At 41.3% G+C, this 50,526-nt stretch overlaps 2 protein-coding genes and 1 pseudogene across 5 annotated transcripts; 2 read left to right on the top strand and 1 right to left on the bottom strand.

The window, feature by feature from the left end:
• The first annotated feature begins 10,699 nt into the window (after window positions 1-10,699).
• On the top strand, window positions 10,700-26,224 carry LOC118621116 (vascular non-inflammatory molecule 3-like). Of its 4 annotated transcripts, XR_004957627.1 has the most exons (9): window positions 10,700-10,983; window positions 11,095-11,225; window positions 14,700-14,892; window positions 16,550-16,841; window positions 18,022-18,395; window positions 19,100-19,273; window positions 20,137-20,489; window positions 25,685-25,742; window positions 25,997-26,224. XR_004957627.1 is itself a non-coding variant. In XM_036248406.1 (7 exons), the coding sequence occupies exons 1-7, from the start codon at window positions 10,771-10,773 to the stop codon at window positions 20,263-20,265; spliced, it is 1,506 nt and encodes a 501-aa protein (XP_036104299.1). In that variant the 5' UTR covers window positions 10,700-10,770; the 3' UTR covers window positions 20,266-22,189. The 4 variants fall into 4 exon arrangements, 3 of the variants coding, with proteins under 3 accessions (XP_036104299.1, XP_036104300.1, XP_036104301.1); XM_036248406.1 differs by lacking the exons at window positions 25,685-25,742; window positions 25,997-26,224 and having other exon boundaries at window positions 20,137-22,189; XM_036248407.1 differs by lacking the exons at window positions 11,095-11,225; window positions 25,685-25,742; window positions 25,997-26,224 and having other exon boundaries at window positions 10,700-11,042; window positions 20,137-22,606.
• LOC118622128 lies at window positions 19,787-19,905 on the bottom strand (annotated as a pseudogene).
• Window positions 23,816-47,179, top strand: LOC118621118 (pantetheinase-like). The gene is made up of 9 exons (XM_036248409.1): window positions 23,816-24,175; window positions 25,685-25,742; window positions 28,088-28,315; window positions 29,602-29,732; window positions 37,927-38,119; window positions 38,718-39,009; window positions 39,684-40,045; window positions 45,546-45,716; window positions 46,739-47,179. The coding sequence occupies exons 1-9, from the start codon at window positions 24,117-24,119 to the stop codon at window positions 46,883-46,885; spliced, it is 1,641 nt and encodes a 546-aa protein (XP_036104302.1). The 5' UTR covers window positions 23,816-24,116; the 3' UTR covers window positions 46,886-47,179.
• The last annotated feature ends 3,347 nt before the right edge of the window (window positions 47,180-50,526 follow it).

The raw sequence follows: 50,526 nt of genomic DNA, 5'->3' as shown, positions 1-50,526 counted from the left end.
TCATTGGGGAAAAAAGGGGGGGGACATCTGTAACACATTGAATAATAAAGATGAGTTTAAAAAATAAGTAGATAAAAGGTGTGCCTTACACATTTTAAAGCAACATTGTATTTATTTTAATACAAAGCTTTAGATTCTGAATTTCTTAATCCCACAATAATTACAAACTATCATTCAAGTTGTGCACAATACCTAATATTTAAATTAGGTATCCACAATCCCTATTCCTTATACACATATGAGAGGCAAAGGCATTAGTAACCACATTGGTAATGAAATACTCGGTCCAGATTTCTACTGATTTCAACATAGTAAAAGTTTGCTACATTCTCTGGAATCAGTGACTGGGAAAATAAGAGGAACTACTATATGTTTCCTTTTGATATTCAGAAAGTCAGGTGATTGAGACATGAGTGAGAATCTTATCCTGAAGTAAGAAAAGCAATCCATCTGTTTTACAGTTTCCCTCTTGTCCTCAGATGTGTTTTCTGAAATGAATTTGCATCTATAGGGTATCATTTCAGGACATAAGGTCACATGGAAACTCACTGGCAGACCTGTGAAGGAAGAAGGAAGTGATATTTAGTGAGTGGGAAAAGCTTAATAGAATTGAAGGGTTTTGAATTATTGAACCAAACCACACGAATAAACAAAAGATATAAACCTTCAAAATCTACCAGTTTTCCTACATCAAAAGAGGATTAGAAAGGAGAGAGTGAGAAAGACAGACAGAGAGAGAGAATCTGACTCTGGAATCAGAGATTTAAACCTTGAAAGAAACACTTTACATTTTAAATGAATTCACATTCAAACAAAGGGGTTCTTCCAAAATTAGGCGAGAAAATTGAATTTAACATATCAGAAAACATTGTCAGAGCTTAGCATGGTTCAAAATTCCACAAGAGCAGCAGAGAATCACAATGTGGCCCTTGTCCTTAAGAAATTTATAAGGATGAAAATTATAAGAATTAAGAGAGCATTTACAACTCTCTTTGAATCATCTAATAGTCTGGAAGCAGGGAGCAGGGCTGGAGTTATTGTTTTACACTGACAGGGGTGGGGAACATCTGGTCCTTGGGCCATATAAGGCCCTTGAAATCAATACCAACTAACATCACGAGCCTCACCAAAGTAGCCTGACCAAATACAGCAGGCTAACCTTTAAGTTGATAATTTTATATGGCCCATGAATGATGTTATAAGTATCCAAATAGCCCCAGGCAGAAAAAAAAGTTTCCCCGCCCCTGCTAGAAGATACACAGAATAAACTGTATCTCTGTAAAAAAAAAAAAAAATTCTAAAAATTTGCAACATTCAAACATAGAATAAACTGGACTTTCAGGTAGTTGGATCCTTCATTCAACATTCATTCATGTATTAGGCTCCCACGCCTATCACACGTGTGCTGGGTGATGAGGTTCAGGAACAAGTGACACATTTCCTTACCCTCCAGAGGTCACACCCTGGGATGCATCATCCCTAAATGATTCTTTTACACGGATGTTCTGGAATGATACATCAATATTTCTCTTAATCTCTATAAGAAGACAAAACATGCATCTGGAAAACTAACTATCAGTATAAGATTTAAATTAAGGGTCAAGGTAAGAGCAAGCAGAGAAAGATATTCATCAGGACAATAAAAAGTGCTATGAGAATTTAGAAATCTCACGTAGGACTGGGACAGATTTGAGAAAGCTCTACAAGGAACTGGAACTCTGACAGATGAAGAGCAGGACATTTCAGGGAGAAAGGGGCGTAAACTCATCGAGGTAGATCAGTACGTGGAGTGTTCAGAGGTCATGAAATCATACAACATCACTGAATAAAGATGTTCAATAGGCAAGCTGTAGAATTAAATCAAGAATATTATGATGGATTCCAAAATGGGGGCAGAGTAAATGGAAGCTACACAGACAGTCTCCCAGGACCAAACTGGAATTACAACTAAAACACAGACAAATCGATGGGAAAAAGCAACAGAAAAGCAGCTTGTGAGGACCATATAACCAGGGACACTGACTCAATACTGGTAGGATTGGGAAGGCGTGAGAGGGGGGCTGGGAGCCCACAGACAGCAGCGGCCTTAGCTGGGAGCAGCACCCTCGGGTTACACTCCCAAGTGGCTCCACAGCACAAAGCTGGGACAGAGGCTAAAATAGCCACAGCCACTCACCTTGGGCTCCGGCAGAGGGAAGCCAGACTGGACTGGAACTGTGTGGCACACTCGGGATTTGGAGGGCGCTCAGAGCTTTTGCTGAGTGGCAGCCACACAGGACAGTGGCCATATTGCTCCTTCCCAGGGCTCTGGGGAAAGGCAGCAGCCCCTCCCTCAGAGATCCAACCCCACCCTGTGGGCCATTAAAATGCAAATTGAGGCTTACTAACAACCAGCATCTGCCCCACCCTCAGGAAATCCCCTTATGCTGAGCACCTGAAGGAGGTTTTCAATCAACTGACAACCCAAAACTTTACAAGTAACCTGGACTGCTAGCCTCTGGTCAAAAAGCTAGAGGACTAGCAACTCTAACCAGGAAAGTAAGACTTGACAGTGGTGTTTAACGTGGGTCCTCCCTCGCTCATCCAAACCCAGGAGAGGGAGCCACAAATGGCAGAACACCAACACCCACAGGTAAAATTTGGCAGGCTCCAAAGCCCACTGTGATAGCCAAAATGGTGAAACACAGAAACAAAAGCCAAATGAAAGAACAAGAAAGCTCCACCAAAGATGATATCAATGTGGAGCAGTTAGGCATGTTAACAGAGCTAGAATTCAGAGCCATGATCTTGAGGAAGCTCAACAGCATGAGTAAGGATATAGAGATGCTGAAAATAAATCAATTGGAAATTAAAAACCACCAGGAAGAGATCAAGAATGATATATCAGAAATAAAGAACACATAGGAAGGACTAACCAGCAGAGTAGAGGAAGCTGAGGACCGGATCAGCGAATTAGAAGACAGGGTAGAAAAAATTAACCAATCAGAAAACCAAAAAGAAAAAAACGATTGAAAAACAGGAAGACAGCTTAAGAGAACTGTAGGACAACTAGAAACGTAATAATATTCGCACAATAGGAGTCCCCGAAGAAGAAAATTAGCAAGGATTAGAGAATATATTCAAAGAAATAGTGACAGAAAACTTCCCTAATTTGGGGAAGGAAGAAGGCATTCAAGTTCAAGAAGCACAGAGAGCTCCAAGTAAGAAGAACCTAAACAGGCCCACACCAAGACACATAGTAATTAAAATGCCAAAAATTAAAGACAAAGAGAGAATCCTAAAAGCAGCAAGAGAGAAGCAACAGGTTACCTACAAAGAAAACCTATTAAGGTTCTCAGCTGACTTCTCAACAGAAACACTACAGGCCAGAAGGGAATGGCATGAAATAATCAAGGTCATGAAAAACAAGGATCTAAATCCAAGACTACTCTACCCAGCAAGGCTGTCATCCAAAATAGAAGGTCAAATAAGGAGCTTCCCAGACAAAAAAAGGCTAAGGGAATACATTAGTACCAAACCAGCACTACAAGAAATGTTAAAAGGACTGCTGTAATTAGTAGAAGAAATAGGAAGAAAAATATAACCAAATTAAACAAAAATGGCAATAAATAATCAGCTTAAATGTAAATGGACTGAATGTTCCAATAAAAAGACACAGAGTAGCCCTGGCCGGTTTGGCTCAGTGGTTAGAGCCTCGGCCTGTGGTCCTGAGAGACGCGGGTTCGGTTCCTGCTAAAGGTGCGCACCTCGGTTGCAGTTTGTCCTCGGACCTGGTGGGTCGTGTGGGTGGCAGCCACTCAATGTGTTTTTTTCACATCGATGTTTCTCTCTCTTTCTCTCTGTTCCTCTCTCTCCCTCCCACTCTACCTGAACAAAAAATGGAAAAATGTCCTTGGGTGAGGATTAAAAAAAAAAAAAAAGACACAGAGTAGCTGATTGGATAAGAAAGCATGACTCATCTATATGTTGTTTAAAAAAGACCCACCTCACAAAAAAAGACTCACATAGGTTGAAAGTGAAGGGATGAAAAAAATTTTCCAAGCAAACGGAAAGGAAAAAAAAGCTGGGGTAGCAATACTCATATCTGATAAAATAGATTTCAAAATGAAGACCATAACTAGAGACAAAGAAGACCACTACATAATATTGAAAGAATCTATCCAACAGGAAGATATAACCTTGATAAACATATATGCACCCAATATAGGAACACCAAAATATATTAAAAATCTTCTGGAGGACTTCCAAGGAGAAATTGACAGCAATACAATCATAGCAGGGGACTTCAACACCCCGTTGACACCACTGGATAGATCCTCTAGACAAAAAAAAAAAATAGCAAGGAAATAGAGACTCTAAATGAAGCACTAGACCAAATGGATTTAATAGATATCTACAGAGAATTACACCCCAAAACTACAGAATTCACATTCTTCTCAAGAACACATGGGACATTCTTAAAGATAGACCACATGATAGGACACAAACTAAATCTCTACAAGTTCAAGAAGATTGAAATCATATCAAGCATCTTCTCAGATCACAATGGCATGAAACTAGCAATCAATTGCAACAAAAACATGCAAAGACATTTGAACACATTGAGGCTAAATAGCATGTTATTGAACAATGAATGGGTTACCGAGGAGATCAAGGAAGAAAGTAAAAACTTCCTGGAAACCAATGAAAATGAACACACAACAACACAAAATCTATGGGATGCAGCAAAAGCAGTTCTGAGAGGGAAGTTCATAGCACTACAGGCCTACCTCAAGAAACAAAAAAAATTTCTAATTGACTGTCTAACCTCACAACTTAAAGAATTAGAAAGCAGCCCTGGCCGGTTTGGCTCAGCGGTTAGAGCGTTGGCCTGCGGTCCAGAGAGAACCAGGTTCAGTTCCCACTAAGGGCATGTACTTCGGTTGCAGTTTGTCCCCGGCCCTGGTTGGTTGTGCGGGTGGCAGCCACTCAATGTGTCCCTTCACATCGATGTTTCTCTCTCTCTCCCTCCCACTCTATCTGTACAAAAAATGGAAAAATGTCCTCGGGTGAGGATAAAAAAAAAAAAAAGAATTAGAAAGCAAACAAAAAGAAAACCCCAGAGCAAGTATAAGGAAGGAAATAGTAAAGATCAGAGCAGAAATAAATGACATAGAGACCAAAAAAACAATTCAAAGGATCAATGAAAGAGCTGGTTTTTTGAAATGATAAACAAGATTGATGGACCCTTAGCCAGATTCACCAAGAAATAAAGAGAGAGAACCCAAGTACACAAAATCAGAAATGAAAGAGGAGAAGTAACTACTGACACCACAGAAATACAAAAGATCATTAACAGCTACTATGAACAATTATATGGCAACAAATTTGACAATCTAAGCGAAGTGGACAAATTTCTAGAAACACACAGTCTCCCAAAACTGGACCAGGAAGAGATAGAAAACTTGAACAGACCAATAACAACTAAGGAAATTAAAGAGGCAATCAAGACTGTCCCAGCAAACAAAAGCCCAGGCCCAGATGGATTCACGGGGGAGTTTTACCGAACATTCAAAAAAGAACTAACACCCATTCTTCTCAAACTATTTCAAAAAATTCAAGAAGGAATACTTCCAAACTCGTTTTATGAGGCTAGAATAATTCTAATTTCAAAACCAGAAAAAGACACTACAAAGAAAGAAAACTACAGGCAAATATCCCTGATGAACATACATGCCAAAATCCTGAACAAAACACTAGCAAATCGGATCCAGCAATACATCAAAAAAATTATTCACCATGACCAAGTGTGATTCATCCCAGGGATGCAAGGCTGGTACAATATTCGCAAATCAATTAATGCAATACACCACAAAAACAAAATGAAGAATAAAAACCACATGATCATATCAATAGATGCTGAAAAAGCATTCGACAAAATCCAGCATCTATTTCTGATAAAAACGCTCAGCAATATGGGAATAAAGGGATCATATCTCGACATAATAAAGGCCATATATGAAAGACCTACAGCCAACATCATACTCAATGGGCAGAAAATAAAAACATTTCTCTTAAGAACAGGAACAAGACAGAGATGTCCACTTTCACCCCTCTTATTTAACATTATACTGAAGGTCTTAGCCACAGCAATCAGACATGAAGAAAAAATAAAAGGGATCCAAATTGGAAAGGAGGAAGTGAAACTATTATTACTTGCATATGACATGATATTATACATAGAAAACCCTAAAGACTCTATCAAAAATCTACTAGACCTAATAAATGAATTTGGCAAAGTAGCAGGAAACAAAATTAACGTCAAGAAATCAACGGCATTCTTATACACCAATAATGAACTCACAGAAGGAGAAACTGAAAAAACAATCCCATTTACCATCAGGGCAAAAAATTTAACATATCTGGAAATAAACTTAACCAAAGAAGTAAAGAACCTATTTGCAGAAAACTATAGGACATTGAAAAAAGAAATAGAGGAAGGTATAAAAAAGTGGAAGCACATACCTTGTTCATGGATTGGAAGAATTAACATCATTAAAATGTCCATATTACCCAAAGCAATCTATAGATTCAATGCAATCCCCATCGAAATACCAACAAGATATTTCACAGAACTAGAACAAATACATCAAAAGTTCATATGGAACCAAAATGACCACAAATAGCCACAGCCAATTTTGAAAAAGAAGGACAAAGTAGGTGGGATCACAATACCAGATATCAGGTTATACTACAAAGCGACTGTAATCAAAACAGCCTGGTACTGGCACAAGAACAGGCATATAGACCAGTGGAACAGAACAGAGAACCCAGAAATGGACCCAAGGCAATATGCTCAATTAATATTTGACAAAGGTGGCAAGAGCATACAATGGAGTAAGGACAGCCTCTTTAATATATGGTGCTGGGAAAATTGGACAGCTACATGCAAAAAAATGAAACTAGACCATCAACTTACACCCTACACAAGAATAAACTCAAAATGGATAAAAGACTTAAATGTGACTCATGAATCCATAAAATTCCTAGAAGAAACTGTAGGCAACAAAATTTCAGACATTATACGCAGCAGAATTTTCACTGATATATCACCTAAGGCAACAGAAACAAAGGAAAAAATGAACACATGGGCCTACATCAAACTCAAAAGCTTCTGCACAGCTAAAGAAACAATCATCAAAATGGAAAGGCTACCCACTGTATGGGGGAGCATAATTGACAATGATATATCAGATAAAGGGTTAGTTTCCAATATATATAGAGTGCTCATACAACTCCACAAAAGGAAGACAAAGAACCCAATTAAAAAATGGGCAGAGTAACTAAATAGACACCTCTCCAAACAGGACATACAAATGGCTAAGAGACATATGAAGAAATGCTCAACATCACTAATCATCAGAGAGATGCAAATTAAAACAACAATGAGGTATCACCTCACACCTGTCAGAATGGCAGCCATCAAAAAATCATCAAGTGTTGGCGAGGGTGTGAAGAAAAGGGGACTCTAGTGCACTGTTGGTGGGAATGCAGACTGATGCAGCCACTACGGAAAATGATATGGTGTTACCTCAAAAAATTAAAAATTGAACTTCCATTTGACCCAGTAATTCCACTTCTAGGAATATACCCTAAGAAGCCTGAAACACCAATCAGAAAGAATATATGTACCCCCATGTTTGTAGCAGCACTATTTACAATAGCTAAGATCTGGAAACAGCCCAAGTGTCCTCAGTAGACGAATGGATAAAAAAGCAGTGGTACAATGGAGTACTATGTAGCTTTAAGAAAGAAAGATCTCTTATCTTTTGAGACCACATGGAGAGACCTGGAAAGTATTATCCTAAGTGAAACAAGCCAAACAGAGAAAGACAGTATCATTTGATCTCACTTATTTGTAGAATATAATGAACATAACAGTGTGAGGAATGGGGTAGTCCCAGAGACGTGGAAGTGGGGTACAGACTGACAATGCCCAAAAGAGGAGGTGGTGGGGGAGAGATAAACCACAGAACTTATATGCATGTATGCATGACCAATGGACATGGACAACAAAGCTGGGGTCGGGGCGCGGGGGATGGGGAGACGGGTGTCAATGAGGTAAAAAAGGAGAAACTGTTACAGATGTTTCTCTATAACAAAAATAAAATTAAAAAATAAAACTATGCAAAAAAAACAAAAAACAAAAAATAAACAAAAAAGAATATTATGAATTTTATTTTCCATTTTCTAGTAAACATGAGTGTTCATCTGTAACTATTAAAATAACAAATATAATCTGCATATCTTGCAAAATCAACTTGTTTACCCTTCATGGAGAATGGACCACGTCTGGGAATTAGTATTTTGAATACAGTTGTCCTCCCTTATTCACAGTTTTGTTTTTCTGGGGTTTCAGTTACACACAATCAATTGCAATCCAAAATTATTAAATGAAAAACACCCAAAATAAGCAATTCATAAGTTTTTTTGGTTTTTGGTTTTCTTTTTATTTTAGAGAGAGAAACATCAATGAGAGAAACATCAAGCATGCGTCTGGACTGGAAATGGAACACAACTTGAGTATGTGTCCTGACCAAGAATGGAACCTAAGACCCTCCAGTGCACTGGAGGACGCTCCAACCAACCGCGCCACATTGGCCAGGGCAACAATTCATGAGTTTTAAACTGTGTGCCGTTTTGAGTAACAAGATGAAATCTCACCCTGCTCCACTCTGTCCCGCTGGAGACATTAATCAGCTTTTACGGCTGAACCAAACCGGCCAGGGCATAATAATACACACACACACACACACACACACACACACACACATATATATAACATTTATATATTTATTTTACCCTCACCCGAAGACATTTTTGAATTTATCTTCAGAGTGGGAGGGAGTGGGGGGTGGGTAGAGAGAAAAACATCGATGTGAGAGAGACACATCTACTGGCTGCCACCCACACGACCCCAACCGGGACCAGGGACTATCTGTAACCGAGGTACGTGCCATTAGCGGGAACCAAACCTGGGACTCTCTGGTCCACAGGCCGATGCTCTAACCACTGTGCCAAACTGGCCAGGGCCATAAGAAGATATTTTGAGAGAGAGAGAGAGACCACACTTTTGTAATTTTCATTACAGTATAATATACTATTATAATTGTTCTATTTTGTTATTAGTTATTATTGTTAATATCCTACTGCACCTATCCATAAATTAAACTTTAGGTATATATGTATAGGGGAAAACATTGTATATTTAGAGTTTGTACTATCCACAGTTTTAGGCATTCATTGGGGGTCTTAAAAACATATCTCCCTTGGGTAAGGGGGGACTACTGTAAATGAGAGCTACGGACTCTTGGAGCCTAAGTAACATAATAGGAGCTGTTTTTCAGAGAAAATGCATCTGGTAGCTATGTGTGGAATGAACAGCTTTGGCTATTGTGGGAGGTAGGGATATAAGTTAAAAAGGAGACATCTGGGTCCTGGCTGGTTTATTTCAGCAGTTAGAACACCGGCCTGCAGACTGAAGGGTCTCGGGTTCAATTTCAGGTCAAGGGCATGCACTTGGGTTGCAGGTTCAATCCTCAGCCCTTGTCAGGATTGAGGGAGGCAACCAATTGTCGTCTCTCTCTCACATTGATGTTTCTCTCTCTCTCTCTCTTTTTCTCTCCCTCCCTCCCTTCCACTCTCTCTAAAAATTAATAGAAAAATATCCTCGGGTGAAGATTAAAAAAAAAAATAGACATCTTGTTTAGCAGAATAAATTTGAATAGAAAGAAACGTTCAAAAGAAATTTTATGATGAATTGGATATGGGAGCAGAGGGAGAAGAAATGTCAGAAACTGAAATGAAAACTATATCTAATATCTTTAAAATATTTAGCTTTTCAGAGGCCCAAGGACACAACTTCCAGAAAATTAAGTATTTGGTGATGTCTAGTACAAGTATTTAAGGAAGAGGGTTTCACTTGAAAAAATGAACAGATTCTATACAGATGAAGAAATTGTCTGACCCCCTGGACCCTGTTCCTTGGTTCTGCTCAGACCATCAGCCAGGGTTCAGAGAGGCCCAGAGACCAGCCCAGGGGTCACTTGCCATGGTTGAGCATGTATAATCTACCTATATTTTACTCTGTGTTCAGGTAAAATTCCTATACTTCAGACTATTAAGCAGTCTTTCCAAGAGAAACTGGCAACTGTAGTTTCTGCTGATATCCTCTAATAATGCAAAAATTCAGGGCCACTGATCAAGAACAAGTGAGCCCAGTCATTCGCGTGCAATAACTGTTCTTCCTTTTGCCATGTTGTGAGCTCTGTTAACACTGGGGCCTGCCTGGTAGCTCAGTTCTGTCACAGTTATGTACATAAGTGTTCACCAGGTTGATGTTTTGATGCCAGCCTTCTGCAGTGGTACGCTATTGGCCCTATCAATTGAAACACTGAACTACCAGGAGAATATATTTTACTAATAGAAAAGAGTTTTGGACCGGGGTGGACTCATCCTGTTGACTCCTTAATTCCTCCTTTAGAACTGGGTGGCACTCTGAACACTGTCAACAACAGCCCTGCACCTTTGAGTCCATCCAATTGTGTAATGCTGGCTTTCAGTTTTCTTGCACAATATCCTTTCTCAGTGCTGCGTAATGTAGCCTTTGCAGTTGTGTAACATCCGTGAGAAAACATAAATAGCTGGTGGCAGGCAGGGCTTTAACTTAAAAGCTTCACCTGTGATACAAAATATAAGAATCTGAGTTTATCAGAGTACTCAATAGTAGCTATGATTGCATCATATTTTCCAAAATATGGGGCCGTTTTGGCCCTCTTTGTCCTGAGTGTTGGCGCGCTGGACACTTTTACTGCTGCAGTGTATGAGCATGCTGTCATATTGCCAAACAGAACAGAAACACCTGTTTCGAAAGAAGAAGCTTTGCTCCTGATGAACAAGAATATAGATGTTTTGGAGAAAGCGGTTAAACTGGCAGCCAGGCAGGTATTGCCCTTTTCATATTGGCTGGGATATCGTAAAGGAAACTTGGAACTTGCAGAAATGTGAGTGTTTGGAACTGATGGGACACTTCTCTGTTCCCCCTTGTTTGGGTAGGGTGCTCATATCATTGTGACCCCAGAAGATGGAGTTTATGGCTGGGTCTTCACAAGGGAAACCATTTACCCCTATCTGGAGGATATCCCACACCCAGAAGTAAACTGGATTCCATGTAAAGACCCTCAGAGGTAATGTCATTACTGTTTGATTTTTGAACAAAATGTTGCAATATTGTAAAATATCAACAGCAAGTTCAGTAAGCTTGACTAGTATTCTTGCCCACAAATAATCAATCTACGACATTGGACTTAGACATTTCAAGTGTTTCAAAGGCGTGCCAGTTGGCACATGCTCCTGTTTGGTAAATGACTTGAGATGATGATGATGATGGATTTGTTATTTACTCTAGTTTTCTTTAATGAGTAGTATAGGATGTCTACATGGTTTTATAATGGATGTGCTCGATTGGGTTTCAACAAGGTGAGAAAGTTGTGGTATCTAGGACTTACGTTCCCAAATGTAAGTTGGTTCACCTATGAACATGTGCCTCCTTTGTAAGAGTAGTAACAAGATGAATGGGCTGTTGTCAAAGAGCTTTGATATTGTGATCATTTTCGATGTGATCAGTATTCTGGGAAAGTGCACAGTACTCGAAACAGGAAGTGCTTTTTCTGAGACCACATCCTATCACCTCCTAGCTGAGTGATGTGGGCAGATAACCTAAGTGCTAGACATCTCTGTTTTTTATCTGTAAAACAGGGATCATTAACGTTTCCTCTCCTACTTCCCTTACAGAGTAGACAAGAGTGTCAAGTGTAGAAATACACATAGAATCTGTACACTTCTGTGCCCTCTGCAATGTTAACTGCCTCTATTCTTTTCAACAGAAGGAGTTGGATCTAAATTCTTTGGGGGTTTTTTGTCCTTTGAGAAATTCTAGCAATTATTTTTAGCTGTAGTTTAGACATAACTTTCTTTTAAAAAATTGTTTAAAATGTAGAAAGCTTTATAAAATAGATTATTTTAGGTGTGTTTATTTTTTAAAATAGTTCATGTATAATTCCTTTAAATGGCAAAACCAACACATTAAAAAATAATTTGCTCATTTTAGCCCTGGACAGTGTGGCTAAATGGTTAGAGCTCTAGCCTGTGCTCTGAAGGGTCTCGGATTTGATTCCCATTCAAGGACACATATCTGGGTTGCAGGCTCGATTGTCCCAGGACACGTGCAGGAGGCAAGCAATTGATGTCTCTCTCACATGGATGTTCTGTCTCTCTCTCTCTCCCTCTCTCTCTCTCCCGCCCACTCTCTAAAAAGCAATGGACAAAATATCCTCATGTGAGGATTAACCAAACAAAATTAATTTGCTAATTTTAAATTTGCACACACCTGTTCAGAACTGTATCTATTGTACAAAAAGAGGAACTTAAATAATTTTGACTATTTGAAGCTGATTGGAATGCTCTAACGCTCAATGTGGAGCTACACTGTGTGAGTCGTCTCGCCCCGGGATTTTCACATTTGGAAACATATTCTCTGAATGTTGCTCCATCTGTGTTTATAAGAACCAACAGCAATAACTCAATGTTTACTTGATTTTGGGGTTTTTCCCAGAGCAGGAAGGACTCATTATTTACAGTCATTCATGAGGCTTATAGTAAAATACACCCTATTTGCCTGAGCTGTTGAAACTGACTTTCCCAGGGAAAAGATGTCTGGAAGCCTAGTTAGCATCCAACAAATTATTCTTCAATTGAAACTGTATGGGGCTGATGAGACTTTAACATTATTGAGTCTTGCAGACTCTTATTGATCAGACAAGTTTTCAGCTTTGACTTATAAAAAGGAGAAATCCAGTATTTAATATAATAGTGATGTTGGTTAAAAAAAAAAAAGCAATTGTTTCTTCCCGAGTAATATTTATCCTTAAAAGGGATAATAGAAGGACCCTGTGGTCATTTTTTTCATGTTTAAATCTATCAATTAGAATACTGACATGTCCCATGCTTCCTTGGGCTTTCTTCATGAGGAGCTAATAGAATATATTAAAGGACCCTACCTATTTAGCCAAGAAAATGAAAATTAAACATTATATAATAATTTTATTAAATGTCTTAATATGAATGCTGACAATATGATTGTTTTTTTGAATAAAAAAAATGGTTTAAAAAAATAGGCATGAATCTGTTATTTCTAATCAAAGATTAGCTCACCATTCATGACAGAGGGGCTGGGAGATCATGCAGAGAGCCTGAATGCCTCTAAAGCAATCAAGTCTCGGTTCCTGGGCTGTCTTCTTGTAGTTACGAAATCCATAATGGGCATTCCGTATTTACTGAGCACCTACTTGGTCCCAGGAACTGTACCTGGTACACTATGCGCATTATCTCGTTCAATTTATGTAGCAGGAGCAACTCTTCCCATTTTGAAGATGAGGATAACAGGAGGCTTAGGGTCTCCCAGTTGGTAACTGGCGTGGCTGGAATTCAGCACAGCCATTTCCACTGAGCCATGCTCACTGAAAGTCCGCTGAGGGCCTCAGTGCACCATTATTATACTTGAAATTTCCAGTGACTAGTGAATCCACTTCTTTGACGGCGTGTTCTGGTTGCTAAATACTTTTATCTGATTTACTGCTGAAATCAATCTGTCGCTTTCTCTGGTCTTTGGAACGCCTCTATAGTAGGTTAGTATCCATGGCTCATCTTCAAATAAGAGTCTTTGAAGTGCTTGAATTCAACTATCATTTCACTGATTTTATTACTGCAATCCCTTCTTATTTCTAGGATAAATATCTTAGACATTTAATGCCAGTGTGAATGGATTTGGCATTGTTTATTATTTATAGTTTGTGTTTATCTCAGAGTTTTTCACAAGGGCCCTCCAAGGTAGAAAGGAAGCTATTATGTTGCATTGACAGATGAAGAAATTGAGCCAGAATAGTGAAGTGCTTTTTCTTTTTTTTTATCCTCACCCGAGGACATTTTTCCATTTTTTGTACAGACAGAGTGGGAGGGAGAGAGAGGAAGAGAGAGAGAGGGAAACATCGATGTGAAAGGGACACATCGAGTGGCTGCCACCCGCACGACCAACCAGGGCCGGGGACAAACTGCAACCGAGGTACATGCCCTTAGCGGGAACCGAACCCGGGTCTCTCCGGACCACAGGCGGACGCTCTAACCTCTGAGCCAAACCGGCCAGGGCTGAAGTGCTTTTTCTTTTAAAAAATATTTCCAGTACACAATGCTGCACTTGTTCTCCTTAGAAGATGATTTATATAGGGCCAATCATTCCCTGCCTCCTAGTAAGACTGTAGCTTAGGTTATAGGAAAAGTCCTCTTCAGTGGAAGAGTCTTACATTTCAAGGCCTTCGTTTGCCCCCGGGGAGGAAGTACTTCAGAAGAGAAAGTGAGCTTCTCTTCTTTCTCTTCGTCCTCCTCCGTCCTTTCTGCGCTTTGTCTCTCACTGCATCTGGAGTCTGGCACAATAGCATACGTTAGCTTTCATGAAGACGAAAATTATATTGCTTGTGAGTTTTTATACCTTTCGTGTTGATTCTTAACCGAGAGCTGTTGTCTTATAGGTAACAGGCAAATAAAGTATCACTGAAAGTTCAGAATCAGTCAAATATAGTAAGTTTAAACAGTATCCATTGAATTAGGTTTGGCTATGCCCCAGTGCAAGAAAGACTCAGCTGCCTGGCCAAGGACAACTCTATCTACGTTGTGGCAAATATTGGGGACAAGAAGCCATGCAATGCCAGTGACCCCCAGTGTCCCCCTGACGGTCGTTACCAATACAACACTGATGTGGTGTTCGACTCTGAGGGGAGGCTGGTGGCACGCTACCATAAGGTGAGAATTTTTTGTGTCTTAGTGATACTTGATTCACTTCCTCTGTTTATTTGTGGTATGTGTGTGTATTTGTCTGTTGATTGTGAGAGAACTGCAATGAATACATTTCTTTCTTTTTTTAAAAATATTTTTTATTTTATTGACTTTAGAGAGAAAGGAGAGGGAAAGATAGAAACATCGATGAGAGAGAACATCGATTGGCCACCTCCTGCATGCCCCCCACTGGGGACCCGGCCCACAACCTGGGCATGTGCCCTGACCGGGAATTGAACCGGTGACCTCTTGGTGCATGGGTCGACACTCAAGCACTAAGCCACACTGGCCTGGCATGAATGCATTTCTTAATTATTATAGTCAAGTTGAAAAAGGATTTAATTTACTTTGGTTTCATATAAGGGTTCTGAGTTTAAATAAGTCACAAACAGAATACAGCAGAATATTAAAATGGTAATAATAGTTTCACAAAGTTTTTAATATTCTGTGAAAAAGGAGAAATGCTCTGTTTCATCCATGATTTAATACTAGAGTTAGCTTTTTTGCTCAATTTGTTAACATTTTGCACTAAGCTTTAGTCATTCATTCCATTATAACTTTTTGTATTACAATAATAGAAAATCCCAACTGAAATCGGCTAAACCTCTCCTTAAAAAATGCATGGAATTTCCTTGCCTACGTACTTAGAAAAATAGAAACCATAGAAAAGGTAGGTCTAGTTTCTGGTGCGGTCTGTTCCCCAGGGGCTCTGATGTCATCCATCTCTCCAGCTCTCTTAGTCCTTTGTTACAGTCTGCCCCCTCCCCCACGCCCCCAGACTAACTATTGTTTTAGAAGCTACTGGGCTGCTCAACATGAAACACATCCGTAGAGCAACAAAATCCAGAGGAAGAATGTATGTCTCTCACTAAGAAACCCTGCAAACACCTCATCATGCCTTTTCTCCAATTAGGCCACATGCCTTCCTTGACCTGATCCCTGTGAGGTGAAGGATGGGCTACCACATGAGAGAGGGCGGCAGAACACAGGATCCTCACCGAGAACAAACACACACACACACACACACACACACACACACACACACACAGAGTCAGCGGAATAATACCTGAGCACAACAGGCTACACCCTGGAGCCCGGGCAAAGTGAAATTTTGGAGCAATAATCAGGCTGAAAAGAAAATTATTAATGGCTTACTAACTAATGAGGTTTAGCTATTACATTGTCTAAATTAAATATAAATTGATTAATATAAGTGAAGTAAATAAATCTTATTTACTTAGCAGTATCATAGGGAGGCATGACAAAGTTAATTTTATTAACGTGTGTCTGACATGGGCAGTGCTGTTGGTATTTAAGGAGTTCAGTGGGAAACAGTCTGAAATTTGTCAGATTCAAAATTCAACCTATGATTTTAAGAGATTCACCTTTTAAACATAATTTATAGATATAATCTCATTGGTTGATTTGTTGGTTGCAGAAAAATGTTGTGTTTTTTATTAATGTCACAGTGAGAAAACTGATAGTGGTACACTTGGTATGATGTGTGACAGTTTTAAATATGTACATCAGCTTATATGGGAGAAAGATTTTATGTGTATTGATCACTTCTACTTGGTTGGCAGTTTTCTTACTAATTTTCTCCTTCTTTGCTCATTGTTTACAGTACAATCTTTTTGCACCTGAAATTCAATTTGATTTCCCCAAGGACTCTGAATTGGTGACTTTTGACACTCCTTTTGGGAAGTTTGGCATTTTCACTTGCTTTGACATCTTTTCTCATGACCCGGCTGTGGTGGTGGTGACAGAGTTTCAAGTTGACAGTGTGCTCTACCCCACGGCGTGGTACAACACGCTGCCCCTCCTCTCTGCGGTTCCCTTCCACTCGGCATGGGCCAGAGCCATGGGGGTCAACCTGCTGGCCGCCAACACCCACAGCACTCGCATGCACATGACAGGTAACTCACGCGTCACGCGCCCAGTGCCAGTGACCGTCTTAGGGAGTCCTCGGTGATCTTCAAGCCACGCTTTTCTTCAATGAGTGCTTTATTAACTGTAATGTCACAAATAATTGCAAGGGTTTCTATACCTACATTCCTTAAGTGGAACATTTTCTCTGCAAGTAAAGAAGAATGCAAACATGATTATCTCAATTTCACATGAGGGGAAATTGGAGTTAGAGAGAAGTCAAGTCACATGAAAAAACCCAAGCCGGATCTAAAGAACTTTGCAGCCAGCGTTCGTTAGTGATATTGAAATAAATCTTGCTGAGGTGAAAAAATCGCTGTAGACTCGATCAGGTTTCTAGAGTTTATCTTTTATATAAGGTGGGACAAAAGCAGGTTTACGGTTGTGCGTATGAGAAACACAGAGTTTGTCCTTGTATTGTTATTTATTAATTATTGTATTATTTTCTTTTTTTTTTTAATCATCCTCACCCGAGGACATTTTTCCATTCTTTGTTCAGATAGAGCGGGAGGGAGAGAGAGGAACAGAGAGAGAGAGAAACATCGATGTGAAAGGGACACATCGAGTGGTCGCCACCCGCACAACCAACCAGGGCCGGGGACAAACTGCAACCGAGGTACGTGCCCTTAGCGGGAACCGAACCCGGGTCTCTCCGGACCGCAGGCCGATGCTCTAACCGCTGAGCCAAACCGGCCAGGGCAATTATTGTATTATTTTCCATGCAAACAACTCTAAACCTGTGTTTCTCATATGCACAACTGTAAGCCTACTTTGGCCCACCCTGTAGTACCTGTGCTCAGGATACTGCAGGCTTCCGTCTGGGTGGCTGTGTTGCTTATTGATCCAGATAGAGAATCTCAAACAAATACATTAGATAGGTCAGTGGAGAGCTAAACTTATTCTTCATGTTTGGGGAATTTTCTAGCTTATTTTTAAATTGGCTATAAAAAGGATAGCTTAAGTAAAAAAAAAAAAAAAAAAGCCATCCAAATCAAATGAGATTGTCAGTGTAAGCAGAGTTACAAAATCAAATTGGGATTTATGCCAATGTAACAGCTGTCTCTTTTTGCTTCCATACCCTTATATTTAATTCCTTATGGAAAGGATTCCATTTGTTTGTCACATGCAACATCTGAACCCAGTGTTTGTGTTTCTTTCTATCACCCACAGGGAGTGGAATCTACGCACCCGAAGCCGTCAAGGTGTATCACTATGACATGGAAACCGAGAGCGGCCAGCTGATGCTCTCGGAACTGAGGTCCCGGCCTCGAAGGGAACACGCCTACCCTGCACCTGTTGACTGGAGTGCTCATGCCAAAGGTGTCAAGCCATTCTCTTCTGAGCAGTCGGATTTTCCAGGGATGATTTACTTTGATGAGTTCACCTTCACGGAGCTTAAGAGAAAAGCAGGAAATTACACAGTTTGCCAGAAAGACCTGTGTTGTCACTTAACTTACAGGATGTCTGAGAAGCGAACAGATGAGGTGTACGCACTAGGAGCTTTTGATGGACTGCACACCGTCGAAGGCCAGTATTACTTACAGGTAGAAACGCCTAAACATCTTAGAATAGTTTCTTTATTCGCTTTACTTCCAGGCCCTCATTGCATTGCTTTAAAACTTGTGTTGGATTCAGTTACTTGGAATAACGTCACATTTCTCACTGAATTCCACCCATCCCCCCAACACTTTATTTGTTCAGTCTAAGCAAGAATAGAATGAGTTCTCTTGGTTGCAAGTTGAAACAGAGAGCACATTGATCAGTTTTCAACAGGCCAGATTCAAGTTTTAAAAGGTGCAAATTCCATGCATTCTCTTTTTTTGTCGGGTTGCTTTAGAGCAGTGTTTTTAAAACTGACTTCAACTAGAGCCCAGCATGAGAAGTCCATTTCACATCATGACCCAGTGTAGTCAAAATGTGTGACAACGTGGAAATGGTTACTAAATATGAGATATTTAATTGAAACAAACATATATGAAATAATTCAAATTAGAAACGTTATAATTATATGTAATGCACTTTGATTTTTAAAATTCTTGTCTATTCCATTTTGCTTCATTGAAAAAAAAAGCTAATTCTGGCCCACTACGTTGATTTTAGGATTCACTAATAGATTATGCCCTGTAATTTGAAAACTTCTGTTTTAGAGGCAACCTAACATATATTCCTCTATACCTCAAAATTGTGACTTTTGCTGAGAAAATATTTCCCAGATTTCTAACCACTTCTCTTTGCCTTGCCTACATAGATATGTACATTACTGAAATGTCAAACCACTGACCTGGGGACTTGTGGGGAGCCTGTGGGGTCAGCTTTCACCAAGTTTGAAGAATTCGCTCTCAGCGGCACCTTTGGAACAAGCTATGTTTTCCCACAGCTCATTCTAAGTGGGAGTCAGCTTGCCCCTGAAAGACATTATGAGGTAGGAGACTTTCGGTACGATAAATTTTTTGAACAGACGGGATCGACGAGCATAAAGAATATCTTTAAAATAAGGGGTCAGTATTGCAACATTGTGGCTCACATAGAAGCAATACTTGAAAGACTTGTGGAAGCTGTGATATCGAAGACAAATGTGGTTCTAGATTGTAAGCTGTGATGGAAAATTTGGCATTCGTTTTCCTACAGAAATAGGATTTTGAGATCCAAGGCAACCATAAAGTTATGAAAAAATTAAACTAAAAATATTGATTGTGGATGGTGGCTGGCAACTAATGTTATCCTTATTTGGATATAGAAGGTATATGGTACCTTATATGGTATAGAAGGTCCAAGTTAAATACATTAAACAAAGCATCCACAACCCTTCCTTCCTTCCTTCCTTCCTTCCTTCCTTCCTTCCTTCCTTCCTTCCTTCCTTCCTTCCTTCCTTCCTTCCTTCCTCTTTTTCTTCTCTCTCTCTCTCTCTTTCCTTCTATTTATGTATTTATTTTTTCTATGTGGGATGGTTGATCTTGAGCCTGCAGGGAGCAAGCTGGCCTCAGACTTCTCCAAGTCCACATACTTTACCTCCGATTCCACAATTTACTCCATGGGCGTGTTATTTTGAGAAGTTGTAATAATGATAATAAAAATTAACACGCTCTACAGTGTTTCATGAGTTAAAAGAACTCTTTTGTATACAGTATCTTATTGAACCCTGTGCGGTAGATTTATCTGCTGCACTTTCACCCCAGGTCTCCTGACACCAAACCCCGCGTGTTTTCACTGCATTACGCTGCTGTTAGAGCCATGTTGTCAGAGAAGCTTGTGGGCTAGAGTTAATCCTTTGCTTTCTTTGATCAGGTTTCAAGAGATGGACGTCTGAGGAGCAGAAGTGGAGCCCCTCTGCCTGTCTTAGTTATGGCCCTGTATGGAAGAGTGTTCGAGAAGGACCCTCCACGCTTAGGGCAGGGGCCAGGGAAATGTCAGTGACCCCTTCACCGTCCCTCTTCGAGGGTTAGCCTGGCAAGGAGAGGGAGGGGGAACACGAGAGCCCTTGGTGTCTGTTTATAAGCGATGTCATACATTTGCTGAAACAACAGATACAGTTTTAAAAAACAATAAATGTGCACACAAAGCTCTTTCTTTGCGAAGTGAAGCCATTCGCTCTTACAGCTTCAACCAGCTTTTCCGCGGCAATAGAGTATATTTTATTGGTGAGCAAAATACTTTAAAAAAATTTTTTTTTATGAGAGTCAGTTTAGGCTGCATTGTAATGATTAGAGGCTATATTAAAAACAAAACAGAACAAAATAAAAATAGTTTTATTGAGTCCTAGAGCAAAAATATGTATTCTTACGTTGGGGATGGGGCAATTTTCCCCTCTTTCTCTCTTAGTTTTTCTGGCTGGTGCTACCGGACTAAAGGGGTCCATTTGTCTGCATGCATCAAAGCCCAGTCAAACAGGAGCAGGAGTTTGCAGCCAAGAAAGTAAAGGCTTATTAGTTAAGGAAATGGCACCAAGCCTTGCCTCGCAGGTAAAACAGCGTTCAAAGACCTGGCTCCCCAATCACTAGACACGGTGGCTAAGGGAGCTGGGGTGTGGTCTCTCCTGACTGGTGGGGCCAGGGTAGGGAGTGATTGATCACTGTGTCAGGTCCTGAGGTCAGCCAGGCCATTGTTCTGTCTGGTTTTGTGAGTGTGTAATCAGTAAGGTTAGTTAGCTTTCATGGATCTGCGGCTGAAACACAACTGAAGTCAAGATGTTATCTTTAGCTTGGTCAAAACTCTGTTTCTATGGTCAACAGACCTGAGGCTTTGTTCTTGAGATAGTTTGATGCTGACCAGCATCTAATGTTCTCAGGGCTTAATGATTAAATAAAGCAATGGGTGGGACCGACAGAAAGGAGCAAGGGTCGTGTTAAAGAAATTAGGTTTCTGCACCTTACACAGGTCAAATAATTTAAATGACATACAGCAGATTACAGGAGAAAATCAAGTTTTAATAATGCACATGGGAAATTCACAGAGGCTTGAAAATTCCAAAGACATAAAGCAGAATGCGGTATGTATGTCAGCAGAGCTAAGGAAGGGGAAATAAGGCAATCCACAGGGAGGTAAAGTTATTGTTTATATGTTGAGCCACCTTGAACCAGTGGGTTGCAAAGAGGACTTTGAGCAAATGGCCTTGCCAGGCTCCCCCCTGTCAGTTACACTTGGTTTTTATGAACACACAGTCATCTACACCATAGCTCCCTTCCTGGGGCAAGTCTTTTGTCTAAGTTCTTTTAGGAAATAAGGGTGAAGGTCAACGGTTCTTCACAGACCTTCTGAGCTTTGACCGTTTTCAGTTTGAAATAGCCTATGTGCCAGAGTGGCACATCTCGGGGTGATTCATTCTGAACCTCTGTACTGACAATGTAGACAACTTTATCACATAGATTAATGTCAATAAAAAAATTGACTCGGTGTTCTAGCCATTAAGTATTAATATTGTGGTCCCAGAGAATAAACATTTGCTTGATGTGAACCCCAGAAAGGAAGTTACTTGCTGGGATGGACTCCCATGGTCAGCTGAGGGCCCGACTTTTATAAACAATAAGAGCCGAGCAGTAATTTGCTGACTGGGGCTCCTCACATACTCTGTGCACCCAGAAACCTCGGCTTCCCACACTGTGCCAGGTTGGTTCACACGTCTGAGTCAATCACTGCAGGGAAACCCTGGCTTCATCCTTCAGTCAGTGGACAGGGCCCGCCCTGCCCGCTAAAACTGCATAATTTGGAAATCTCATTTACATAAAACACAACTAAATGAGGATGTGGGCTGCAACCTATAAAGGGAGGCCTCCCCTTTGTCTCGAGGAAACACAATTTAGGCTTCTACTTGGATCTGTGTCTCCCATGCTGCAGCTCCTTTTGCTCAAATAAATGCTTCTTAGTCTTTATTACAGTCTAAAATTAATTTTGATTTATAATATCTAGGCATATATATTTAGTGACAACAGAGACAGAATTCTAACTTTTAACCTACATATAATTATGACTCTGATCCCACTTTTGATCACCAACTACAATTCTGACACCCAGTTCTGATATATGGGGGTTTTTCCTACACCAGCAAGCAATTCTCCAACACCAGCTGGGTGACCCACAACTCAGCTCAATTCTGACACCAGGCGCCTAGAGGTAGCAAGCCTGCCCCCCACTTCAGGTGCCAGTTGCTAGTCCAGGTTGTCACCTGTGCTTCTGACTAACTGGCTGTAGATCAGAGGTTCCAATGGTGCCGTCCTTAGGTTTGAGCAGCTCACAGAACTCAAAAACATTTTACTCACTCGATCACCTCTTTATTATGAAAAGATAAGGAGGGTGGGGGGTAATGGGCAAAAAAAAGGTGAAAGGATTAAGAAGTACAAATTGGTTGTTAGCCTGAGGAACCTCAAAGGGAAGGGGGAAAGGGGGGGGGGAGAGATACACCAAAGAAATTCTATGCCTATATGCATAACCAATGGGCACCGACAATAGTGTGGGGAAGGCAGGAGGAGGATGGGAGTGGGGAGGAGGGGATCAGTGGGGGAAAAAAAGGGGACGTCTGTAATACATTCAACAATAAAGAATAGTTAAAAAAAAAAAAAAGGGTATAGCTCAGGAACAGCCAAATGAAGATGGGTAGAGCAAGGTATGGGGAAGGGGCACAGGCTGCATGCCCCTCTCTGAGGGCACCACCCTCCCAGCATCTCCACCTGTTCACGGCTAGAAGCTCTCTGAGTGCTGTCATTACACGGGCAGTATTGATTACAGTATTTGGCCATTGGTAGTTAAATTCAGTCTTCAGCCCCTCTCCCCACCCCTGAGGTGAGGGCGGGACTGGAAGTCCCAACCCTCTCGGCACCAGGCTGGCTCCACAGCAACAAGCTCTGTGTAAGTTGCTTTCCACAGCGACCTCATTCACATAAAAGAAGACTCCCTGATTGCTCTGCTCACTTGGGAAATCTCAAGGGTTTTCAGGGGAACTTTGCATGAGACAAATACCAAGTTCTTATTTCTTATTATAAATCACAATATCACACACACACACACACACACACACACACACAAATACGGGTGTGCACACATATACACACATGCTGCAGGTGGCTCTTCAGAGTTCACCAGATGTCCTCATCTCATCCTCAGAATCACCATGAGATCAGTGTTGGCACTGACTTCCTTGCATCAGCTAGATCAGCTGGATCAACTGAGGAGATAACTGATCAGAGAAATAAACGATCCAAGGTCGCACAGCAAGCTAGCGGCAGTGTTGCCGCAAGAATCTGTCTATTGCCAGCTGGTGTGGCTCAGTGGTTAAGAATCGACCCCTACACCAAGAGGACGCTGGTTCAATTCCCAGTCAGGGCACGTGCCCAGGTTGTGGGCCCCATCCCCAGTGGGGGGCGTGCAGGAGTTGGCCAATTGATGTTCTCTCTCATCCATGTTTCTATCTCTCCCTCTCCCTTCCTCTCTCTCTAAAAAAATCAATAAAGAAAAAAAACTTAAAAAAAAAAATCAGTCTATTTCCTGACAAGTGGCTTCTATTAGGTCTTCTGTGTACACTGTGCTGGGAGCTGGGGATATGAAGTGTAAGGGGCAGTGCCCACCCCATTCAGTCCTAGGTCTCCCCTCTTTTTTCCCTGTTTCTGATTCTCTCCACTTGTTCCGGGCAAGACGTACCGCTGATTTCCTCTTGGGGCCTGCTGTCTGCACAGTGCAGACCACTGTGGTCTTGTTCCTACTCTGGCAGCAGAGTGCCCCGTTTTCCCTCTCAAAGGCAACTCTTTCCCCTGTGCAGCTTGATTGAAGGGATCTTCATGGAGGCTCCTCTCCACACACAAGTTTTGTTGGAGACCACTGCCTCCGTCTCTACTCTGTATGAGCAGCAGGCTGCGTTTGGGGAGCTTGCACTCTGTAGATTGCTTATCAGGGGTGACGCGGTGGCACCAGGTATCAGGACAACCCGCTCAGGTGTTGCCGCAGGTACTGCTGGTGCCCATGTTTCAGCTTCAGCTAATGGCATTCACTGCAAAACTGCAGCTTCCCCCTGAAGACTGTCCCTTGGCTGGTGTGGGCCAGGTGAGCCACAGAGGCCAGATTGGAGTGCTGCTGATACTGTGTGGGGGAGGGGGTGACGGGGCCAGTGATAAGGTCTGTCTGGTAGTGAGCCAGTGCCTTATCACCTTCACAAGTCCTTCTCAACCTTCTTCTTTCCCCTTAGTTGAGAGGGAAAGCCAGGAGGGTAGAGTTGAGGTTCTTCTTTCCCTGGATTGCCTGGGCACTCCTAAGTATTTCCCTCCAGGGCAGGCTTTCGATAAGGAGAACAAAATGCTTGGGGCATATTTTGAAGGGGGTTTATTTCCCTCGTTCTTTAGAAAGTCCAGAGGTTTTTGTTTGTTTTTCTCAGTTGTTTTTGTAAGGAATCGGGGGCGCCGCCGAATAAAACAGAGAAGAGACTGGAGAGCCAATCAGCCGAATAAACAGGGATCAGGCTTTATTGGGTGCACTCCGGGCGGGTTCACCGACTCGGGGGACAGGAGTCGGAGAAGCCGCGCTCATTGTAGGGGCTCGTGTCTTTTATATCTGCCTGTTGTAGCTGGAATTTGTCCCTTAGGGTTTGGCCCTGCGGGGGCTATGCACGGAGCCTCTGGAATGTGAATCGATAAGAGCAAGATGGGAGTTAATCTACAAGCTCGAGGCAGGCCGTTCAGGGTGGGAGGCAAGGCTGAGCAAGGAGACAATGGTCCAGCACTTTGCCTGGCCCCAGTCCCCAGGCTATGGGACCGGTTTGAGTTGGGGTTTTTGGAGGTAAAACTCACAGAAGTGTGAGAGCTTTCCTAACACTGGAATTCTCTAGGTTTTTAACTCTTAAGTTTATCCACACTGAGCCTCTAGCAATTAATTCATCGATGACAGTTGAAGTGGCATACCAGTGTGGATGAAATGGGGTGCTACAGAAAGTAACCACACAGTGTGATCTGATCATAACTCCTAACTGGGCAGATCAAAGTGAGCAGTCATGCCCTAAACACTATGACTCCTTTAGTAAAAGGTTAATCTTTACCATTAGCATGACCTGTCTATTGTTTCTGTGAATCTAGGTTAGCACGTGGTAGAAATGCCTCCTTTCATGCTTGGCTAGTACATGCCCAGAGAGGCCATGAGGGAAACCACCCTCAAAGAGCAGGTGATCTTGTTAAGTATCCTGTGATCCAATCTGTGCCTTGGTTCTCCGCCTCCACGTCATTTCCTTCTAGTCCCTCCTTAATTCCAAATGCATTAAAAAAACCCCAAGAAACTCTCATTCACCAGAACATTGGAGATCTTGCTTCCTGGTTATTGTCATCAATTTTGGCTCAAGTAAACTCATAAAACTTCTCTACAGGTTTGGACATTTTTACGTCGACATCAGGACTGGCCCCAAGAGTGGACTTCTGCTGCAGGTAAATCTGTCTCTCTAATTTGGGGCAGTGGTTTGTCCTGTGACCTCAACTCTCTACTGTAAGAACAATGATTGATTTTCAGTTGTTCAGCTATTTTCTTGGTGTGAAGATGGGAGAGAAGACTTTCAAGCTCTTTATATGTCAGACTGGAAACCAATACGAGCTTCTTATTTGATATTTTTAACTTCGTAATGCCAAATAAGCAATTTTTTAAACCTCTTGGTAACTCATTCCAGTTTTAACTTTTATTTCAGACGTTCCTTTTATAGACTGGTATGTAACAATGACATCTCACCGTGAAGTATGTGGATCCCACACACGTGGGAGTGGGAAACCAAAAGGAGGTCAGCAAGCAGCTAGGGTGTGCTGCAGCCTCGGGACAGCTGGGCGGTCGTAACCTCTGGGTTACTTTGGTAGCCACAGAATAAATTTATTATAGTACATTTGCAAATTGAACTATAATAACGCCATCCAAAATTAAATCTAAAAAGGCAATAGATAACCACAAACAGTAACAAAATTTGCCTACTTATTCCATATCAAAATCTATAAGCTTTTTAACCTACTTTCTGATATTGTCTCTTCAATCTACCTGTATTCCCCTCTTTAGTTCTTACTCTGTTGTAGACCAATGAGACAGACCAGACTCAGATTCCAAACTGGGTTCAAATTAAGAGAGCTTTATTAGCCGCGCGGCGACTGTCCCATCCTACGCAGAGGAGAGAGCAGCCCCGAGCTTAGGGGGTGGGTTGCTTATATAGTTGTCTTAGCCCCTGTTAAGGAATTTGGATTAAGGGTATGTGAGCAAGCAAGCAGGTACAGAAGCAGGTATTTGCAGTTAGCTATTATGCCTGAGGGAGCAATCAGTTTCTGTGTACACAAAGCAGTGGTTATCTATACAGTGCAGTGGTTACCTATTAGCAGATAGTTCTTGCCATTCCCTTAAAATCCAGGGGGCAAGGTCATGTGTTTGTCCTTTACAACTCTTGTTCTCTTTGTCATTGTTTCTATTTTCCAATTTGTTCTGCAGCCTCCAATGTGGTCTCCAGTGATCCCTGCCTCATCCTCATCTTGTGTGATCTCCTTCCGTCAAGTATGGACAGGACCTACTGATTTGTTTGTTTTTTTAATCCTCATCCAAGGATTTTTTTTCCATTTATCTTCAGATAGAGTGGAAGGGAGTGAGGGCGGAGGAGAAGGGGGGAGAGAGAGACAAACATCTATGTGAGATAAACACATCAACTGGTTGCCTCCCACACGACCCCAACCAGGGCCAGGCACAAACCACAACTGAGGTACATGCCCTTGGCCAGAATCAAACCCGTCACTCTGGTCCGCAGGCCGACGCTCTAACCACTGAGCACCCTGCCAGGGCCTGACTTGTTTTTAATGAATAGAATTCAACTGAAGTGATGCGGTGACACTTCCCACATTCATTGACTGAGAGACTGCAGCTTCTGTCTGGGGAGGGTTCTCTGAGGGAAGCCAGATACAATAGTAACACAGCTTCTGTCTTGGGAGGGTTCTCTGAGGGAGCCAGATACAAAAGTAAGACCTGAGGCAAGGACCTGGTCTCTGGGCAACAGTCAGTGGGGACCTTGCCACCAGCCCTGCGAGTGAGCCCAGAGCTTGGAAACAAATTCTCTCCCCACCAAGCTGCAGCCGGGCCGGGAGCCTGATTGCAGTCTTGTGCAAGAGCCGCCCAGCCAAACTGCCCCAGATTCCAGACCCACAGGAGATGTGAAATAACACAAGCTTGCTGGTCAAAGTCACTAACTGTTAACCCTTTTGTGTTCCTCTTTGTCCCAGCTTCCCCATTTTGAGGAAACTAAGGTAAGTGTAGCATTTAAATATTCATATGACAGCAATAATAATTTCCAAATTGTAAAGCTATTTATTCTACGAATCATTTACATACACTGCTATGCTCTGAAGTTGTAAAACATATGAATTATAAAAATTCATGTTTATGTACTAGCCTTCTGTATATTAGAATGTTACCTTATTGGGAAATAGGATAGTTTCAGATGAAATTAGTTAAGATGAAGTCATTCTGTAGCATGCTGGGCACTAAGTCTGATGATTGAAGTTTTTGTAAAGAGAAAATTTGGATTCTAGGCATTTACAGCCATCCTCAGAGTGAGAAGCCAGAATAATCCTCCTCACAGCCCTCAGGAGCACAGTCAGAAGTGTCATGAAATTTGTTTACATGGTATCTGCGATGGAAAACCGTTATGTTTTCTTAACGTTAGATGTTGTGATTTGATTTTGAAGTACCCCATTCTGACAACCACGTGATTTATTGTAGCTTCTCTATAAATATCAGGACTTGCCCTGTTCTGCAGCAGCCTCTGGACTTCAGCATGACTGCTGCTCAGCTGCTGGCCTATGTGGCAATCTCAGTTTCCTGGGTGGAAGCCGGCTCCCTGGACACCTTTGTTGCAGCTGTTTATGAGCATGTAGTGATACTGCCTAATGACACCCTCCTACCCGTGTCCCGTGAAGAGGCGTTGGTGTTAATGAACAGAAATCTGGATCTCTTGGAGAGAGCCATCGCATCAGCAGCAAAACAGGTACCACCTCTCGAGTGTGCTGGCTTCTGTGGGGAGAAAGCGTGGGGTCCCAAGAGGCAGGGTCACTGTCGGGGTCCATCACATATGTGCCAGAGTATGTAGTTAAACATGCGTGAAGGGAGAGGATGACATATATGTCCGGGTAGCCAAGAACTTTCGTTTTACAATCTGAGTCCTACCTCCTTCCCCAAACTATTAGAGAAAGGACACCACGTCCTTTCGAGTTGTCCCCCGATACCTCAAGTTCCCACCTGACCCCATACGGTTATTATGATATCATTGACTATGTTCTTTGTGCTGTAATTTGCATCTTTGAGACTATTCTGTAGCTACCAATTTGTAAAAAGTGTATATGTTAATGAATAGTCAGTCCTTGAGTTAAATGAAAGGTTAAGTTAAAGTGTGTGGTTTGAACAAATATGGTTTAAATAAGATAATTTGTAAATCAGGTATAGGCAAGGGATATGTGAAGAGTCACGGAAGTTAAGGATACGTACATCTAACACATTTGCAATATACATTCTTGTACATACAAAAATCAGCTTTCAGGATGGCTTCCCCCCCAAAGATGCCCACGTTAGCTCAGGTTGTACCTCTAGGCCCCCTCCTTCTGAGGAGCTGGAATCATGTTTGCAGGGGATAGAGCAGGGAAGGCTGGAGCAGAAGGAAAGTGAAACAGAGAATCTGAGTTGTAAATCAATCCCACACTCAGGCACAGCCCCAGTCTAAGTTCAGGGAGGGGTGATTTGGTGAAGAGCTGGGTTTATAGTTAACAACTGCAATCATGTCAAACTTGTGAGTAGCCTGGAAAGCTATTCATTTTTAGGAAGAAAATATAAATAAAGGATGACATCAGGATTGGAAAATGCAAGTGGTTGAGCAAAGAAAGTACATTCTAGCCCTGGCCGGTTTGGCTCAGCGGTTAGAGCATTGACCTGCGGTCCAGAGAGACCCGGGTTCAGTTCCCACTAAGGACGCGTACCTCGGTTGCAGTTTGTCCCTGGCCCTGGTTGGGTTGTGTGGGTGGCAACCACTCGATGTGTCCCTTTCATGTCGATGTGTGTGTGTCTCTCTCTCTTCCTCTCTCTCTCCCTCCTACTCTATCTAAACAAAAAAAGAAAAGAAAGTAAATTATAAAAGTATAGAAATCAGAGGAATAGATTGAAAGAAAAAAAACACCTGAATGGTTGTTCGTCAGCCACTCAGTTCCTCAGGTCCTCCTGCAGGCCCTTTTTTGGTTGTTTGCTTATCTGAGAAATATTTTAATTAAGCTACATTTTTAACAGGGTGCACATATTATTGTGACTCCAGAAGATGGTCTTTATGGCTGGAACTTCAACAGGGAAACTATCTACCCATACCTGGAAGATATCCCAGACCCTCAAGTCAACTGGATCCCTTGTAATCATCCCAACAGGTAAAAAAGCAGACGGTAAAAAATTTAATCATAAATGTGAGCTTATTTCACTGGGGAAAATTTTGCAGAAGATCCACTATGAACTCTAAGTTTCAAGATAGTTTTATTATTTTTCATCTCATTGGGAAACATTTAATAGAAAAGTAAATGTGTGTAATAAAATCACAGAAATCAGTGCTAGAAGTTAACACAGAAATCATCAAATTCAGTGTGAATTTCCACGGAGGGACTGACTCTGGAGAGACGATAGTGCAACTTCCTTAGGGTCACGAGGTAGCTGGTTAGTGGGAGAACCAGGTCCAGACTCTAGCCTCCTTGACTTCTTACTGGGGAACAGAAAAATTGTTTCTCTATTGGGTCTGTAATTCAAAAAAATGTGTGAGTAAATAGCAAAAGAGAGTCACATGTCAGTTGTTTAGAATTTAAAATTTTTCTTTCTCATCCATTAGTAGTTGATGAGGTTAATGTGCATGAAATCCTGAAAGCTTAAGTAGAACTGTGTAAGTGGTTTAAATTAAGTCCAGTCTAAAGAAATATGAAGTGTGATGAAAATAGAACTATTACTTTTAATATAAGCAAAACAATATCTGATACATCTAAGAGATGCATGTCAGTTAACTCCCTTCTTTCCAACAGCTAAAATTGTAGGAATTCCTCCTCTGCAATCCTCTCAAAACCACATGAACTAACTACTGTAACTGCTTATAGAGCTACCTTGATTTTGACAAGTTTCGATATTATTTATCTTAATTATCTACTTTACTTATATTTCACTGCATCGTAATTGTTTCTTATTTTGCCATTTCCCATGCTAGAGCTTCAGTTTCTAAAAAGCAAGAACTCTATTATCACTTCCAGTATAAATCGACTTTTCCTTAGAACCAAATTTCCAAGGGCCTCCAGAAAATCCTCACTAGGATGTTCCATTTTAAGGAGTTTGATTTTCCATTTATATTTTCCATCAGCCAATTGAATCTCCATCCCTTGCCTTCATTCATTTATTGAACATTTTTTTTGAGACCCTATTATGTCCAGGCACTATTCTGGAAAATGGGCTGATCAAAACAGATTAAAAACCTCTATCCTCCAGGAGTTTATAATAATCAATTGGACAAAAAAAGGATAATATATACCTAGCTAACTATTTATCACCTGTCACCTTTCTACCTTTCTGTGATATGAACAGGACAGGTAAATATGGTGGCGCATGTGGGTCTTTAATTTGTCGGTCATCCGAGGGCTTCACGGGACATCTAAGCAAAACTTAAAGGAAGTGAGGGAGTAGGACAGACAAGCATCTGAAAAAGAACGTTCCAGCCCGAGAGGATTCTAAATACCAGGATCTTGTGGTCAGAGTGTGTGTTTGGCATCTGAGGACCAGCAGAGTGTTGTGTGGTTGGAGTGATGTGAAGGAGGAGGAAAGAGGTAGGAGATAGATCAGGAGGGGCAGGATTGCATAAGGACTTGTGGGCCATGATAATGACTTTGCTAATTGAGCGAACGGTAGCTATTGGAGAGTTTTGAGCAGAGAAGTGACATGTTCTGACAAGTGAACCTCTTTGGCAGATAATGGAGAAAATAGAGTACAGGGGCCATTGCAGCGGTTGAGGCAGAGAGATGATGGTGTTTGGACCAAGGTGTTAGAAGTCTGAGTATTGAGAAATGACCAGATTCTGAATAAAGTCTGAAGGGAACTCGGACAGGTTTTGCTGAAAGATGACATGCAGGAAGTGAGAACAAAAGAGGCGTTCAGAGCCTTTGTTCTTCAGGAGAACTGGCTGGAGAAGGAATGCAGGACACCAGGAATCAGACAATATAGGAAACTCACACTGCAAAGAAGCACCCCACTGCACATCCGCATTCCTGTAGACCCAAGCCCCTGCCTGAAACCACTGATGACAATAGCTTCCCACCTGTGGACACATGTAAGGACGAAACTCCTGCTCCTAGGGGCTGCCCACATTGACCCAGTACCCATGGTTCGGTGACGTGTAGTCCTTCCCTTTGGAAATCGCCACCCCCCATCCCCTTTTGCTCTTCACATGCAATCAGATGGCTTGTCTTGTTGAGGATACCTGAAATACCCCATTGTTTGCTCACGGTCACCAACCTTTTTTGGTGCCTGCATCACCGGTTAGCCTGGGTGTTTTGGGAACAGGACCATATCATTTCCATTTATTTATTTATTTAATATTCATACTTCATATGCTTCCAGAAGGATTTGAGCTTTCTTACTGAACCTTATGTAATTAAAAAATAGGACAGTTTAGATATAAAAACAACTGGAAGCCACCTGAATAAGGGAGAGGAAGCAGTTGTTACAAGGCACCATGGTGGTGGGCCGATACTTACAACTGGACTGCCCTATAGTTCTGAGAGTCCCTGGGAGGCTTAGAGAGAAACAGTTAGACTCAGAAGCTTTCATTGCCTTGAAGAAGAAAGCTCACAGATTTCTTGAGAGACAACCGATGTGCAATAACCTAACTCAAAGAGAAATGTATTAATTCCAACATTTTTTCATTGACAATTTCTTATGGACCAGGAGTGCCACTCTGTGAGTCTGTAAGAGTTCTTGCATAAGAGGCATCCTTCCGCACAGTAAATGTCTGCACCTATGATCAAGGTGACCTGGCTTAAAGATTAAAGAGTCAATCCCTAGTTCAATAAATTAAGAAAAAGCTTGATTACTGAGTTGACTTGTATAAAAAAGCATTTTGCTGTTTTAGGTGTATTGTTTGCACTGAAAGTTCAGGTTTTGTGTGCAGAGATGGTTTGTCCAGTAACATGACATGGTTTTGAAGTGCACCCAGCATATCTTATACAGTCCAGTGTCTCCCACACTGCACTTGGGCAGGTCTGCCCAGCATGTCCCTGCCTCAGATGCTCACACATCTAGCCATGGCACTTTGTAAGAATTCAGCAAATACGTGTTGAATATTAAATGTGTACTTACTATAAATGAGTGAATGTCTTCTTCAGTAATTAGTAATTTTTGTTATATTTTGAGAATTAACACTTTGAAATAAGTCTTAGGAAATGCATTTTCATTGTTCTGTTTCATCTCCTTCTGTTCCCAATAGCACCCGGTCAGAGGTCTCTGCAACATTAAGGGCTTGGCAAATATGGATTAAGTGACAGGCAGATTTCAGGCTCATATAAGCAAAATTCTTTTTTTTTTATCCTCACCTGAGGACATTTTTCCAATTTTTGTACAGATAGAGTGGGAGGGAAAGAGAGGAAGAGAGAGAGAGAGAGAAACATCGACGTGAAAGGGACACATCGAGTGGCTGCCATCCGCACAACCAACCAGGGCTGGGGACAAACCGCAACCGAAGCACGCGCCCCTAGTGGGAACCGAACCCGGGTCTCTCTGGACCGCAGGCCGACGCTCCAATCGCTGAGCCAAACCGGCCAGGGCAGCAAAATTCATTTTTAAGTTTTAAATCAGGATATGTGGTTTAACAAAGAATTTTTGGAGGCTTTCTGGCTATAGCAAACACTCTGAGAAATGATGCAATTTTAAGATTAAAAACAATCAAACAAGAGGGAAATATGTAATCAGGACTGCTTCAGAAATCCAAAACACCAGGCTTCTACTTTACGTATCCATTCTACCACTTCAGGTGACCTGGAAAGACTTGGGAGTCATGTTTCAAGTGATTCTATGCGTTGCATTTATTTCTGTGTATTTTGTATATAATTGAAGCAAATGAGTGGGGAAGTTATCAAATGGTCACTTATATAAATGCGTTAAAGTAATTTTTAGATACGTTTTTCTATACTTCCTGGTTTTTAACCAGGATATGTTTTGTAGATGATTGCTATGTTTTGCACCAATTTATAGATTTAATGGTCTCGATTAGATACTCAAAGAAAGCTTTCGTTACTATTGTCAGTAGATGGCACCACATTTTCATTCATTCAAGAGTTATCCCAGTCTTAGCTGCAGTTCAGTAACTCAGTATTAACCATTAATTATTTTTATTTTGGCATGGTGCCAATACAAAATAAATGTGGATAAATGTCACATATTCTGAGGTTTCACTTTTCAAAATTGCATTTAAGTTGCTTTTCTGGGACAACAGCTGGTAATATGATAAAAAATAAAGAAATTAAGCATTAGCAAATGTTCCAGTATTCCCATCTTTCCATACTGGCTGGCACTGTCCTAGCCTAACTCTGGTTGCCTCTAATCTCAACTACTGAAACAGCTTCCTAATGATTTCCCTACATTTACCTCTAGCCATTCTAGTACATTTACACTGTGAAGTCCTATTAAACTTAATGGGTCTATTAAAGAAATTCGGATCATATTACTCCTGTCCTCCAAGCATTTAATGGTCCCTCCTTGTCTATTGAATCTGAAACAGGTTTCTTAGCCTCTTACGCGGAGTTCTATCTCCTATGACATGCATATTTAAGATTCCCCTTGTGCTTTTCTTTTTTAAAGATTCATCAGTTTTCCTGAGTAAGATTTCTCTTTTCTTACCGCCTAAGGTTTTTCCACCTATTGTTTCTAATTGTGGTAATATATGTATAATGTAAAATTTACCATCTTAACCCTTTTTGAATGTATAGTCATTGGTATTCGTGACAGTCATATTGCTGTGCAACCATGACCATTATCCATCTCCAGGACTTTCTCTAGCAAATCTCAGCTGGTATACCCATTGAGCAGTAGCTCCTCGTGGGCAGTTGGAGAGATACAGAGAAGATTGGCGTGGCCCCTGTGCGAGAATGATGTGAAGCAGTCTATATTTTTAGAAATGAAAGAGGAGACATTACAACTGATACCACAAAAAATACAAAGAATCATAAGAGAATAACATGAACAATTATCACAGGAAAATGCTACCAAACATTTAAAGAATTAATGTTAAGCCATATCAAAATCTTACAAAAGTTGAAGAGGAAGGATCACTTCCACACTCATTTTATGAGGTCAACATTACTCTGATACCAAAGTCAGATAAGGACACCACAAGAAAAGAAAACTGCAGATCAGTATTGCTGATGGGCCCTGGCCTGTGTCTCAGTGGTTAGAGCACTAGCTTGCGCACTGAAGGGTCAAGGATTTGATTCCTGGTCAAGGGCACATACCTGGATTGCAGGTTCCAACTCTGGCCCCTGTGGTCAGTTGTGGTCCAAAAAATATTAAGTGGAAAATCCCAGAAACAAACAATTAATGAGCTTTGCATTGTGCTCTATTCTGAGTAACATGGTAAAATCCATCCCTGTCCCACTCTGTCCCATCCAGGACATGATTCACCCCTGTGTCCAGCGTATCCACACTGTACACGATAACCACCCATCAGGCATTGAGAAGCCATCTCAGTGATCAGATTGACTGTTGCCATATCAGGGTGCTTGTGTGCCAGTGACCCTTATTTTACTTAATAATGGCCCCAAAGCACAAGAATAGTGATGCTGGCAATTTGGATATGCCAAAGAAGCCACGATGTACATCCTTTAAGTGAAAATGTGAAAGTTCTCATCTTAATAAGCAAAGAACAAAAATCATATGTTAAGGTTACTAAGATCTACGGCAAAAACCAGTCTTCTACCCATGAAAGTGTAAATGGGGAAAAAGAAATGTATGCTAGTTTTCACTGCTGCACCTCAAACTGCAAAAGTGATGTCCCTAAGTATGGCATCTGACCGTTCTCCAGGATTGTTTCTGGTCCTTTATTTTTTTCCTTTGAATGGGCCATACTTTGCCTGTTTTTGTTTTGTTTTGATTTTGTATGCCTTTTATTTTGGTGATGAGTGAACATTTGAAGTTTACAATGTGATAACTGGAAATCAAAACTTCTCCATTCCTCAGGGTTTTGTATCTTTGTTTGTTTGTTTTGATTGTTGTAGGCTGTTTCTGTGCTGTGCTAAACTTGAAATGTAATTTCAGGTCTTCTCAGTCTTTTGTTAGCCTGTGCCATTCCCTGGGCACGTGCGGTAACTTTTTAAACTCTCCTATATACGTGGCTGCCTTTTTATGTCTGAGTCCTTATGTTTGGTGCCCAAAAGGGGGGGCGGGGCGGAGAGAGAGCTTATAAATCCTCAAGAAGTCACTTCAGCCAGACGTGGATAGAATTGCAACAACGTTTGGGGGGTGCAACAAAGGCTGCCTGTCCCTGAATCTGCATCTCCAAGACCAGAAACAGTTAGCAATGATCAGAACACAGGTTCCCAACATTTGGAGGAGAGGAGACTTATTGCTCATCCTGTTCCCACAAGCTGCCTGCAGGGTGCTCTTGAAATGCCTGCATGTGTGTCTGCCACGGGGGCCGGGGCGAAGATGAGTCATGGGTAGTCATAGTGCCGAGTTAAGTGCTAAAATCGACTGAAAAATACATCACCTAAGGCAACAGAAACAAAGGAGAAAATGAACACATGGGACTACACCAACTCAAAAGCTTCTGCACAGCAAAAGAAACAACCACCAAAATGGAAAGGCAACCCACTCGATGGGAGAGCATAATTGCCAACGATACATCAGATAAGGGGTTAATTTCCAATATATATAAAGTGCCCATACAGCTCAACAAAAGGAAGACAAAGAACCCAATTAAAAAATGGGCAGAGGGACTAAATAGACACCTCTCCAAATAGGACATACAAATGGCTAAGAGACATATAAAGAAATGTTCAATGTCACTAATCATCAGAGAGACGCAAATTAAAACAACAATGAGCTATCACCTCACACCTGTCTTATCCTTTGAGACGATATGGAGGGACCTGGAGAGTATTATCCTAGGCAAAACAAGCCAAACAGAGAAAGACAAATAGCACATGATCTCACTTATTTGTGAAATATAATGAATATAACAGTCTGAGGAATGAGGTAGTCCCAGAGACGTGGAAGTGGGGTACAGACTGACAATCCCCAGAAGAGGGATAAACCACAGAACTTACATGCATGTATGCATGACTAATGGACATGGACAACAAAGCAGGGGACAGGGTGGGGAGGGAGGGGAGGAAAAGGGGGTATCAGTGGGGGGAAAAGGGGAAACATCTATAACAAAAATAAATAAATAAATAAATAAATAAATAAATAAATAAATAAATAAATAAAATAAAATCGACTGCAATTTACCTTCCAAGCCTTCCCCTGGAAGCTTCAAACCTTCAAATAAACTCCAGAGTTCCAAAATAGTTATTTTGTTTTTAATAAAAACAATAATTTTTAGTTTATAGTACTTGACATCTAATAAGCAGTTTTGGTGCAGCTTGAGTTTTGCAATCATCTTAGGTAGATAAAATTATTCTGACTTCTGGTTCAAGCTGTCAGATTCAGGGTACACAGCAGCGAGCACAACAGGCAGAAATGCCTGCCCTGTGGAGCTTTATATTGTCCTTGAGACACTGGAAGAACTTGAGAATAGGGCAGACTAAGATAATGCAAGGAAAAAAGAAGCAATCATAAACTCCAAAGGGAAAAAAAAGACAAGAAAAATAATAAAGGCAATGTAATTATAACATACTATTCATTACACTGTAAATATTATGTAGTTATAAGAATATAAACAGTTTTTTATCTTTATTGTTGGAAGTTTACAGATGTCCCTCCTTTTTCACCCATTGACCCCCCTCCTCCCCGCTCCCACGTCCCTCCTGCCTTCCCCAAACTATTGTCTGTGTCCATTGGTTATGCATATATGTTCTTTAGTTTATCTCCCATCCCCCAGGCCCCCTTCCCTCTGCGGTTCGTCAGTCTGTTCCCTATTTCCATGTCAGAGTTCCAAAATACTTTTATTAGATTCTGCAAGTGCAATCTATGTGGAGGGAGAGATTCCTGGTGGTTCCAACTCTGCCATCTTCCCAGACATCTTCTAAATTGACCTTCTTTTATTCAAAATAATGCCTCTTTTCTGTCAGGCATGGGATCAGTGAATAGGAGATGTGTGTATTTGTCCCATAATACCTATAAGATGTAACATACATTATATGATTAACACATGAATGAATATATGATTATAGATGATGATAAATGTTATGAAGAAAAAACTACAAGTGAATTTCCACAAGCATATATTTTTTCTGGAGTCTCTCTTTGTTTTAATCCTTCCCTTCTATCTATGTTTGAAATTTATTTTTTGTGTTTATTACATAACAAGTTCAGGCTGCTATCATTCTGAATTTTGTTAAAAGCTAAGTTTGACTTTTGTTTTCTTCTTCCAATAACACATACCAGATTTGGCCACACCCCAGTGCAAAACAGACTCAGCTGCCTGGCCAAGGAAAACTCTATCTACGTTGTGGCAAATATTGGCGACAAGAAGCCATGCAATGCCAGTGACCCCCAGTGTCCCCTTGATGGCCGTTACCAATACAACACTGATGTGGTATTTGACTCTCAAGGAAAATTGGTGGCACGCTATCATAAGGTAGAATTCAATGCAAATAATTAAATTTCTAAAAGCGTAACAAAATAATGTGAGGAAGAGGGAAAAATTCATAGTATTGAGAATACTAAGCATACTTTAGAAGCTGAGTAGAGATAAACATAGACAGCAATGATTAGATGTGGGAAGCTCTTATGAAGAGGCTTAAAAGGTTGTTGAGAGTGTGTGAGAATCAGTAGGACTTCCTGCATTGAAATATAGTGTCACCTTTTGGATTTTGTCCTTTTAAAGAATGCTCTGGAAATGGCTCAAGGCTAGAATGAAACACCCCTTGTCAGAGAGACTTGGCTTTCACTAGAAGGAAGCAAAGAAAGTTCTTTATCCTCAGAAAATAGTTGTGTTCTTGGCAATTATGCGGGTTCTGTTTCACTTTTACCTCTTGTAAGATTCAAGGTCTTAACACATAAGGATTCCCTGTAGTAATCTTGGATTCTGTACACTCTTTCCCTATGAAGCCAGTGGTCACAGATGAAATTAGCATTGTCCAATCCATGTGCGCTTGTACTTTTTCAGACATAGTGACATCCAGGTTATTTTCTAAAAGGAGATTTCTCTTGTCTTCATCTTCTGTTTATTGCAGCAAAACCTTTTCTTGGGTGAAGGTCAGTTCAATGTACCCAAGGAGCCTGAGGCTGTGACCTTCGACACCACGTTCGGAAGGTTTGGCATTTTCACGTGCTTTGATATACTCTTCCACGATCCTGCTGTGACCCTGGTGAAGGACTTCCATGTGGACACCGTCCTGTTTCCCACAGCTTGGATGAATGTGTTGCCACATTTGTCAGCTATTGAATTTCACTCAGCTTGGGCTATGGGCATGAAGGTCAATTTCCTTGCATCAAATATACATCATCCCGCAAAGAAAATGACAGGTAATGTATAATCGTTAAGATTTACAGGCTTGATGTAATCCAAAAATTAAAAAAATATATTTTTTCCTAACTAATATGTACATGTTCTCCTTAATATGATGTTTTTTGACTCTTAATTTTTGCGTATCTAGCTAGTGACATGCGGTAGAATCAATCTTCATCTAAATTGTTTTGAAATGTATTTAGTTTTATTCAACTTGAATCAACACCTTTTATCTGTTTTTTTCAGAATTCACCACTTCTTATGTGATGTTGTTCTTGGCTTGTGGTGTAATACTTTAGTGGATATTTTTCTCATCTGTTGTCCTTAGCATATTTCACTGACATTAATAAAATATATACCTTAGAGGAAATAAAATGTAAATATCAGTTTAAAATAATAATAACAAGCCCGGCCGCTGCGGCTCAGTAGTTGAGCATTGACCCATGCACCAAGAGGTCACTGGTTCGATTCCTGGTCAGGGCACATGCCCAGGTTGTGGGCCCGATCCCCAGTGGGGAGCATGCAAGAGGTAGCCAGCTGATGTTCTCTCTCATCGATGTTTCTATCTCTCTCTCCCTCTTCCTCTCTCTTTAAAATCAATAAAGAAAAAAATTTTTAGATAATAATAACAACTACTTGATCTCTTTTCACTTTTCTATTACAAATGTCATTTCCAACTTACAACTTCCAGGAAGTGGCATCTATGCACCTGATTCTCCAAGAGCATTTCATTATGATATGAAGACCAAGGAGGGAAAACTCCTTCTCTCACAACTGGATTCCCACCCAAACCACCCAGTCGTGGTGAACTGGACGTCTTATGCCAGTGGTATAGAAGCACTCTCCACAGGAAACAAGGAATTTAAGAGCATTGTCTTTTTTGATGAATTCACCTTCTTGGAGCTCAAAGGAGACACAGGAAATTACACAGTTTGTCAGAAAGATCTCTGTTGTCATCTAAGCTACAAGATGTCTGAGAAGGAAGCCGATGAAGTGTATGCCCTAGGGGCATTTGATGGACTGCACACTGTAGAAGGGAGCTACCATTTACAGGTAACACTTATTTTGGTGGCGGTGGAGTTACCAGATAAAATATAAGACACCTAGTTACATTCAAACTTCAGGTAAACAAGGAATCGTTTTTATTATAAGTATGTCCCACTTTGGGGGCTATGTATACTAAAAAGTTTGTTGTTTACCTGAAATTCAAATTTAGTTAGGCATTCTAAATTTTTATTTGCTAACTTGCAATTTTAGATGTCAGTCTGATTTCAAACTGGATGAAAAAAGGCAAAACATTTATTTTGCAGTACCAGTGTTTATAATTATATAATAATCACATTAGAGACTATTTTAATGGGTTATTAACGTCTGATATTTCCTACCTGAACAATTTTAGCCATTTTCCCTACATGTTCATTAATGTCTATATTGTTGTATAAATAGCTTAACACTAAGTATGACCTGGAGACATATGGAGTTGCTCTCTGAGATGTATAGTAAAATAGTTTATAGATGAAAAGATTCAACTATCTATTATCCTTCAACATAATGCAGGACCTGTAACAGTCTTATGAGATGGAACTCCTAAGAAAAATCAGGTTTCTTGTTCTCTTTCTGGTCTTATCTTCCTTGATCCTCCAATCTTATTTCACGTAGGTTATCACAGTATCCTCTTAACAGAGTTTCCTACTGACAGTTTCAGCTCCATCCGGTCCATTCCTGACACTGAAGTCTTATGTGCCCTTTTCTACTCTCTGTTGTCTTCTCTCACTTCTACCCATATGGGCCCTGGGACATGTCATACTGAGACTTGGCCCCATCTCCAATATGCCAGCACCTGCAGAACCGCTGGGTGTTTCACAGGCTGTTTCCTTTATCGATGACACTCCCTCCTAGTGCTTTTCAGGCGTTGTCTTCAAGAAGGTGCCCTGACACTTCCTGCGGCACCACTCCCATCTCCCACTGGGCCAGGTGCCTCTTTTATGTGCCCCGAGGCACCCTGGGCTTAACTTTATCAAAGACGTGTGCTGTCACATTATGTACATAATTTTATATGAGATTGAAAGCCCCTTGAGTGCCGGAACCGCCCCCGCGGGGTCAAGTTTTGTTTGCTGTGTGATGGCACTCTACCAGTGTTTGTTCATTTTGACAAACACTGATCAACTGCCTCCTACCTCCCAGGTATACATTCTGCGCTGATGACATGGACATGAAAAAGTCTAGACCCTCCTCATGCGGAATCTAGGGGAGAAAGACATATGAACAGACAATTTCAGTACGGATTGGCATGTGACAGAACCTAGAATGCACACTTTGCTGTAGAAATACTAGGGAGCTGTACTTTGCCTAATCTGGGGATCCAGGGACATTTCTGGAGACATGATGTATAAGCTTATGCTGTTGTCTAAGTAAAAAAGAGGGAGAGAACCGAGGTGGAAAGCAGAGCATGAACGAGGGTGTGGGTATGTGAAAGAACAAGGAATGCAGGGAAGAGCGAGCAGTTTGGTGTCACCAAGGCACAACACAGTAAGATTCGGACTTTATTGTGCCAGTGGCGTTCTTCTGCTGGGAGGTGACACCATTTATACGGTATTGCATCTGGTTTTGAGTAGATTATCTTGGCTACACTGTGGATGATGGAACTAAGGACAAAATGAATAGTTAGATGATTAAAATAGTCCTCTTAGAACCTGGACCAAGATTTATGTTAGTAGGAATAAAAGCAGAGTATGGAGTCAACAAATAATTAGGAAATTGAGCTTAGTAGCTAATTTGACATGGAAGAGAAAAGCAGAGTGAAGGGTCTAGAATGTGCCAGGTTTTTAACAAGAGCAGTTGGTGGATGTGATGCTCTGACAGGTCAGAATGCATGGGCAGGAGCAAACTGGGTAGCCGTGGGGAGATGCTGGGTCCTGCTGGGTCCTGCCTTGGCTGTGCCGCTTTGGGAGCAGCTACGGGACATTCAGCTGGAGCCATCCAATAGGCTGCTGAACACATGGGTCTGATGCATGTGGGAGACAGTGCATTTAGAAATATTATTTTGAGCATCAGCAGAATAAAGGTGTTGTTTAAACACACAAGAGTGAATGGCATTACAAAGCTAACTACATAACAAAGAACAGTGGTCTGGAGGTGGAACCTTCGGAGCTCCAGTGTTTGGGCAGGAAATGAACAGAAAAATAAGAACCTGGGGTTGTGTGGGTGGCAACCAGTTGGGGTGTCTCTCTCACATAGATGCTTCTCTCTCTCTTGCCCTTTCTCTCCCTCCTGCTCTATCTGAAGATAAATGAAAAAAAAAAAACAACCCACATTAAACACATTTTGTAGAAAATTACTTATTGCCATATATATATTACCATGTGTTCTGTGACATTTTGACATTAACTGCACTATGTATGGGGTATATATGATAATATGTTGCCATATTAATTTTTAAAATTCAAAATTTACAATATATTATTTCTTATTTTTTGGGATATATTTTTTAAGTTAAGAAAGTTGGTTATAAAACAAGATAGCCATCTCTTAGCTCTTCTTCTCTCTCTTTTTTTCCTCCCCTCCTCAATCCCATCCTGCCTTTCTGCCTCCACCAGTCTTGGCTCCCCTGGAGGAGAGCAGTGGTAAGTCCCTTCTCTGCCCTGGAACTGTCAAGAGAACCCTCTGTTACCGTGCTGGGCAGTGGTCCCTTGGCTAAACCACTGGTGCCAGACAGGTTTTGGAATTTAAAATTCTAAATTTAGTAGTTATTTTCCTATATAGGGTGACACTTTAGGATTACCAAAAACTGAAAGTTCTAAGCACATGGGTAATACTTGGCATTTCAAGCTGAGGGTGATTTAACTTGGCCTTTGGTTAGGGGAATCCCTCAGTAAGTATCTTTAGAGACTTCTGTAAGAATGAGGCGGAATGAGGAGGTGCAGGGTCTCCAGAAGCGCAGGTTTATTGGGAATTAGCCTGCCGGACTGTCTTTAAGGAAAGAGTAGCAACCGGCTTGTACAGACTAGGGATTTTTTTTTTTTTTTTTTTTGGTATGTACCCCTAGCAGGAACCAAACCCAAGATTCTCTGGTCCGTAGGCCGACGCCCCAACCGCTGAGCCAAACTGGCCAGGGCCAGACTAAGGATTTTTAAATTTAGGGGTGGGGCGGGGGGGGGGGGGTGTTGTTCAGTGGAGGAGACCTGGTCGTCTTTGATTGGTCGGGCCTGGGGTCTCCCGAGTTCTTGATTGGTCGGGGGCTGGGGTCTCCTGAAACTTGTTTTTCTTGTTGAGGGACCGTTTGCAGTTTGGGTGGGTTAGGGTGGTTCCGTCATTCCGTTCTGGTTCCCTGATTCCGTTCTGCCTGACTGGGGTGATGGGTTTGGGTTTCCTGCAATGAGAGGCTTCGGGCAGTAATACGAAAGTTAAGAGCTAACAACTTCCTCTTGGGTTGGTCAGGTTTTTCAAGTTTCAAATCCTGCTAGTGCAGGATGACCAAGTAAATTTAAAGTTCAGATAAATAAGGAGTATGTATTTTCACATATAAGTAAGACCCTTATGATACTTAGGATATTCTTATGCTAAAAAACTATTTTTAGTATTTTCAATGTAACTGAACTTGATTTAACTGGAACTCCTGTCGTGTTCCTCCTGGCAACCCTATTCCTGAAGGATAGGTGCCTCCCTGCCAGCAGGGCGAGCCCACGGGGAGAGATGGCCCCGTAGGGTGGGGTGGTGGTAAAGGCAGATGATCCCGACACTCAGTATGACTCATTCATATAATCCCCTTCAATCACGCTTTTTAAAACCCCCATCCAAACACCATCTGCTTTGCCCTTTCAGGAACTAAACTCTCTCTTCTTTTACTGGAATAGGGAGGGGCGGTTGCCCATCCACGGAGGGGACTCAGTATCTGAGGCATCTGACAGCTCCCCACCAGCGTTGCTTACTGTAGCCACCACAACGTTAACAGCGGGTGAGGTACCTCGGGCTCCAGGGGTGGGGTCTCTGGAGTGCTTTGCAGGGTAGTTAGGTTGATTCTTGCCTTTTCCTCGCTGCAGTTTGGGACTTGGCTTTCTTAGATCTGCTAACTCAGTTACGATTTTTGCATTGACCTCCCAGCTTCTAAAAGTGTGCCATGATCTAGCCTCCTGGACTCCTATCCTTGTAGATTTATATCTTCAGAAAATATTAATGTTAGTTCTAGTAGGATTTCAAGAGAACAAAAAGAAGCGTGTGTTTACCTTTATCTGAAAGTTGTTTGTATCCCATCATAATACACTTGCCCTAAGTGCTTTCTGTTTAAATACAAAAGCTGAAGTAGGGAGGCCAGTTGAAGGCTGTTGCTTCAGTCAGGCAAGAAATGAAGATGGCTTGGTATAGGTTTGGAAGATGCAGTACAGGTGGAGTTATGAGAAGGCAGATCTTTCCCTGGCTGGTGGTTCAGTAGGTAGGAGTGTCATCCGGTGCATTAAAAAGGTTGCGGTTTGATCCCCAGTTACGGCGCATACAGGAGGCAACCGATGGATGTTTCTCTTTCATCAATGTTTTCTTCTCTCTCTAAAGTCAATAAAAACATATCCTCAGTGAAGATTAAAAACTAAAGAATATAGCCCTAGCCGGTTTGGCTCAGCGGTTAGAGTGTCGGCCTGCGGTCCGGAGAGACCCGGGTTCGGTTCCCACTAAGGGCACGTACCTTGGTTGCAGTTTGTCCCCGGCCCTGGTTGGTCGTGCGGGTGGCAGCCACTCGATGTGTCCCTTCACATCGATGTTTCTCTCTCTCTCTCTCCCTCCCACTCTATCTGTACAAAAAAAAAAAAAAAAAAAAGGAAAAATATCCTCGGGTGAGGATAAAAAAAAAAAAAAAAAACTAAAGAATATAGATTTTATTTTGGGGACTTTCTGCATGGTTAGGTGATACATACAATTAGAATTCACATTTAAATAGCTATGTAGTATAGTGACAGCTGTTTCAGTCCTTGCTCAGATACAAAAATAAAATATATGACTTTTTCAGATCACAGGGGTTGTCTCTAGATCAAATCTAGGGTTCACTACAACTTTAAAGTTCTTTCATTGTGTGGCAGAGACAAGAAATTAAACTAGTGTCAAAATTAAACTTAAAAAAAAAATAAACATGGAAGATTTGACTTTGGCTGTAGGCACACAGTGCAAGATACAGATGATGTATTATAGAATTGTACACTTGAAACCTATATAATTTTATTAACCAATGTCACCCCAGTAAATGTAATGATTTAAAAAATTGAGCACTTGTTTATTAAAAGCGTTGCTAACTTGAAAATGACGGTATAGTGGTTCTCAGCTACAGACCAAAGATTTGATTGTTTCTTTTTGTGGTTCAATCTGCTTGACAGTGAATGGCAGAAAACACCAGGGTCTGAGTTCCTTATTTTCGTTACTAGTTGCATTAGCTATTCAGCAATGAATTGGATTAATCAATTGAGGAAATAGTATTATTTTACCAAACAAAGGGACATGGCATTATTTCGGGGTCAGGAGAGCGTGTGAGTTGGCTTTCTGCGGAATTCACAGTTTGCTTTTACTTTCCCAGATCTGCACCCTGTTGAAGTGTAAAACAACCAACTTGCACACTTGTGGTCACTCGGTCGAAACTGCTTCCACCAGGTTTGACATGTTCTCCCTCAGTGGTACGTTTGGAACCCAGTATGTCTTTCCTGAGGTGTTGCTGAGTGGAATTCAGCTGGCACCTGGAGAATTTCAGGTAAAAATCTTTGCTTAATATTGCCAACTCATTTCATGTAAGAGGAAGCACTTTTTTAGTACAAAACCTAAGGTGCTTACAAATACCATAAAAACCTCCATTTGAAAAGGGTAAAATTGTCCTTAGGGCTCACAAGACAGTGAGTAGGATGCATTTTTCTTTTTTTTTAATCTGGAAAGTCTGAACATAATAATTAGGGTGTCCTTGAGAATAAAGACATACGATTGTGGGGCTATCGGGACGAGGCTGGGCTGTCGGCTGAACAGAAAGGGGATGTGAGGCGTCCCAGGAGCAGTTCCACCAGAAGCCCCCTGGCATTGCTGGGCAGCAATGACCTCGGGAAGTAAAAAGGAATTCCCCTCATGGGGTGGTGAAGGCTCCATGTGCCCAGAAGAGAACGGGAAACAATGACAAGCAGAGGAAAGAGAACTTCACAGTGGCTGATGTGGGCAAGAAAGCAAAGAGGAATCTTTTCTAGAGGCCAGAAATAATCCTTACTGCCCAAGCACTCTGCCTCGCCATGCTTTTCTGCTGAATCCCTGCAAGTTGTCACCACTCTGTCCGGATGGAAACAGCTCCTGTGGGGAGCTGGGGACCACGGGGAGGTTGGAGAGCTGTGGTGAGTCACTGACAGCGTTGATAGTGGCTCCGCTCAAACTCCCCTTAGTCAGTCTCTTCTGATCATTGGAGGAGTCTTCAGCTTGCCTGAGAGGACTAGATCTCTCTCTTATGTACTCCCAAATCCACTGTTTTATGTTTATTAATTCGTGGGATGCTTCCTCAGGTAAGCAAATTCTAAAACATTGATTAGCAGCCTTTCAGTAATAAATGGGTCAGTGCCAGTTCCATAGCTCCAGTTTTTCTTGTGCTCTGTATCATTCCGAATATTTCTGGTAGAACAGAATCTGGCCTTTATCTTTATTGTTTCCTCATCCAGTTGTTCTGAATTTTCAAAGTGTGTTGTGAGTTGTATAACTTAAAGTTAGACCCCCCCCCCCTCAATTTCTTTTTGTTTTAATTAGGTGTCAAGTGATGGACGCTTGTTTAGCTTGAAGCCACCATCTGGACCTGTCCTGACAGTCACTCTGTTTGGGAGGGTGTATGAGAAGGACCACCCATCCAGTGCTTCGTCACACCTCACGGCAGAAACACTAATAGTAATGCTATAGTTGTAACATCTGTGGTATGCTCATGAAGTTGGTTGCATTTTTATATTTTCTTTTTTCTTTTGAATAATTTTTTTTTTATCCTCATCCAAGGACATTTTTGCATTTATCTTCAGATAGAGTGGGAGGGAGAGAAGGAGGAAGAGAGAGAGAGAGAGAAACATGGACTGGTTGCCAGCCACAGGACCCCAACATGGGTAGGGGATAAACTGCATCTCAGGTATGTGCCCTGAGCTGAAACCAAACCCGGTCTCTCTGGTCCGAAGGCCGACACTCTAACTGCTGAGCCAAACTGGCCAGGGCTATTTTGAATAATTTTTAAAATGATGATGAGCCCGGCCTGCATGGCTCAGTGGTTGAGTGTCAACCCATACACCAATAGGTCGCCGGTTCGATTCCTGGTCAGGGCACATGCCCAGGTTGTGGGCCCTATTCCCATTAGGGGGCATACAGGAGGCAGCTGGTCGATAATCTCTCTCATCGACGTTTCTATCTCTCTCTTCCTGTTCCTTCCTCTCTCTCTAAAACCAATAAAGAAAAATAATAATAAACTGGTATTTTGCTCAATGATTTTGTTGTTGTTCTATATTGTAATTTCTAATACACGAATATTGGAATATAAGGAACATATGGAGTTTATTATTAACTAGTAAAATGCTGGTTTCTTATTAGTTTTAATAGTCTTTCGATTGTTTTTCTTGGTCTTTCAGCGAAGCAATTGTCAACAGTAAATAATAATGATTTTACCTTTTCCATTCCAAAGTATGCATTCCTTGTTTTGTTACCTTCTCTGATTATATTGACTAGCACTTCTACAATGATTTTAAATTGTGGTGGTAATAGGATTCATTCTTGCCTTTAAAAAACTTAAAAAAAATTTTTTTTAAATTACAGCTGACATACGACATGATATTAGTTTCAGGTGTACACTCCAGTGATTAGACATTCTATAACTTAGTAAATAATCATCCTGATAAATCTTGTACCCATCTGACACCATACATAGTTATTAAAATATTATTGACTATATTCTTTATGCTGCACTTTACACCCCCATGGCTGTTTTGTAACAACCAATTTGTACTTCTAATTTCTTCAGCTTTTTGTCACTTCTCAAACCCCTTCCACCTGGCAATTGTCAAAATGTTCTCTGTATTTATGAGTCTGGGTCTATTCTATGTGTTTGTTTGCGTTGTTTTCTAGATTCAGTTGTTGATAGGTGTGTATATATTTCCATTTCATTGTTCATACTTTTTATCTTTTTTCTTCTTTTTCTTAAAGAAGATTCTTTAACATTTCAGTAATACAGTATTGGTTTGGTGTTGCTGAACTCCTTTAGTTTTTTCTTGTCTGGGAAGCTCTTTGTATGTCCTTCAATTCTAAAGTGGAGCTTTGCTGGGTGGAGTAATCTTGGCTGTAGGTCCTTACTTTTCATCACTTTGACTATTTCTTGCTAGTCCCTTCTGGCCTGCAAAGTTTATGTTGATAAATCAGCTGACAGTCATATGGGGGCTCCCTTATAGGTAACTAACTGCTTTTCTCCTGCTGCTTTTAAGATTCTCTTGTCTTTAACCTTTTGCATTTTGATTATGATTTATTTTTGTGTGGGCCTCTTTGGGCTCATCTTGTCTGGGACTATCTATGCTTCCTGGACTTTTATGCCTATTTCCTTCACCAAGTTAGGGAAGTTTTCTGTCATTGTTTTTTCAAACAGGTTTTCAATTTCTTGTTCTCTTCTCTGCTTCTGGCACCCCCATGATGTGAAGGTTGGGATGCTTGAAGTTGTTCCAGAGGCTTCTTATGCTATCCTTATTGTTATATTTTTTATTCTTTTTTTTTTTTTTGCTATTCTGATAGGGTGTTATTTTCTTCCTTATATTCAAAATCACTGTTTTGATCCTCAGCTTTATCTACTCTACTGTTAATTCCCTATAAATTATTCATTTCAGTTAGTGTATCCTTAATTTCTGACTGGTTCTTTTTTTATGGTTTCCATATCCTTTTTTCATGCTGTTGAAGTTCTCTCTGAATTCATCTACTCTTCCCCTAAATTCATTGAGCATCCTTATAACCAGTGTTTTGAACTCTGTATCTAGTAGGTTGCTCATCTCCATTTTGTTTAGTTCTTTTTCTGGAGTTTTGTTCTGTTCTTTCATTCGGGACATGTTTCCTTGTCTCCTCAATTTGGCAGCCTCCCTGTGTTTGTTTCTATGTGTTAGGCCGAGCTGCTGTGTCTCCCAAGCTTGGTAAAGTGGCCTAATGGTGTGGCTATCTTGTAGGGTCCAGTGGCACTATCTCCCTTTTCACCTGAGTTGTGCACTTCAGGTCCATTCCCTCCCATCCTTGACTCCTGCATGGGCTGTGTACATCCTCTTGTAGTTGAGCCTTGATTGCTATTGGCACATCATTGGCAGGGATTTACCCAGGCCACTCAGTTGCACAGACTGGCCACAGCCATAATAAAGGATCAGCTGTGCAGGAGCCCACCTCAGGGATGAGGACTTAATTTAGCGGGGCTCTTGTGTCTGTTGATTCCACTCCTTGAGTGTGTCACTTGTGGAGGTGGTTAGGTGGTGATTCAACGTGGTCTGAAGCATGGTTCACTGGGTGAGCTGAATCTGGGGCCTACTGGGAGGTGCAGGTCAGCCACCAACTGTGCTTTGCTTCATGCTATCCAGCATGAGCTACAAAGCAATCTGAAGATGGGTGCTAACTGTGCTGGGCTTCAAGATGCCCAGAAGAGGACAAACTGCAAACAAAGGCCAACTGCTGCTAGTGTTAGGCCTGGGGCTACTTAGTGAGAGGTACTGAACTCGCTGAAGCCAGATGCTGTTTGAGAAATTTTAGGGAAGTTTGAAGCATGAACCAAGACGGACTATTGGTATGAAAGAGTCTGGAAACAGCTTGGGTGGGCCCACAAGTTGGGTGAAGCAGGGTCTCAGGGAGTCATCAGGGTGGGGCAAAGAGTGGTAGCCAGGTGGGTGGACTCAGATATAATACCCACCTGCCAGCTCTGCAGGGGAAGGGTTCAGGAAAGGAACACTGGCCTCTGCAGAACTTCTGTTTGGCTAAAAGCTGCTTCTCTAGCTCCCATCCTGATGTCAGGCGGTTCGGTTCCTCCCCGTGTGTTCCTGGGGTCCCTCAAGCTGCTACCCCAGTGCTGGAGCTCAGAGAGCACGAGACCCTCAATGATTATTAAAGCCAGATTTTAACTGCATCCTTACCTTTGTAAGGGCAATATGCCACGTTCCTCATAGTCAGTCTTGTAGCTTTACCAACTACAGACTTCGAGAGCATGCAGGTGAGGGCTAAGGTGAAAGTAAATGATTAATATTAAAATGTATACACCTTCTGGAACAAAGATTGAACTTAGGTGATCATATCTGTGGACGTGGCATTGAGAATAAAGATTTCCTTTGAGACATTAGGAGAAGACTGTCACCATATAAAATGGGAAAATTTCAGACTGAAGAGGTAAATTTAGAAGGATCAATGAAAATGTGTCAACAGAAGAGTAAGCTCTTTTAATCGTTCTATTTTGAAATCAGTTCCATATGGTGGTCCAGACACTGAAATACAGCAAGGGCGCTTATCAGGGTAAATAGCTATTTAGTCACCAAACCTAGAAACTTTGAACTCCTGCC

Source organism: Molossus molossus, unplaced genomic scaffold (assembly GCF_014108415.1).
Source record: "Molossus molossus isolate mMolMol1 unplaced genomic scaffold, mMolMol1.p scaffold_m16_p_8, whole genome shotgun sequence".
In the NCBI taxonomy this organism is placed as follows: domain Eukaryota; kingdom Metazoa; phylum Chordata; class Mammalia; order Chiroptera; family Molossidae; genus Molossus; species Molossus molossus.
This window is presented reverse-complemented; position numbering and strand designations above follow the sequence as displayed.

Coding starts and splice junctions, on each gene's coding strand:
- LOC118621116 (XM_036248406.1), top strand. CDS start 10,771: ATGATTGCATCATATTTTCCAAAATATGGGGCCGTTTTGGCCCTCTTT. Junction 16,842..18,021: donor CACTCGCATGCACATGACAG/GTAACTCACGCG, acceptor TATCACCCACAG/GGAGTGGAATCTACGCACCC. Junction 19,274..20,136: donor CCCCTGAAAGACATTATGAG/GTAGGAGACTTT, acceptor TTCTTTGATCAG/GTTTCAAGAGATGGACGTCT.
- LOC118621118 (XM_036248409.1), top strand. CDS start 24,117: ATGGAGGCTCCTCTCCACACACAAGTTTTGTTGGAGACCACTGCCTCC. Junction 39,010..39,683: donor TCCCGCAAAGAAAATGACAG/GTAATGTATAAT, acceptor TACAACTTCCAG/GAAGTGGCATCTATGCACCT. Junction 45,717..46,738: donor TGGCACCTGGAGAATTTCAG/GTAAAAATCTTT, acceptor TGTTTTAATTAG/GTGTCAAGTGATGGACGCTT.